General features: G+C 36.8%; 1 protein-coding gene across 1 annotated transcript; it reads right to left on the bottom strand.

Annotated features, from left to right (window-relative positions):
* Positions 1-21,566: 21,566 nt before the first annotated feature.
* Positions 21,567-35,953, bottom strand: LOC115411533 (phospholipid scramblase 1). Its single transcript, XM_030123718.1, has 7 exons — positions 35,924-35,953; positions 35,172-35,260; positions 33,170-33,212; positions 32,046-32,266; positions 28,441-28,602; positions 27,751-27,912; positions 21,567-23,633 (listed from the first exon to the last, which is right to left on the bottom strand). The coding sequence occupies exons 2-7, from the start codon at positions 35,238-35,240 to the stop codon at positions 23,604-23,606; spliced, it is 687 nt and encodes a 228-aa protein (XP_029979578.1). The 5' UTR covers positions 35,241-35,260; positions 35,924-35,953; the 3' UTR covers positions 21,567-23,603.
* Positions 35,954-60,948: the final 24,995 nt, after the last annotated feature.

Raw genomic sequence — 60,948 nt, 5'->3', positions numbered from 1 at the left:
GCCCACTCGCTCTTTACACATTAAGTGCATGTATATTGGTCCTGTTTGTGTATTTGGGCTTCTGTGTGTGTACAAGTAACAACAGAGTGGAAAAAAAGGAATTTCCCCACTGAGAGACTAATAAATGCATTTCCTCTTTCTTCTCCTTCCAGTTTGGCTTGATGGAAGAACTCTGTTGGAATTAGAGTGAATATTTATTTCCATCGTGTATTAACAGGATTGTCTGTGTTCTGTCCAATATTTACATGTTATCACTCTTGCTCTATGGCTGAACTGCACCATGAACATTTAATTTTTTTTTTTTTTTGCAAAGACATGTTTTTAAATGTTATTTATTTCTTCGTATTTAGTCATTTTCCTGCAGCACATTTCTTTATGCCCATGTTATATAAAAATGACAACTTCCCTCTAGGTTACTAAGTGCATATTTACTGTTGTAGCATCACACACTCAGATCATAAGCCAGTACATTTTTACCTCATTTCTATAACAACAGCAGAGAGTATCAGACCTATTTCCACTGGCACCATGCCAATGAAGTGTGGGAATAGGTCTGGCAATGCATCACTAGTGTCTGACTAAACATGCGTACTTATTTTCCACCTTTCAGCAGATAACCTCACGACCTCATCTGGTTCATGACAATAGCTGACATAAAATTTAACTGATCCTCCAGATGCTCCATCCTCCCTTCAGCAATGTACACACAAGGGACAGATTACAGGAAAAATAGAAACCAGACATTAAATTTACCATCATTTTGCATTTTTTTTCTCATGGTGTCTCAACCCCCAAACCAATGCTTTGTCTCATTTGTGTCTCTTGGTGCTTATTAGGAGGAACATACATGCCCCCTAGCTTAAAACTATTATTTTCTGGTGAACAGCTTGCATGGCGCTCACTGCCAGTGCCCAGATTATTTTACTTAATGACATCACCATACCATGGTTTTCAACACAGAGAGAGAGAGGACGCTGAACTTTTTATTCTTTCTTCTTATTCTTTTTAAAGAAATACGACTCCTTTCCAGCAGTACTATGTCTGATAACCCTATAAACTAATGAAATGTTCCATAAAACTCAATATAGAGTGCTTGATTTGGACTCGAGCCATTCTTTTACTGTAATTCAGAAAGCAACTGACAATAAAGCGAGTGCTCGGTAGGCACATTTATGGAAATTATTGAGTCATGACAAAATTACTACTTTGAATCTTGCTGTCCAACTGTCTCAAACAGAAATACATTTAACCCGGAAAGGTTATTCACTTCTGTGAAACATGCATCCAGACAAAGCAAACAATACTTACCCATGGTTTGCAGATGAGAAGCTGATATTGATCTCATTATTTGCATTCAATGTAAGTGTGAAACTATACGTAATTTAATGGCTCAGTGACAAACATTTAACAGGGATTTTTGCCCTGTGGGTTCGCGAGGGAACTCTCTGCAGCTGGAAAATATAAGTGGTTGTGGTACCGAATCTCATGCTACATCTTGGCAGCATGCGATAGGGAATAAGTTATGTCTTGCTTCAATACAGTGGCTCATGTCTGAACTGAACTCCCACCAAACATTTGGAAAAGCTTGAAAAATGTCCGATGGTTTTGATTACACCCTGACAAAATGTCCAGAAGTTAAACAGGCTATTTGATATCCCACTTGAGGCCTGTACTCACTAGATACTAAAGACCTTCTATTATTCATGAGGCCATTCCTGGTCGTTTATCTGAATTCAGTACCGTTACACAGTGGTGTCACAGTGCTGCTGATGACAGGTTTTAGCCTGGCGTGCCTGTGGTGTGGGCGAGTAAATTGCATTTAATTACGCAAAAATGAGCACATCCAGAATATATGAGCTGGGAGCGGTAAGTAGTGAGGTGGTGACGTATTGAACCAGCAGGTCATCGCGACAATGAGGCACACCTGCATATGATTAGCATCCCTTTGTATCTGCACCGGCATCGGAAGACGCCAGCAGACTACACACTGCAGCCGACACTGACTGAAGCTAAACATGTCTGTTCAGCAACCTGGAAACCCAGACTGTTGAGATCGCTCCTGCAGCACAGGTGGTGTGTTCTCCGGTCTGCTTTTTAATTTTGGTTTATTTCAGCGCCAAATAAAACACACAAGCCTCCGGTCTTTGGTGTCCTTCTATTAGTGAAGACTAAACAGCGTCGCAGCTTCCTGACGACAGTAGACCGTCCTCTATTTTTGGCACCAGTAAATGTGGAGACAGTGAGTTTACAGGCGCTGTTTAAATTTAATCAAGCTGAAAGAAGAAACAGATGATTCATTAGGGAACAGACTGTAAAAGAAGATGCCCAGTATTGAACATAAAATAGAAAATCCTCAGAGGAAAAGAACCCATTAAGAATTGGGACGCGAGGGAAAGTAAAAGTGGAATATTCTGTTATTTCCATACATTCATGACTCCTATTAATGATGTCAGGTAATATAAAAACAACATGCAGGCCATTTCATCTATGCAGAGGACTTAATACCCCTGCCAAAATCACACAACCTGTCAGTGGTTAGGACACACCTTAGTTTTTTTCTACTTTCTACTCTATTTTAGACGTAACCCTCTTTTGGTGGTACAACCGGATGGTTTTGCAATTGCCCTGGTGAGTCACATATCCTAGACACTCAGTCCCCTTAACCCTGCTAGGAAAGCCACAATTGCACCATTGCTGTAAAAGAATGGAATTTATTTTTATCCTAAACGCTTTGATCACTCCTCGCTGAGTTTAATTAGTAGTCCAGATCAATGAAGAGGCCAGCGGTGCTTTCTCTCAGCGAACTCTTCTTCTTCTTCTGAACTCATCTCCACGTCATCCCTGGCCCCGTTCTGTCGACGTTTGTCCCCCTTATGGGGCCTTAGGGCATCTAATGGGTGGTGTGGTCTGGGGCTAGGCAGGGAAGGATTTGATAAACACAGCATTTAAGCTCAAACCAAAGAACTTTAACAAGCACAGCAAGCGCACTTTTAACACCGACCCAAAGTCTGGCCACAAAAAAAGGTTAGACGTGGATTAATTCACTTTAATCATGGACAGTCTTTCATCTGTTACAAACTACAAGCATGAGATTACTGTAAATACTTAATAGCAAATTAATTAAATGCAGAATGAAAGTTTCCTAACCACTGGGATTTTTTTCCCCTGTCCAGGATATTTATGTTTATCCAGGAAAGACAAGCTTTAGCCAGTGTTCCATGAAATTACACAAGATAAGCTTCATCTTCATCTGTAGGTGGGCCATTTTTTATACCAAAAAATCCCACCAAAATAACTTGAGCATGGATGATAGGTGTAGTCTACATAGTGGTTGGCTGAGACCATAGATATAAAAACTAGAAAGGAAACAAGCTTTTATTAGATGCTACCACAGCGCCACCATCTTACTACAGTCAGAATAGGGTCTCAGTGTGTAATAAAATGAAACCACTGATCTGAAAATCAATTTTCAAAGGGGCTGTATGTAGTATTTCTTTCAAATAGGAGTTTTGAGTCACTCTGCTGGTTTCCCATGATGAGGAACGCAACATGGCTTTTGACCAAAAGTGTTAGAAAGTGACAAAATGAGTGAGAACCGCTAAGAAACACCTTTTAACAATCAAAGAAAATGGCCAAGTACTAAATGTAAGAAGCTGTTGTTATTTTCACCCCTGGACACAGCTCTAAATGAAAAGAATGGAGTTTAATGCTGAAATCACAGCATTTCTTCTACACGGGTGATTTTAATTACGATTCTGAAGATACAGTTGCGGAAAAAGTTATTAAACCACCCTTGTTTTCTTCAATTTCTTATTCATTTTAATTCTTGGTACAACTAAAGGTACATTTGTTTGGACAAATATAATGATAACAACAAAAATAGCTCATAAGAGTTTAATTTAAGAGCTGATATCTAGCCATTTGTCATGTTTTCTTGATAACAATCAAAATCACTTCAGTTCTTACATCAATAGCTATGGCATTGTACTGCCAAAAACTTAGGCATTCCATGTTTTCTTTTCTGTCTGTTTTAGTCACATGATACACACAGGAGTTAGCACTCGATTGCATAACCATTCTTTTTGATGACTTTTGATGGTCTAATACAGTGTTTTTCAACCTTGGGGTCGGGACCCCATGTGGGGTCGACTGGAATTCAAATGGGGTCGCCTGAAATTTTTAGTAATTGCCAAAAAAAAGCCCCAAAACTTACTAATATAAAAAAAATATATGGTGAGTTGAGAAAGACTATCATAATAGGTAAAAGACATGACAAACTGTGAAGCTGAAACTGAAGCACTGTGGTTCTGTTTGTCTTTCAAATGTTCATTGTGGTCAGTTTCAGATGCTGCAGCTCTTTCATAATTCATAGTTTGAGTTCTTGTTTGTTCAGTATTAATTGTCAGCCTTGTAAATCCAAGCTGGACTGACTGTACATATCCTGACCATCGAAAATAAGATTCTCCCTTTGTGCAGTAATCTACACCTGGCTTTTCTGCCTCCGTCCATAATAATATACATTATATAGACTAAATCTTGTCTAAAATTAACATTTATTTGCAACATAGTATAGCAAACTATTACATGATCAAAAATAAAATAATTTTGCAACAAAATGTCTCCATTTTGAATGTCTGGGGTTGCTAGAAATTTGTGATGTTAAAATGGGGGTCATGAACCTTAAAAGTTTGGGAACCACTGGTCTAATAATTTTTCTGCCACTGTATAAAGTCATTAAGTGATGTTATTATCTTTGCTAAGTTGCCATTAGATGCCCCAGGGTTCAGCCTAAACTGTGACAGCTCCGACCTTGTTTTGCCGATTCCAAACAGATCTTTATCGAAGCTATTGGCTACAGAAACTGTACAGAATACCGGGGTGATTTGTGGTTGTACTGTGGCTGTTAACAGAGCTAAGCTAACAAAGCTATAATGTAAACTATCAACTGATGCAACACATGAAGATTATGAGACACAGTGTTTTTTGACTGTCAAAATAACCATCTATGAGTTTCAGTTTGAAGGAGAATAGTTGATGAAACCCAGAGGCGGGTAGTAACACGTTACATTTACTTAAGTAACTTTTTAAATTGTACTTTTAAGAGTACTTTTAATATGACATACTTTTTACTTTCACTCGAGTATATTTATGAAGAAGAAACGCTACTTCTATTCTGTTACAATGGTGTACATTCCGCTCGTTAATTTTATTTTTGGTCATTTGTTAATGCACGAACCATTTGTTTTGTTTTGTTAGAAAACCGTGTTTAGCCACTAGCTACGTTTGACTCCGTACCACCAATCAGATGTAGCCAGGCAGTCACATGACAGCTTGGTTCCGATTTCACACAGGAGCAGGGTGGGCACACCAGAGCACAAACACAGGAGTGGATGTCAATGTAACACTTCGACCTGAAGTGAAGGTAGGTTGCTGAAAGACTGCCTGGAAAAAGTCTAATTTGGATTTAAAACTAAAGCAAAAACACCAAGACAAAGTCCATTTGATTAAAAAAAAAAAGGTGAAGAGCTTTATTGCCCTTAAGTGCATCCAAGGAAATAAGCAAATAATGATAATAACAACATAAAGTAACACAGGTCTGCACAGCACCACAGCCCTTCTCTAACTGCCCTAAGCAATGTCAGACCCCCTCCATTTAAAGCAGGGGTCTAAAACTCATTTTCTTTCAGGGGCCACATTCTGCCTGTTTTGATCTCCAGTGGGCCGGACCAGTAAAATAATAACATAATAACCTAAAAATAATGACAACTCCGAATTGTTCTTTGTCTTAGTTAAAAAAACAAACATTAAATTATGAAAATACTTACTTTTGTAAACTATCCAAACAAAAAAGATGTGAATAACTGGAAAAAACTGACATCTCTTAAGAAAAATAATTGCAATTTTAACAAAATTCTACCTCAACTTATCATTTCTACATGTACATTATGGATCAGATCTACAAAGACACTAAACACTTAGTACCAGGCGGAAAACTGTTAAAACTGTGCTTAATTTTCTATTGACATTTCAGGTTGTTCATATTTGTTCAGGTTATTCACATTTTATCGTTACAGGATAGTTTATAAATGTAAATATTTTCATAATTTAATACTATTTTTTGCACTAAAACAAAGACAGAAATTTGAAGTTGCCATTATTTAACAATAGACATAGTGTAATATTATTTTATTCACATCAAACCGAGAAGAAAATATGGAGTCATAATTTTTTGTAGGTTATTATACTGTTATTATTTTACTGTAGATCCTATTGGTCTGTATGTGGAACCTGAACTAAAATGAGTTCCACAGCCTTGACTGTGGAATTTTTGCACTTCGAAAACTCATCCCAGGGGCCGCATTGGAACCTTTGGTGGGCCGCATTTGGCCCCCGGGCCGCATGTTTGAGACCCCTGATTTAAAGGCTAGGCCCCTCCCACTGGACCATGCCATTTGTAATTGGCACTAATTAAACATTTCATCTCACTACATACGTAATTTTCCATAGTTAAATCACAAAACAATGTATGTGTTTTAAACTCACATCAAAAAAGTCATCTTATTACTTGAAGGATTTACACACCCTCTTTAATACTCAGAAAAACCTGGTATGGTGCAGCGCGACAGGCTGAACCTATTGCCCTCGTTTAACTTGGGCACTATAAAAGGCAGCCTGATGCTCCCTTTGGGTCCTTTTCCACTGCCCAGAACCAGGAAGCACTATGGTAAGTAAAGAAAAAAAAACTAATTAGGAACAAAATTTCACAATATAGAATCTAACATAATTAAAGCCTTAATTCAATCTTATTTGTGTTTGTGTGTGTTTTTGTACAGTTTCATGGGAAAACAACACAGGAGACCAACTTAGCTGTTTAAATGTAGCCCAGTGTGTGCACCCACTAAGCTATCAGTAGTGATGCTACCTGGCTATTGTTTGCCATGTGGAAGTAGTGAGTGTGTGGTGTATGATTAGTGGCAGGGGTGACTGCCACGGTCAGCAATGGATGAAACAACAGCTTGTGATTCGGATTTAGATGAGACAGAAGAAGTGGAGCACCCCTCTGGGCAGGCTTGTGGCATAGGCTACATAGGCGGTTACCTCGGGTGCCAACTACTGGAGGGGGCACCACCGGTAGGCAAAAAAATTAAATTAAATTAAATAATAGTCATAAAAATTACAGTAAATAAAGAAATACTAGAACTGATAATGTGATTATTGCTCATTAACTGTCTTAAAAACAAATAAATGAAAAAACAAAACAACAAGCCCCCCTGTAATTTCTCAGGTGAACTCTTCCAGACTGGTGCTTACTGCGGGTGCGCGTGAGTGACAGAGACAGAGCGAGCTGAATGACAGTCAGACAGGTGTGGAACTAGCATCCAGGTGAGGGTTGGAGAATTTATCATCATGAAAAGACCTTCTAAGCCCTTAGCTGCACAGTTTAGAAGAGGAGAAAAGAAGAGGCAGAAAAGGAATCCAATTATAGAGATATGTAACCTTTTATAATGTTAAGAAATGTTTGATGGTACTAGCAACAGCTAGCTGAACCGAAATGAAGCAAAGTTGGCTAATAATGGAACTGTAGATGACTGAGATAAAAGATATCTGCTAAGGTATCTGGTTTACTGCTGCTGAACTGGTTTATATATATTTCTATCTGGTTTACATATGTTTCTATCTGGTTTATATATGTTTCTATCTGGTTTATATATGTTTCTATCTGATTTACTGTTGGTTGGCTGGTTTATATATGTTTCTACCTGGTTACCTCCACCAAGGGGGTTATGTTTTTGCTGGCGTTGGTTTGTCTGTCTGTCTGTCTGTCTGTCTGTTTGTGTGCAATATAACTCAAAAAGTTAGGGGGGGCGGCACTGATCTGCCTTGGAGGAGGTCTGCGCTCTCTGAGTGCTTTTCTAGTTTACATATGTTTCTATCTGGTTTATATGTGTTTCTGTCTGATTTATTTATGTTTCTATCTGGTTTATATATGTTTCTATCTGATTTATATATGTTTCTATCTGATTTACTCTTGGTTGGCTGGTTTATATATGTTTCTATCTGATTTAGATATGTTTCTATCTGGTTTATGGCTGGTTTATATATGTTTCTATCTGGTTTATATATGTTTCTATCTGATTTATATATGTTTCTATCTGGTTTATGGCTGGTTTATATATGTTTCTATCTGATTTATATATGTTTCTATCTGGTTTATGGCTGGTTTATATATGTTTCTATCTGGTTTATATATGTTTCTATCTGATTTAGATATGTTTCTATCTGGTTTATGGCTGGTTTATATATGTTTCTATCTGGTTTATATATGTTTCTATCTGATTTATATATGTTTCTATCTGGTTTATGGCTGGTTTATATATGTTTCTATCTGATTTATATATGTTTCTATCTGGTTTATATATGTTTCTATCTGGTTTATATATGTTTCTATCTGATTTATATATGTTTCTATCTGGTTTATATATGTTTCTATCTGATTTATATATGTTTCTATCTGGTTTCTATCTGGTTTATATATGTTTCTATCTGATTTATATATGTTTCTATCTGATTTATATATGTTCCTGTGTGGTTTACTGCTGGTTGGCTGGGGGGGGCTACAACCGGCCCTGACACCCCTGGCCACACATTCAAACTTTGTTTGCCTTACGGTCTATGAAAAAGAACAGCTGTGTCATGCGCTGTCATCTGTGTCTGCCCAAACAAGTCGACATTTCAGCCAATAAGAACTCAACTTCGAATTTCAGAAAGCACGTCATGTTAAGTTGTAATAATCTCAGTTTTGGCTGTGGACAGCCTAGTGCTGTTTGTAATACAGTTTGTTTGATTAGAGTTAAAGATATTCGACAGAAGGAGAAGATATGTTCAAAGACATCTAGGCTAACTCGGAAAAGTAAATAGAAAACCATGCACAGTATCTGCCTCCATAAGAACAGACTAGATATTAATGTGATTTAACCAACAATGATTATTATCAGGTATATTTGTAAGTAGCTGTAATGTTCCCATATATATTTTATTTTAACATTATACTTATTAATTGTTGAATTTAAAAGAACACGACATATGATGTTACTCAGGAAGTACTCAGTACTTGAGTACTTTTTTCATTAAGTACTTTTTTACTTTTATCCCAGCCAGCATGTCCATGTAGGCCCCAGAAGGGTTACATTTGGGCTGCATATAAGGGTCCCATTTGGGTTTGTCTGCAGTTTCCATGGTGGCCCCACACGTGTTTGCCCATATCAGAATCAGAGATCTTAATATCTCATATTATTTATTCTTCACATTATTTATCAACCGATATTTATCTTTCATGTCATTTGCAATACTTCTCATGTTATTTGCACTACTTAAATTCTGTTTTACAAATATCTTAGTTTGCAATACTTTTTATTTTTTAATGTAAATAACTGAGCCTTTTACTGATATTTGTTGTGGTTTTACTGATATTTGTTGTCTGTCTGTAAATTCTTGCACTGAACCTGAGAGTTCTACCTCAGTTTCATTGTACTTGGTACAATGACAATGAAGAGATTCTGATTCTGATATGGGCAAACACATTTGGGGTCACCATGGAAACTGCGGACAAACCTACATGGGACCCTTATATGCAGCCCAGTTGTAACCCCTCTGGGGCCCACATGGACATGCTGGCTGGGACTTCAGTAATTATTTGGATGACTACTTTTTACTTGTACTTGAATAATATTTTTCTAAAGTAACAGTACTTTTACTTGAGTACAACTTTTAGGTAGTCTACCAACCTCTGATGAAAGCATAACACAGATGTGTGCAAAAAAAACCAACTAAAAAAACAAAACAAATAAGACTAGACCTTTCCTCAGTGCATGATGAAGTCTATGGAAACACAGCACTGATTCATTGGTGGTTTGTTCTTGTACAGTCTACTCTCGTTATACCGCCAACTTCCGTTCACGGCCAAATTGGTGGTATAGCGAAAATGGCGTTACAACGGGTTGCGTCCATAATGTGGATGTCTTTACTATATGATGTCTATGCTGCCTCCGTTAACCCGTTCTAATTGCGTTTCTAAATAAATCTTGATTCTGTTATGTTGTAAGGGATCATTTAAAGTGGGGAAACATTTTAAGCATTATTTTACCGTGTCGGGAAATGACACCCCATCATCTTGAGGCTTTGGCTTAATCCCACGTCCTCTTCCCGACATCCTGACCTACTGAGTGTTCTGCGATAAATGAACGGTGGCCGTTCCGTAGACCTACTCGTAGCTTGTCGCGATCAGCGTCTGGCGCGTTTGTTTCAGTGCATTGTTAAAATTTATGTGTACTCGATGGCAATCCCGCTGGCGGTATAACGGTCGGGAAATCAATGGTATAAGTGTTGTTTGTGCATGGAACTGGGCTGGCGGATGGCGATAGGCGGAAATGGCGGTAGCTAATGGAATAATGCATTGGGGATTTTTGTGCAATGGTTTTGGTCGGCGGTGAGTGAAAATGGCGGTATAATGGCGGGCGGTTTAACAAGAGTAGACTGTACATGCTTTTCCTCTACTGTTTAGAGTTTGGAATATCAATATTAAAAAATGTCTATCCATAGTTGAGATATAAACTCTAGGAAATGTTTAGATTATTGAGCATCAGTAGAACTTATTCATAACTTTACCTTGGACTAACCTTTTTAATATGTCGTTGTCAAATCCTATAGAAAGACCGACAACAAAGAATTGAATCGTCTGTGTATCCAAGCTGCAAAGTACAGTTTAGTTAAGGTTCTGCAGATACACACAAATATGAAGCTGATTTAAAATGTAACATAAATCATTTGCCATATCTTGATTTAAGTCTTAAAGTTATTCGAACTGTATTGTATTTCATATGCAAAATAACAGAAATTAAACATTTACTGTATTTTAGGAGACATGGTGGGTGTTCTTTTCACAAGAGGCCCAATGCAAAAGTAAATAACCATCCCCCATTTTATATTTTACATCTGTCTTAGTGTAAGTGGTGTGTTCTTTGGCTGCGTTTGCACAGATGTTGCAATGTCCATTTGTTTATCACAGTGGGTTTAAAACACGGATACCAGAAATTCCAGATACTGTAAGCCGTCAACCCAACACCGAGCAAAATGAACTCCTTAAAAGTGCATGGTGTGTGTTGAGCTCCAAAACTAATCAGAGGAGTATATTTTGATCCAAGCTGTTAGGAAATCAGCGTTTCCATTCAGACTCTGGTTTGACTGATTGTTATCATAACGTTAACAGGACATCCATACGGGAAACAGGCCGACTCAGATTTCACAAAGGCATTTAAAATACATTTTACGATCTTTCAACAAACCAGAAGTGTGTGCAGTACCTCAACCCTGTAACACAGTGATACACAAACAATTGTAAAGCCTCAGGCCACAGTTCCTGAATGTGGAGTGCCAGTAGTATAAACACACAATGACACATGTTGGCTATTTTCCCCGACTGCAAACCGTTTGCCAGAATAAAAAGTCGTCATTGTATATTTCTGCAAATCCTACATATGTCTCTCAGCCAAAAATATATTTTCTAAATATTTCTAGGTTTGTGTATTCTGACCCTAAAATACATTTCATATCAATCGTTCTACGTACGTTTAAGTCACTGTTAGTGTTTTAACTTTTCATGGTATTTCTACGGCTTTGAGGGAATAGAATGAGGCTATAATAACAACTGTGTCACACAAATCCAGACTTATTATACTTTTTATGGTTAAGTTTAGACATTCACAGCACTTGGTTAAGTTTAATGAAAGCAGCCACACTGTAAGCCTGGACTTTGTATTTACTAAAATACTTTAATTACAATGTACTTAAATGATTTAAGTTTTATTACATTACTATAAAATGTTGAGTATATTCTACTAATTTGTAGACATAGTCGAAAGTACAAAAAAGTTTAAGTTGAATGGAATTAAATCACTAAGTTTTAGTCATGACCACACCTTTTTATCTCAGCATTGCATTGTGGGTATTGGGCATGGTGTTGAAAATGTGTTATTTTTTATAACACATGGGTTCAGCGGGGTTGTGGTGTTAGTGTTAATTTTGACTTAATGTGTGTATGGCAATGTTTATTGGCCTTTTTGTATTTGTTTTTGTATTTCTGTAGAGCTGCACCATGAGTGAGAGCCATAGGCCGAACAATGGCTTTCCTGTTCAGCTGTAATTATTTTTGTACTATGTGAATCTTTATGCCTTGCCAAATTAAAAGCACTTCATGTACTAACAAATTACTTTGAGTTAACTTACTGCATAACTTCCATCCACGCTACAGTATATTAACCCTTTCATGCACTAATTATGAGAACCTTCATCAATATTTTTTTCCTGAGTGTTTTTATTCCTCTTTAGGCATGAAAAAAACAATGTGATTTTTTTTTTTTTTTTTTTTTTTTTTTTTTTTTTTATGAACCTATTTTTCATTGAGTTACAAAACTGTCTACTCAGCTGGACACCATGCGTTTAATTTTTGAAGCAAAGAAACATGCATTTACTGTCAGACTGTGTGAAAACTATGAAATAAATGTTTTTTTAATGTTACTAATTTGATGTTTTCTCACATTTTAACACACTATAATAGTAGTTATTACTCACTCAAATAATATGCAAAAAACAACAAAACACAACAACTTAAAAAAAAAAAACCCAAACTATTAATTACAGTCTAATAACAACTAACAATTGATTTACACTCACATATGTTTCTGCGGGTCAGGTTTATCAAGAACAAGAATGTTACAGTAATGGTATGGATTGCAGTGTATTATGGAATGGTGCATAAGTATCCACTGTGTTGGTTGATATGCAAGTAAAACAACAAAATCCATGAATATACAAGAGAACAGCTGTAGAAGAACTGTCCACTGGAGTGACCACTGTGCATGAAAGGGTTAAGTTGAATAATTATACAAAGCAACTTATATTGCAAAAGATTTTAATTTAAATCAACTTGGAATTGAGTACAATGAACTGATGATATTAAGTCTAATGATTACACAAAGTAATTAACATTACAACAAACTTTAAGTTAAATTAAGTTGGCATTTAGGGTATTGTACTTAACATAGCAATTCCATTCAAATCAAGCATTTAAGTTTAATACACTCAAGTTTTCATTACTGATTACTTAAGTTTTTTAAGGCAACTGATTTCCTCAATTTTTTTAAGCTAACTCAACTTATCCGGTCTTACAGTGCAGGGTTTAGTTTAATACAGGAAAAATCCACAAAATGCAATCGTTACTCAAAATTAAGTGTTTTAAGGGAGACAGATAAAAGACACTGAATCAACAGGAGGCTTTCTGGATTTTTTTAGCTCCAGGCCACTATACCTCCTGGCCACAATGAAGAGGTGGATCTTTCTGTTTTCCTGTAATGAATTGCTTGTTTCTTGTTTTTAAAGTCTTTACACTGTTTTGATCCTAAATTAACAGGGACATGTAATTTTACACTGTTATTTATCCATATTTATTTGTAAATATTTCTATCGGTGAGGTTTTCTTTTTTTTGTGTATGGCCTTTTGACCTGCAGTGACACCATCTGCTGGCCATTTTACATGTGGACACCCTCTGCAGGCCATTATCTTAATGCCCAGTCAGCAAGTTCCTATTGGTCAGGTCCTACTATACAGTACGGTGGCCCAGAGGTGCAACAGGCCAAAAAATTATCCACTAGACGAAAAAAATTATCTACTACAAGAAAAAAAAAGAGAACAGCCTAAAAAAATTATCCACTAGATGAAAAAAATTATCTACTACAAGAAAAAAAAGAGAACGGCCTAAAAAAATTATCCACTACATGAAAAAAATTCTCTACTTCAAGAAAAAAAAAGAGAACAGCTTAAAAAAATTATCCACTAGATGAAAAAAATTATCTACTACAAGAAAAAAAAAGAGAACAGCCCAAAAAAATTATCCACTATAAGAAAAAAAAGAGAACAGCCTAAAAAAATTATCCACCAGATGAAAAAAATTATCTACTACAAGAAAAAAAAAAGAGAACAGCCCCAAAAAATTATCCACTATAAGAAAAAAAAAAGAGAACCGCCTAAAATAAATTATCCACTAGATGAAAAAAAATCCCCTATAAGAAAAAAAGAGACCAGCCAAAAAAAATTATCCACTATAAGAAAAAAAAGAGAACAGCCTAAAAAAATTATCCACTAGATGAAAAAATTATCTACTGCAAGAAAAAAAGAGAACAGCCTAAAAAAATTATCCACTATAAGAAAAAAAAGAGAACAGCCTAAAATAAATTATCCACTAGATGAAAAAAAAAATCCCCTATAAGAAAGAAAAGAGACCAGCCAAAAAAATTATCCACTAAAAGAAAAAAAAGAGAACAGGCAAAAAAATTATCTACTAGCCCAAAAAATTATTCACTATAAGAAAAAAAAAAAGAACAGGTGAAAAAAATGATCTACTATGAGAAAAAAAAGAGAGCAGCCCAAAAAAATATCCATTATAAGAAAAAAAAAAACATCATCCACCTTTTCAATTACGGGGGCGCTGTTTACCCAAAAGGTGTCTTGCTTTAAAATTAAGGCCACCACAAAAAATAAAAGGATAGGCTGAAAAATTTTAAGGCTTTCGGCTAATGTGGCTAATGCTAAGGAAGTACCCCACCGGAAGTGGAGGTCGTGCGCTAAAAAATAAAGTTATTTTAAAATATAGATATTTACATTAATATAGTTTGCAAAGCAGTTAAATGATTAAATATGGTTCCAGTGTCTGCTCAAGGTTAGGCATGGGCGTTAAATGGTTAAGGTTAGGGTTAGGGTATGGTTGGGGTTAGTTTTCAGTGGTAAATGGCCCTTGTGTGCACTGTGTGAAGGTTCGTTGCTAAGCTAATGCTAACGCGAAAAGTTGACGGCAACTTTGTGTTATTTTATTTTGAGAGGAGGAGAAGAGGAGCTTCCTGTGGAGCTCCACTATCATGGCATCGCCCATTTGTTTGCAGGTAGACCTCTCCTCCTCAACTCAAACGGAGTGTCTTTACTAACACTAGATCAAGAAGGACATTTTTTGTCTAGTGGATAATTTTTTTAGGCTGTTCTCTCTTTTTTTTTTTCCTTATAGTGGATAATTTTTTGGGCTGTTTTTCTCTTTTTTTTTTCTTGTAGTAGATAATTTTTTTCATCTCGTGGATAATTTTTTTAGGCTGTTCTCTTTTTTTTTTTCTTGTAGTAGATAATTTTTTTCATCTCGTGGATAATTTTTTTAGGCTGTTCTCTTTTTTTTCTTGTAGTAGATAATTTTTTTCATCTAGTGGATAATTTTTTTAGGCTGTTCTCTTTTTTTTCTTGTAGTAGATAATTTTTTTCGTCTAGTGGATAATTTTTTGGCCTGTTGCACCTCTGGGCCACCGTAATACAGGGTGTATTAAAAAAAATATACATTTTGAAAAATTACCCCCAGTTCTGCATTTAATAATTTTTGGAATTTTCTTTTATGGACGTCGGTAGGTAGGGGATTGGTGGATATTTGTCCAAATCTACAGACCCAGGTGTTCATGCATGAGTGAGCAGGAGCAAATTGCGCAATCCAAGTTAAAACTGGTTTGCGCGAAGTAGCGTAACCCTAACCCTAACCCCAACTTGGCCTGCCCTCAGTGACATTTTCAGGCCTAAACAAGTTGAATTAACTTTGAAAGGCAGGAACAGCTGCCATGGGTAAAGAAATGAAACTGACATGGTGGCCAAAGTGTTAATGCTGTAACCTGGCAATTTGATGGAAAACAAGATGGATGCCCATTGGCCCCTCCCATGACCTTTGATTGGATTTAAATCCCACCGCTACTTTGCACAAACCAGTTTAACTTAGATTGCACAATTTCCCCTGCTCATTCATGCATGAAAACCTGGGTCTGTAAATCTGGACTAATATCCACCAATCCCCTACCTACCAACGTCCATAAAATAAATTCCAAAAATGATCAAATGCAGAACTGGGGGTAATTTTTCAAAATGTATAGTTTTTTTGGATACGCCCTGTATATGAACCTACAGTTTTCGGGACTCCTGTTTGACTTCCTGATGAAAGCTTGAATCCGAAACATGTAGAAGTATTTTTTAGGTCTAGATATGACCATGCTACGGTAATAAAGGCATTTTAATGATTAAAGAGAGTACCTTGGAGTTTTCTTCCAGTTTGTTATCTACACAATGACTCATGTTGGCTATTTTCCCCAACTGCAAACCGTTTGCCAGAATAAAAAGTCGTCATTGTATATTTCTGCAAATCATACATACATCTTTTAGCCAAAAATATTTTCTAAAAATTTTTAGGTTTGTGTATTCTGACCCTAAAATACATTTCACATCAAACATTCTATGTACATTTAAGTCGCTGTTAGTGTGTTAACTTTTCATGGCATTTTTAGAGCTTTGAGGGAATAGAATGAGGTTATAATAACAACTGTGTCACAGAAAACCAGAATTATTATACTTTTTATGGTTAAGTTTAGGCATTGACAGCACTTGGTTAAGATTAATGAAAGCAGCCAGGGTTTAGTTTAATGCAGGAAAAATCCACAAAATGCAATCATTACTCAAAATTAAGTTTTTTTTTTTTTTGTAGCCAAAACCTACAAACTTCTAGGACTCTAGTCTCTAGGGGTAAGGGTTTGGTCTGTGTGCCCCTCCCCCTTCCACACACACCTCCTGGTGTTTGGGGGAAAATTAAAAAAATCATCATGTCATATCAGTGGTTTTGCAGAAATGTAATTTACTGCCATGAGTAAATGTTAAGACGACTCTAAATGTCATACTCGTAAAACGGTTTTGTTGTTCACTAACATCTCCAGACACTCTTCAAATATCTAAATCATAAATTATTAGGCTGCGCATGTCATGGGCCGTGAAGCTTTCATATGCGACGAATGATTCACTAAATCTGTGATTAATCATCGGGTATTGCTCAAGAAAGATCCCAACAATTTCTAACTTGACGGAAACATCTGCGTTCTCTCCGGACGCGGTATGTCTCACCCAGAAAATCACTGCTGCAATGACATCAGCGACACTACTCATGGTGTGGTCTGGATGTGTGATTCATATAAAACTCGCTGCACACACTCCCCCACAGCAGCTTATTTCTCTCCACAGTCTAACAGAATTTGAGATAAACACAGGCTGGTAAACATTAATCTTTGCTGACCACTGTTGTTACTTTACTGACTTATAGGTCCCAGGAAAGTGGATACAAATGTAGAAATAGTAGGAGTTTAGAAGGGAATACTTAAAAAGTTTATACTGCTAGCTAAACGCCAGACTATAGTCCCCTCAGAAATGATCAAGATATAGAAGAGACAAGAAAAAGTGAGGATATTTGTCTATTAGATGCACTTTAGTTGAAGAAATAAGCATGTTTTCAAGCGAGGCTGCACAATACCTTGCTGATAAAGGCCCTAAAAGGAAGCAACTGCCATCATTAAAACCCCAGATCCAGAACATTCACCCTTATTCACTCCCAAGTATAAGCAGCTGCAAACACCATCCATCATGATGTGTTTGCTCGTACCATGTAGTCATAGCCACGCTGCAAAGAAACGATTGTTTGACTCAAAACCCAGAAAGTCATGGTTACTACCAGAGGAAAAATCAGCTCTCACTAAAGTCATTGTCCTAGTTGTGAAGTTTGTCACTAGTCGCTTTTCCATTGACCCTCAAATTGAATATACCCTCAATCGAATATAACTTGTGCATAAAAATTTGCCTAATGGGAAAACGACAATTTCGCCAAAATTCTCATTTTTCGATGAAAAGTTTTTGTGCTGGCAAGAGGTGATTTTTCAGGTGTAGCAAAATTGGTATACAGTGGTCCCTCATTTATCGTGGGGGTTGCGTTCTAAAAATAACCCGCAATAATCGAAATCTGCGAAGTAGTCAGCTTTATTTTTTACAATTATTATATATGTTTTAAGGCTGTAAAACCCCTCACCACACAGTTTATACACTTTTCTCAGACAGGCATTAACATTTCTCTCCTGTTTAAACACTCTGAGTTCAAACCTTCGTAGATTTTAAAAAATAAGTACAGTGTTATAGAATGAAAACAAAGATCAAAACTGGTTTTCAGGCCCAAACATTTGTTTGAGAAATAAAAATATAAACGTTTTCCTATAAATAAATATAATAGCTTTTAGAAATTTTACAAATTTAATTTTAGTGATCAACCTACGAGGTTGGACACATAAGAAATTATTAATAGTGACTCAAGCGCCTTTCACAGTTCCTCTGACCATGCCTCTTCATCCTGGCGCCGCTCCGCTTCCACTGAAGGCCTTGGTGCAGGTGTCTTTTTCTGAGTGAAGAACTTAGTTATGGGTGGCTATCGAACATTTATGTAAATTTGGCAAGCTGAATGCATTCTGTACTGTACAGGAGACACGGCACGGACGAGACTGATTGACAATGGTCTACAGTCCCTTAGCCAACTAGAAGCACTCGGAGAGCGCAGACCTCCGCCAAGGCTGATCAGTGGCCCCCCCCGTGGGCCCCCCCACGCCAAGGAGGTTATGTTTTTGCCAGGGTTTGTTTGTCTGTCTGTTTGTTTGTTTGTCTGTCCGTTAGTGTGCAACATAACTCAAAAAGTTATGGACAGATTTGGATGAAATCCCCCCCCCCCCCCCCCCCCCCCCCCCCCGTGGGCCCCCCCACCCCCGATCACCACCAAAATTTAATCATTTCTTCCTTATCCCATTTCCAACAAACCCTGAAAATTTCATCCAAATCTGTCCATAACTTTTTGAGTTATGTTGCACACTAACGGACAGACAAACAAACAAACAAACAAACAAACAAACAGACAAACAAACCCTGGCAAAAACATAACCTCCTTGGCGGAGGTAATCAGGACGCAGAACACAATATGTGGGTTCTCCCTTAGCCAATCAGGACACAGAACTCAATGCGCATTCATACGCTGTAAAATAAAAGCATGCAAAATTGCACAAAAAAAAATACCCGAAACAGTGAGGCTGCGAAAAGTGAACCGCGTTATAGTGAGGGACAACTGTATCACGCAAAACTGCAAGGGAAAGACCTTTTTCTGCAACTAGAGTCACGTGAATTAAAAAAATGGATGTTGACGGATGTTACAACATGCAACGAAGAGTTTTGAAAGAAACGCGGCGCGGTATGTGTGGACGCACCAGGAAACTGAATCATTTTTTAATTTACTACAGGATAGAGGGGTAATACGTATATAATAATAACAATGAATATACAGGGTGTCCCAAAAAATGTATACACACTTTAAATAATTGTAAAGGAGATGTTTATTAAAATTAATTTAATTTTCAAAATGCAATAGAATTTACAAACATCCTTTTATTGTTTTGTCACCGCCTGTTCTCAAACTGACGTCCGTTCTGGTCCAGACTCTGCTGACAACGCCAAGCAATGGAATCACACACATCACCAAACAATTCCCTTGGTATTTATGTGCATTCATGTTCAGTGGCTGCTCTAAATTCAGTGACTGTTGCAGGTCTCATAGCGTAGACTTTGTCTTTTAGGTATCCACATAAAAAACAGTCTAGTGGTGTGAGGTCTGGTGAACGTGGAGGGTATTCAATAAAACCCCTCCGTCCAATCCACCTGTTTGGCAAGTTCACCAGACCTCCCACCACTAAACTGTTTTTTATGTGGATACCTAAAAGACAAAGTCTACGCTATGAGACCTGCAACAGTCGCTGAATTGAGAGCAGCCATTGAACATGAATGTGCACAAATACCAAGGGAATTGTTTGGTGATGTGTGTGATTCCATTGGTTGGCGTTGCCAGCAGTGTCTGGATCAGAACGGACGTCAGTTTGAGAACAGGCGGTGACAAAACAATAAAATGTTTGTAAATTCTATTACATTTTGAAACTTAAATGAATTTTAATAAACAGCTAATTTACAATTATTTGAAGTGTGTATACATTTTTTTGGGACACCCTGTATATGTAAATCAAAGTAGGATTTATGTTCGTCGCCATGTTTATAGAATGACTCCTCATGTCATCTCGCAAAAATAAACAAATCATGGCATTTGTGATAAAAACTGACATTATGCACTTCTGTTTTTTCAACATTTAGTAAATATCGGTAAAGTTTTGCACATATGTCTAATAGAAAAGCGACTAGTGGTATATTTCAGTCTGGACAAAAGGCAACACTGTCAACCTGTAGCTCTTTAAAACCTGACGTGTCATCGCTGACACACTCTGGACATATGCAGTTTGGATGGCTGTAACTCTTTCACTGTTTGTGCAATTGGAAAAAATCCAACAGTTTCTGAAACCTGAGATGTTAGGATTTGTAGGCTTTATTGGGTCATTACGGTAATTTCACTCACGTCTGTACTAGAAGCTGGAGGACAAAGCTGTTTTGGCAGTATTATAATATGCAGTAAATTGTAAATGATTGCTAGATTTGGAAAGATCTAGGAAAAAAAAGAAGTGTTCCGGAAAAATGGGCAAACAGACTCACTCACAGCATTTTTTTTTCAACCTTTTTAGAGTCAAAATAAGAAAAAAAATGTCCAGGCAGACTAGAAATATTTTTACAAAACTGTCAAACACCCCCCCCTCCCCTCAAATCACCCCTGCATATGTCCTCGCTGGCCTTCTACATCCATGCCTCTGCAGTTCCCAGTGTTTTCCAACCACAATATAATTAGCTCTAATACTCAGAACAGTGATGAGTGTCCAAAAGACTGAAAATCACTCCAAGCAATGTGTACAAACCATCAAAATCACAAAAGAAAGACCATATGGGGATCATCAGAATTCACAGTGTTTAGCTAACATCTGAGATTGGACAGTGTGTTGAGGTACGACATGTACGAGACCTGTAACCTTTTGTGGTTTTCTATGTAAAAACCACACAGATTGAATGACATATTGACAGTACGTGGCGTCAGTGCATAGACTTAACAGCTTGTGCAAAAATAGCACACAAGCTGTTCTAAATTGCCATAGAAACTGCAAGGTTTTAAGCTGCAGTTCTCTTTGTAAGAAATGCTCTTTACACAGCTCCAACACAGACCTTTTCATTGATGGGAGAACATTTTTTGAAGGGCAGTGTTAAATTAAGAGTTCTGTAGGTTACACCCAAGGTTAACAGCTTCCGGTTAATTACTCATCTGAAAACACCAAAAATGAAATGTTTTCTTTGCCCTTTTCATATGATCCTTAGCGAGGCCGGCTGTGTTTGACGTAAACATCCCTGTAAATTAACCTGTGAGCCTGATTTCTTGAGCAAGGAAAATGACTGGAGATTAAAAAAAAAAATAAAAAAATGATCAAGGTTAATTATTCCAACAAGTTCAGTTCAATAAACAAGTGAGGTTCAGTGGTTTTACATGATCATCTACAAGGTCGACCAGTGTAACATTAAAAAAACTGTTATAAAAGGCCCGTAGCCTTTAGCCTGATGCTATTTAAGCAACAAGGATGTTTAATAGAGTTTGTGTGTGTTAATGAATGAGATGAAGTGCTGATGAGGTAAACGGGGAAAAGAAACAAAACCAAGAGCACTGCACAGATCGCAATGTCATTATTATTTTTTATTGAAGTGTTTTCATAGACTATTTGCACAATTTAAGCTTTGCTCACAGAGTTTGTTTGCATCCATTGCAAGACTAAATGGTACATTAGTTCACAGTTTTAGTGCAAAAGTAGAAGAATAACAACTCTAATAATAACTTTTTAATACATAACAGAATGGGAATAGCTAAATTCCCTTTGTATCACATTGTGACTCTAATTTTTTGGCTTTTCAACACAATCATAGAGCCTTCAGAGGACGTAGCACCGGCATCTTATACTATTAATGCATTTGACAAAACAACACATGCCAATACACGGGTCCATTTATATGCCATGTCTGTCATTTCTACATTAAATTAAACTAAAGCTGTGATGACTGAACTGACAGCAATTAATAAATAAATAAAAAATAAAAAACAGTCGACCCCAAATCCTTCATTGTAACCAAAGGCATAAAATTGAGTTTTAAAAAGCAACTCAGAGAATGAAAGAAATCCATCCATTAAAATGACTCCACAGACAAGTGTCAATACACGGAGGCAGGATGATAAAGCAGGTCTCCAAGAGAAACTCTTCAACTGGCAGTGTATTTACAAAAATAACAACTTCAAATGCAAGAGTCTCTGGGCTTTTACGACTCAATTTATGTCAGAAAAAAAGACATCAGATGGCTGTTTTTTTCTGTTCAGAGCACTGGATTGCCAACTAATGGAATAAATACTCTTTATCATGATGAAACAGAAAAGCTCCTAATAACCTTAATGGTGATACAGATGCATTTGCTACATTACTTTTAGTATCTGTAGTTAAATAAAGGGCAATGCTCATTAAATTACTGAATTTTACAGTGAAGTATGATGCAAAACCATTTTTAGGGGGATTTGATGGAAAGCAACTGAACATCTTGTCAAACATTTAAGTTAAAAATACAGCGCTGGCACAACACGTGTAATCCAACATTGACAAAACAATTTAAGAAATTAATACAAATGTTCTAATTTACAAAAATCCTTCTAAAATATCACTCTGTCCTTATACTCATAGTAAAAGTTGCAGGTGTGTAATTCCTGGAGCCAGCAATAGCCAACAATATCATTACAGTAGCATGCATATCAACCTGAGTTTGTTCAAAAATATACAATGTCATTTGACACTTATATTTTAATAAAAACCTATGGCATTTGCAGGTAGCGAGTTTGTTCATTTGGAACGTGTTCGGGGTTATTCTTAAATGAAAAAATAGCTCCCTCATGTGGGCAAAAGTGGAACTGAAAGTCAAGTTATGACCCACTCCATTCCTGAATGAACAACCCCTACAGCTTTGACAATATTAAGTATGGCATTGAAAACATCACTTTGTTTCCTATGATAGTTTACGTTTCCATTAGTTTACACACAGCTACACTCATAGCACACAAACACACACTCACTAAGCAGTGCGCACATTGCTCTATGTCAAATTATTAGTATAAAACAGTAAATAAGGGCATTGTATGTCTTGACTACATAGTACTACATTACATGTGCCATTCCTCACACAATATACCTACAAGCATATGGTGTCCTATATAAAGTTTTGACATTTTGACTGGTAATATGACTATAAATGCTATTTGACTGACTGCTTTTACATACCAACCAAAACAACGCCCAGCTTTCTTACACAGCACCTGCCTGAAATACTGTTTCCTGTTCATGTAAATAAATAAATAAATGTTCTCTGTTCCAGTTGAGGGTCCTGGGCCCAGATCATGGGTTCAGCAGCCGTAACGTAAGCACAAAAAAAAAAAAAAATGTCTAAAAGTACTGCCCAGACCAGAACTTCATTCAACGTCGTGTTTTAACTGTGAACCTGAGCAGCTAAAACTAAAACAAACCTACTTCGTTGGTCATGCAAAATTGTAACACACAGATACCTTATGGTACTTGGTTTTAATCTAGCCATTTGAAGGTTGTCTATGTTAGGACATTTTAGAGTGATCTTCATGGCTTTGTGGTTTTGTTCTTCCAGAACTGTTGTATCACACTGGCTCTTAGTTGGTGGTCTCGAAGAACATGAAATCCTGCACAGAAGAAGAAAAATGGGAAAAGAGATCATTAGAAAAACAAATATGAACTATGGAATATAGGAGGGGGCGTAATTTATTCAGTAATGTTTTAAAGACGTGAATTATGACAACATGCTTAGATTTAGGGTTTAGCAGAATGATGATGATGAAGATGGAACTGAGACTATTCAGATCACAGCTCCCACAACATGTAAAAATCTATTCTATATTATTTATTATTTGTCCATTTCATACATAGTATATATTAAATGGACAGAGATACTGGGGCACATCACATCTACAGTTTGTAGGACTTCTGTTGATTTGTAATATCATGATAAAAAAAAAAAAAAAAATCAGTAATCAATAATAATATCATGATAAATGTCAAATTTAAAGGCTGATTTTTATTCTTGAGTCTGTGTTGAAGAAACCAGGTGGTTATATGTGGTTTATAATGATGATAAATGGTCATAACATGACAAATATTTCACAAATCCAGAGGTGTAACATTTGAAACAACCATAATTATACTGAAAAAAAATGTAAATATTCGGTAAAATCAAGACAAGCCATTACTGAAGCATTGTGGATGAGAAAATTAACCCTAAAGATGAAATGAATGTTTTGCGAATATAAAATTAAATCAGGACATTTGTTAATATGATATGGCTGAATTCAATGTATCCCGATATTTTTGTCCACATATTGTATATTAAATGGTGGGTACATTATACATTCTTTACTACCAGTATAAACAAAGCCATGTCACAGTCAAGTGGGTCATATGAAGTCATTCTGTTTGTAAAATCCATATCATTGCATAAAATAACATTGTTTTTGCCATTATGCTGAAAAAGACAACATTTCTTCTAAGCCGTTTACATGGCTTATGGTTATCCCACTAATATTCCTGTTCACATGCATCTCTGCAACGTTTTCTGCTGGTTTGTGAAAATACAAGGTGCATCTACATGTGTTTATTTGCATTCTGAATTTGCACTTTAAAAACCTGTGTGTAAATTCTCAAATCCGGAAAAAAAAACCCCAAAAACAACAAAACGTGAAATATAGCAAAAAGTTGTATCTATAAAGGTTACATGTGAAGAAGGCAACGGAAATAGCAAATAGCAAACAACTCTGTGTGTGTGTGTGTGTGTGTGTGTGTGTGTGTGTGTGTGTGTGTGTGTGTGTGTGCGCGCGCACCACAGCCCTGACTGAATTAAGACAAGACACAAACATAAATGGCATTTTTGTGGTAATAAAACAACACGGCTGCAGAAACAAACCAATGTAGAACAGAGGCTTTGGCAAACGGCAAACGAGTGTGAAACAACGTTATAAGATCCAGATCGGCGGTTCAGCTCGAGGGGCAAAAGCTGTCAGTGAGTACAGTAAGGAGTCTAGTTAGTAGTTACTGTATAGTATGCTACAGTCATTCATTATGGGAGGCTGCTGGAGTCGATCTCAGCTACCGACGGGCAAAGGTCAGGTCATCATCGGAGCAGAAAATACCAGAACTCACCTCATTACAAGCTTTTCTAACTGTCTTAACTGAATAGACAGTGAGAATCCTTTGGACAGTGTCTATGTTTTTAATTGTCTGCTGACCTTGAGCAAATCTTGCACTATAAAAAACTGCTGAAGAACTAAACCAGTGATACCTGTAGTCCGTGAGCGCCTCCAAGTGGCCCGCGAGAGGATGTCATAAAAAAGTCAAATTTATATCCGTGTTCCTCACATCACTCTCATCTGACTTCCAAAGCAAAGTTACGAGTACGGATAATTGTTTTCTAAATTAAAAGCAAATCAAATGTAGCCTAAATAAGCCTAAGAGTAGACTTTTACTGAATTTGTCTGCAAACCCATGTTTTGCATACACCGTCTGTATTCAGTTAGGTTACCTATGTTTCCTATTTTTACATCAAAGACATCTCGTGACTTGTGAATTGTGGTGGAAATAAACTAGAAGAGCTAATTAATCAGAAATGAAGAGTAAAACAAAATGAAGCGTGACTTGAACAGTTCTAAAATACGACAATGGAAAGGTGACTGAAGAGAAAAGCTGGAGAAATGACGACTAATGTTAGCAACAAGGTGCAAAGACATTCTGTTAGCATTAAGCTGTTGGCCCCATTTGTAATGTACTGCAGACTTCATTTGTAATATTTGGATCAATCATTAGAATAATTGCCCCCTGACCATACGTAAATTGAATGGTAAATCATCTTTGAAGTATCATCTGAGACGGCACTATTTACATATCTGAGCAAGTACTGCGTGTGTGTGTGTGTGTGCAATTTTGTTATGATTACAGTTGTCCCTCACTATAACGCGGTTCACCTTTCACGGCCTTGCTGTTTCACAGATTTTTTTTAGTGCAATTTTGCATGCTTTTTTTTTTTTTTACAGTGTATAAACGCGCATTGTGTTCTGCGTCCTGATTGGCTAAGGGACTGTAGACCACTGTCAATCAATCTCCTCTGTGCCGTGTCTCCTGTACAGTACAGAATGCGTTCGGCTTGCCAAATTTACATAAAGGTTCGATCGCTAGCAGTGTGACTCTGAGGTGCTGTTTGTTTGCAAGTTTTCTCCCCGACAAAACCCACAATGTCAACGAAACGTTCTGCACCGACAAAGGCACCTGCGGTCGCACCCAAAAGGCAGAGAGGAAGATGCTAACCATCGCACAAAAAGTTGGACTTCTTGACATGCTGAAGGAAGGTAGAAGTTATGCAGCTGTAGGGTGCCATTACGGAATAAACAAATTTCCTGTCTGAGAAAAGTGTATAAAGTGTGTGGTGAGGAGTTTTACAGCCTTACAACATAGATAATGATTGCAAAAAATAAAGCTGACTACTTCGCAGATTTCACCTGTTGTGGGTTATTTTTAGAACGTAACCCCCATGATAAACGAGAGAACACTGTATTAAAGCTATACCGTATGATGTGGCATTTTTACACTTTTCTTTTGTCATCTTAAAATGCTCCTAATAAGCATGTGTCAAACTAAAATGTAAAAGAAATCCACCAGGTGTTGAAACTAAAAAATGTTTAATTCTCATATATTTCTGATACAAGTCTGACCAATCATTTTAGTCGGTCCGAATGAAATAATTGGCCAAACCTGACTGAGCCTCCTGTCAATCATCCATTACGGCCGTCCAGCATCCGATCCATTATTGTTGTCTCCGCATCCAATATGTGTCCCTCTGAATCTGACGCTTCACGCTGCTTCTCCTGTCACTGACCACAGTCTACTGTCTAGGATGTGTTTGGATAGAACTGACATGCACATGTGGAAGGAAAAAACGGATTTATTAACAGAAACAACAACTAAGGGGAACAAACAGGAGTCTGATGAATGAAGGATGGAGATAAAAGTCCAGTAGTCTGGTGTACTGGACTGAACAGGTCTGCATAAAGCTCAGCTTTTATGACGGTGGGACTCATACAGGTACATGTACATAGTGTCACACAGTGTAGGATTATGTAGGATGATAAATGTATGGACTATGAAACCTCAAATGTCCACGGAAAATTCGCGGAGGCCACGCGTTCACAGTGCGCGCGCCCGTCACACCTCATCTCCATGGTGCAGTGAAGGCACCCACCCACCCAGCACTGCACAGACCAGACCCTTAAATACAGGGTCTACTGATGGAACAGGAGCCGCGGGCCCGCAGCAGGTGAAGGATGCATCTGATTACTGAGGGAGGGGTCCGCGGACACACTGAAGCGGACTGGACCTCCGCCTCTGCTTCCTCTGCGTGCATCAGGTGAGAGGAGGAGAGAGGAGGAGGAGCCTCAGAGCTCAGGCAGAGGGAAGTGGGCGGGGCTTTGGAGGGAGGCGGGTTGTTCATGTTCAAACTTTTACTAAGTGCTGTGAGAAATGCCACATCGGTAGGTAGAGCTTTAACATTTGAATTGTTGAGTTATGAACCCCCCCCCAAAAATTAGCTTCTTGAAGTTTGACCATGAAAAGATGACAAACTGCATTTGACACCAGTTATTTAGATGTATTAATAGGATTAGTGGTTCAGCAGGTATTACACATCAGTAGATGGTTTTGGTCGATGGTGGATGTTTGGGTCTTTGTGGGTTAAAGAAAAATTCCAAATAATCCACTTACAATGAGAAAACAGGCACCGATCATTACCGCCTTCATCCTCACATCCAGATCCATGGGAAACTGGATGCCAAAGTTGTCTGAATCTGTGAACGCTTCCCGAAGAAGTCCCGTCCACTGCTTACTGATTTTCCCGATCTTGCTGACTTCATCCATGGTTATAATCTGAGGAAAGAGTAACACAGACCACAAATTGCTGACACATGTTGCATTAGTGTGCAGATCAATCCCTGAACTTGTTTGGTTTTATTGGAAGGAGATCACGGAAGAGCTCCTAATCCCATCCAGTTGAAGCTTTTTGACCGCTGCCACAGTAACTTAGGTTTTGTATCCCCAGAAATGACTTCAAAGCAGCTAGAGAGAAAGCCGGGTGGTAATATCATGCTTCAGTTACCCCTGCTCGGAGTCTGGTAAAAGGTCTGTATCACTGACCCAAATCCCCTTCACAGCTCAATCTAATAAAACCAACTGAGCCGTGGAACAATGGCCACACTGTACCACGCTAGAACATGCCCTGTCCGAGGGTTTTATCCATGGCCTGCTCTGATTAGAAACATATTTTCTGCCTCAGAGCACAAGGCTGATCCCTCATAGAAAAAAAAAAAAAACAAAACTGTCCAGACGATGAGAGTGTTACTGTGTCTCGTTTTGTTTTCGCAAATTTAATGGATTTCTATGTTTAGATAAACTCACCTCAAAGTCAACATCTGGAAGGCAGCTCCATCCACAGAAGGGCCCGTGGATCCGCAGTACAGGCTCTTTGTGTTCGTTTTCGACGATGAATTTAGGGGAGAACGGGTGCCACTGTTGTACAATGTATCCCACTGTGTTCCCGGGGGGAGCCTGTACCTCCAGCTGAGTGAACAAAATGAACAAAATTATGTAAAAGCAGCAGAGACTGTAGTTTCAAAGACAACTACAGTTACCATCCCACAGTTCTATGGCTCTATGAACCAGTCAAGTTGCATTTTACATCTATTTGTGCCTGGACTTATGTAATTCGCTGCTCACCTAATAAAGTCTTACATACTATTTGCATTGGACTACTATTACATTTGATGAGATTAGTTGCATAAATGTTACTCCAAGATCTTGTACTGATGATGGGATTTCATCACTCTATCACATCCCAAAGACAGGGTTAGTCCACATTTTTTAAGGTAAAATTCAAGCACTTTTACAGGGTTCCCACAGGGTCTTAAAAACTCTGCATTTAATACCTTATAAATGTCTTTAAAAGGTATTAAATTTGATACGTTAGGTCTTAAGTTATGTTGTCATAAACTTGTTCACTGTGCTGTGTTTTAAAATGTCCGTTCAATATCCAAGCTTCAAAGAAAGTAACACTAGTCGACTCAGTTCCAACCTGATAATTTATATTGAAACTAGAAGTACTCAGAGAGCGCAGACCTCTGCCAAGGCAGATCAGTGGGCCCACGTACCCCCCCCCCCCCCCCCCCCCCCCCCCATCACCACCAAAATTTAATCATTTGTTCCTCGTGCCAGTATCAACATTTCCTGAAATTTTCATCCAAATCCGTCCATATCTTTTTGAGTTATCTTGCACACAGACAAACAGACAGACAAACCAACACTGACAAAAACATAACCTCCTTGGTGGAGGTAATTAGGAACCAGTTATCACTAACTCTGCAGCCCCCGGTGAGAAATGACTCGGAACGATGAGAATCAACGCGTTGAAGTAAATAAATACTTTTCCTAAATTCTAGGAGTCATGAATTTTTGACAGTATGGCTGTGAAATAGGCATCAAATTCTGTTCTAAGTAGTCCTAAAAAGGTTTTAAAGAGTCTTTAACTGAACTTTTAGAAACCTGTAGGAACCCTGTTTTAAGGGTCTTTTTTTTTTTTTTTTTTTTTTTTCCAGTACAGCTGCTTATCATGGGGTAAAATACATATCTACAGGAATACATATACTTATGATAATTTTTTTTCACTTTTTATCACAATGATGTACTTTGTATTATCCTATAAACATCTAAAATTATGTTCCATAATAGCAAAAACTTTAGAAATTGTAGGAGAACACATAGTTTTAGCCAATAAAAGGGAAGCCACTTGGCATTCTTCAGACACACTCACACCAAGACAAAGATTAAGATAAAAATGTACCTGAGTCAACCTCAGACCACCTGCGAACTGTCTTTTTTGACAAAGTTTTATTTTTCAAAATGTGCCACCTCTCTGTAAGTAGCTGTGGCATGCCATCTAACCTGGCAGATTTAATAATAGAAATAAATAAATAAATCACATCACAGAGTTAGAATTGCAAGCACTTAAACTAACATTCAAGCACTTTTCAGACCTAGAAAACACAACATTATAATTCAAGCATTTTCAAGGATTTCAAGCACCCGTACGAACCCTACAAAGATTCTCAGCCGGGTTTGGGCCTGGACTCTGGGGGCTAATCCATGTGTGAACAACTCTGTCTGTGTCAGATGAACCTGATGAATCATGGCATTGTCCAGTCTTTATGCTCTCTACCAAAGCGATGGTCGCTCAAGAAATGGGAAGCTATTCATTGGATTTGTTAGGTTTAAAGAACTTATTAACACACTTAAATCGCTGCAGTTATTATCTAATGGAAGGATCTGAACTATTTGTTACTTAATCTTGCACTGTAAAAAAATGCTGAAGACCTAAACTATTCATTCATTCATTTTCTGAACCCGCTTTATCCTCACTAGGGTCACGGGGGTCACTTGGAGCCTATCCCAGCTACATAGGGGCGAAGGCGGGGTACACCCTGGACAAGTCGCCAGTTCATCGCAGGGCTGAACATATAGAGACAAACAATCACTCTCACATTCACACCTATGGGCAATTTAGATTAACCAATTAACCTATTAGTGCATGTCTTTGGATGGTGGGAGGAAGCCGGAGAACCCGGAGAGAACCCACGCAGACACGGGGAGAACATGCAAACTCCACACAGAAAGGTCCCACCCCCCGTCGACTGGTGTTGGAATCGAACCCAGGACATAAACTATATCGCACTTTAATTGAGGATTAATGGATCAACAGGTATTAACCCAGTGGTTCCCAACCTTTTTTGACTCATGACCCCATTTTAACATCACAAATTTCTGGCGACCCTCGACATTCAAAACGGAGACTTTTTTTTTTTTTCTAAAATTAATTTGTTTTTGATCATGTAATAGTTTGCTGTACTATGTTGCAAATAAACGTAAATTTTAGATGACATTTAGTCTATATAATGTACATTATATAATATATACAGGGTGGGGAAGCAAAATTTACAATATTTTGAGGCAGGGATTGAAAGACAGTGTATGACCAATTAGTTTATTGAAAGTCATGAGAATTTATTTGCCACAAGAAAATGGACATAATAGAAAATGTTTTTATTCTATGTGTCCTCCTTCTTTCTCAATAACTGCCTTCACACGCTTCCTGAAACTTGTGCAAGTGTTCCTCAAATATTCGGGTGACAACTTCTCCCATTCTTCTTTAATAGTATCTTCCAGACTTTCTCGTAATAGTTTTGCTCATAGTCATTCTCTTCTTTACATTATAAACAGTCTTTTTGGACACTCCAACTATTTTTGAAATCTCCTTTGGTGTGACGAGTGCATTCAGCAAATCACACACTCTTTGACGTTTGCTTTCCTGATTACTCATATGGGCAAAAGTTTCTGAAAAGGTATGGATAATAGTGTTAGGTATGATTATGACATCAATATATGTTTGGTTTCAAAACAATTGACGTAGTGCCTGCTGAGAAAAAACAACTAAATGTTCATTGTAAATTTTGCTTCCCCACCCTGTATATATATTAAGGTGATTTCAGAATGAGTCACTGTTTTAAACTACTGTCCATATGACTACACATTTAGAGGAGAAGAGAGTTTGTTGCCAATAGTTAAACTATGTGAGGAGGCTAATGTTATGAAAGGCTAACGTTATCCTATGTTTGCCTCATGTTGAATACATTTACATTCATGCAGCTGCTTGTGTGACCAGTAATACCTACAAACTGCTCCTGATCAAGTCATGACAATTCTATAATAGTGAGCAAATACTACTAATGGATTGTTGGGTAAAATAAATAGAGTAGTCTTACATGTCACTGTTTCTAAAATGGCGTTTTCCTGGGGTACTTAAAAAAAAAAAAAAAAAGCCAAAAATTGCGAGTATACCTACTTCTCCAGGGACCACTACACCACTGTTTAGAACACAGGACCTGCAGTAATCCCTCTGTATCACCAGTGCAGACACATACATAGTGAACATCTGTTGAAGAGAATCCACTGACCTCTTGTAGACAACATGGGAAGAAGCAGGACATGCACTTTAGAGGCCTGGTGACGGTGATGACCTCCTGTCCAAAGTTGTTCAGGACGTGGATCGTGAAAGAACGCATGGGACCGCAACACTGTCGACTTAGGCAGTCGTTCTCCTCCACGGCGTAGAACACATTCTGACCCATGACGTTGCGGACTTCATACTTGTTATTACTTTCGAAGCCGACGAGGGCTGTAGAGAGCAAAACACAGAACATCATTTATATTTAATAGAACTAGGAGCTGAAAACACTTCATTGCATACCTCAGCTCATGGACTTGTTTTAAAAAAATTACATCAAAACTTACTGTGACATTGAAAACACTCATTCATTTTTCACAGGATTGAGTTGAAATTTGAACTGTACCAAGAAACCACAAGGACCATCGCAACATTCATGAAAACAGACGATGCTGAATTAATAAATATGAATAATTTATTACAAGGATCAAGGTTCATTTATTGTCATTCATTCAATGTAGCACGTGAAGAATGAAATATGTGCTCAGGTCCCAGTAATAAGATAAGAATAGGAATAAAAAAAAAAAAAAAAGGAAAAAATATCTAAAAAACAAACACATAAAAACACATTCATAAGTAAAACACATTCACCATTTAAAAGATGTTCCCAAGCAGCCGAGCAGAATAAAGTGCATAATAAAGTGAATGTGTTAACCAAAGAATCTTTCATTTTCTGTGGATTAATATATTTCTATCTAGAAGTTATTTGGTCAACTACAAAAAATCTTACTAAAAAACCTTGGACCCAGGTTTATTTTTCCTTGAAACTTTTTTACTTATAAGAAATATTAAATATTTACTGCACATATCTACATTTTTACAAGTAAGTTGTACTATCTTTACTACATAGTGCATTAGCTCAGTGTGCTGATAACATTTGATGCAAATATTTGGAAATTCTTATGTACATGGACTAGAGCCTGAAGACTTTTGTCAGGTCCAGTAAACTTAATGGAGCTTTTCACATGATTAGTTTCAAGAAAAATGATGCCATGAACTATGAAAAAGCCATTTGTGGATAGGTTAGCCTGGACTGACCCTTACTGAAATGTGAGGGTTGTTTGTATAACGTACCTTCAACCACCTCCACTTTCTGTTTGATTAGAAGCTGATCCACCTACAAAACCAGAACACATTATGAGCATTAAATCTGTGAATATTTTTATTTCACATGCAAAGAGTAAAGTAACGGACATATCACAATACAGTTAACATGGTGATATTTTTGGTTTGTTTTGTTTCTTTTTTTGTTAAAGATTATTTCCTGGAAAATAAATTAATTAGACCAGAAATATGCACAAATACTAAACAAACTTTTATTTTATAGGAATGGGATCTAATACTATATCACAAAACTTTCCTCTGTAAAAACTTAATTTTTTTTTACAGATAAATAAAGTTTTAACTTTAAGTTGAAATTAAGTTTTATATGGCTTTATCAGTACAAAACACACGCACACACACACATACACACACACACACACACACACACACACAAATAGTTTTTGTCTTGTCTTATTTTTGTTTTGTTCTGCTTCATTTCATTTTGTTTTCATTTTGTCTGTGTGTAAAACTTGTGCAGGCTGAAAACGGCTCTGTTCAATTGTGCATATAACAACTGAAAGGGTTCTATCTGCACTCTTCTCTTTTAGTTTGTTTTAACTGATTATTATTTATGTTTTATTGATTATGTCTTAATTATAATTGTGTGTTTTTAATCTGTCTCTTTTCCATTTCTGTAAAGCACTGTGAATTGCCCTGCGTATGGATTGTGCTATACAAATAAATCTGCCTTGCCTCGTCGGTATGAACCTATCTGATGTGATGCTTCAGTCTGTTGTCTTTAGAGTATTTACAATCCAAGTCTTATGACTGTACAGGGTGGGGAAGCAAAATTTACAATATTTTGAGGCAGGGATTGAAAGACAGTGTATGACCAATTAGTTTATTGAAAGTCATGAGAATTTAAATCTTCAAATCATATTTTACTGCATTTCTAACGGTCTTGTTGTCTACCTCAAGTTCAATTGCCATTTTTCTCATGGATTTGGTTGGATCCTTTAGGATTTTGAATTTGAGAGCTTTAATAAAAGCTTTGGTACATTTTTTGTTGCTTCCTCCACTTCCAGACTTATATATATTAAGGTGGTTTCAGAATGAGTCACTGTTTTACACTACTGTCCATATGACTGCACATTTAGAGGAGAAGAGAGTTTGTTGCCAATAGTTCAACTATGTGAGGAGGCTAATGTTATGAAAGGCTAACGTTATCCTATGTTTGCCTCATGTTGAATACATTTACATTCATGCAGCTGCTTGTGTGACCAGTAATACCTACAAACTGCTCCTGATCAAGTCATGACAATTCTATAATAGTGAGCAAATACTACTAATGGATTGTTGGGTAAAATAAATAGAGTAGTTTTACATGTCACTGTTTCTAAAACGGCGTTTTCCTGGGGTACTTAAAAAAAAAAAAAGCCAAAAATTGCGAGTATACCTACTTCTCCAGGGACCACTACACCACTGTTTAGAACACCTGCAGTAATCCCCTCTTTAATAGTATCTTCCAGACTTTCTCGTAATAGTTTTGCTCATAGTCATTCTCTTCTTTCCATTATAAACAGTCTTTATGGACACTCCAACTATTTTTGAAATCTCCTTTGGTGTGACGAGTGCATTCAGCAAATCACACACTCTTTGACGTTTGCTTTCCTGATTACTCATATGGGCAAAAGTTTCTGAAAAGGTATGGATAATAGTGTTAGGTATGATTATGACATCAATATATGTTTGGTTTCAAAACAATTGACGTAGTGCCTGCTGAGAAAAAACAACTAAATGTTCATTGTAAATTTTGCTTCCCCACCCTGTATGTTGAATCTCTATGTGTCCAATAAATAATAATTAAAAAAAAAAAAAAAGAACGTTAAAAACAGTTGGCTAAATCACTCAAATTCTAGGGGCTCATTGTTGACCACATTAGACTCATTGAAATAGGTATGGAATTTGTTCCCTCTGATCCTGCTGACATAGATGTAATGAAGGTACGTGCAGTCGTTGGACCAGTACTTACCTGAGTCAGGTATTCTAGTCCTGGGGGGCAGCCTGGGATCCCCGGGTTGGGCACTGCATACATGTTCATCCTGTCAGCCTTGGAAGGAAACCTGTTGATGAATGAAATGTCACAGCTGAGATCTGGCGCCATCTTGTGCTCATGAGGGTGACAGTCATAAACAAGGAGTAATAGATGATGGGAGCGTGGGTTAGTCCACCAGTGGATCAGTTGTCCACCAGTGGGTCAGTTGTCCATCAGTGGATGTTGGGTGGACAGACCAGGCCTGAATGGGGCTATTTATAGCTCATGACTTCATTAGGATGCCAATGAAGCCAAGAATCTGGTCCAGAGCCAAAGGGAGGAGGGGGGGGGGGGGGGGTGGTGTTTGCAGATCTGCATGGTGGGCACACACCACACACACTGGCTTTACTGGAAGTGACGAGACTCTGTCGGGGAAACACCGAGAGAAATCCTCTGACTCGGTTTACTCTATTTTTACAAAGAGCTGCGCAGAAGACGCGCACCGCCTCCGAATGTAGGCCACGTCTGCGCCCACATCTGCGCCTGGATGACGGTAAATGTCTGATGTTTACTGACCACGACTGCTCCGTCCGAGGGTAAATACACTGCACTGGGATCAGACTGAAGCACTTTCAATCCAAGCAGAAAACAGCCGTTAAAAGCCACGCGCTCCCGTTACTCTACTTTTACATGTAACGCGTATGAACCATTAGACGCACAAGTGTTACAACAGAAAGAAGAATTACTCACCGATTTTCCACCTGCTACTTAAATAAAAAACAGGCCACTCCGGAATCCAGACTGAAGAATAAAGCTATAATCCTATTGGTTGACGTCACCAGACTTCCCATCTGCGTGAGCCAATCAGAAGACGGCATTATAGAAGCGAAAACAACAGAAACAACACACCGGACTAGAACGGACTACAATAGAAAAGATGAGACTATAATGACTGTTTGGAAAATGTAATGCTTATGTAAACTGATTTTACATCCAAAAGTCTTTGTTTTCCTCTAGCCCTTATGCAAAGAAAATATATTTCTCTATATATTGACAGTCAGTATATTACTGACTGAAAAATATATTACTGTATAATATATATTTATATTTAAAATATACAAAATAATATATTGTGTCAATATATTTTGTATTATATTACAATATATTGAAAAATACATAAGGAATTGCCACTTTCCATATATTGAAAGATACATGACAATATATTTACTTATATATGGAAATATAGGTCATTATATATTTTGTAATACACTTCATAACGTATGTATGCATATATACATACATATATTGTCTAGTGTATTACTAAATATTTGTAATTATATATTTAGTAATACACTTCAAAATATATGCATGTATATATGTACACCTTTTTCATCCTATGTTGCCAAAATGACTAAGAAGGCATCTTTTTTCAGTTAACACTTTTTTCATGTATATCACGATGCATATTTTCATGAAATATGTTATTATGCACACCAAGTAATGTAAGTGTTGATAAATATCTGCTTTATGTAAACTTGTGTCAATGGAAAGAATTTGAGTTTCAATAAAACTATATATAAAAATATAGGGCAGTTTTTGTCTTCATTGCAATATATGTTTTATATGTATCAATATATGATTAAAGCATATATTGCAGTATATTGGAAAATATATGCACTACTTTCCCATATATGGAAATGTATTTTTTAATATAATGCATTATATTTTTCAGTATATTGCCATATATTTTTGTTTCATAAGGGAGAACAGAGTCCAACTCATTTTAACCCTTTCATGCACAGTGGTCACTCCAGTGGACAATTCTTCTCCAGCTGTTCTCTTGTATATTCATGGGTTTTGTTGTTTTCGTTGCATATCAGCCAACACAGTGGACACTCATGCATCATCCCATACACTGCAATTCATACCATTACTGTCTTTTTGCATATCATCTGCATGAAGTTAGTAATAACTAGTATAGTATTACATATTATAGTACTAGTAGAGTGTGTTAAAATATGAGAAAACATCAGATTAGCTGCATGAAAAATGTTTTTATTTCATAGTTTTCACATAATATCTCATTTTCTGATGAGTTTTAAATACACATTTTTTGTTTGGTTGTTTGTTTTTTGCTTCAAAAATTAAATGCATGGTGTCCAGCTGAGTGGACATTTTTGTAACTTCATGAAAAATAAGTTCATAGAAAAAATTTCAGTTTCATTGGTTTTTTTTGTTTTTTTTTTATGCCTAAAGAGGAATTTAAAAAACTTAGGAAAAAAAATCTCAACTAAGGTTCTCATAATTCATGCATGAAAGGGTTAATGTAAGTTCCAGTTTGATCTCAGGTGGGTCAGAGTAGTGAAATACATAAATCATAATCATCTATCTTTGTTTTTAGTGCAATGATTATATATACAGGGTGGGGAAGCAAAATTTACAATGTTTTGAGGCAGGGATTGAAAGACAGTGTGTGACCAATTAGTTTATTGAAAGTCAACTTATCACTTCTACATGTGCATTATAGATCAGATCTACAAAGACACTAAACACTGAGTAACAGACAGAAAATGGTTAAAATTGTGCTTAATTTTCTTTAGAGATTTCAGGTTGTTCATATTTGTTCAGGTTTTATTATTTTATTATTCAGGTTTTACATTGTATTGTTAGAGGATACTTTGTAAATGTAAATATTGTCATAATTTAATGTTATTTTTTGCACTAAAACAAAGACAAAAAATTTGGAGGTGTCATTATTTACAGGCAAAATATGATAGTTTTTTTTTCACATCAAACTGAAAAAAAAAAATGTAGTCATTATTTTTTGCAGGTTATTATTATTTTACTTGAGATCATATTGTACCTGAACTAAAATGAGTTCCACAGCCTTGACTTTGGAATTTTGGCACCTTGCAAATTCATCCCAGGGGCTGGACTGGAACCTCTGGTGGGCTGCATTTGGGCCCCAGGACGCATGCTTAAGACCCCTGGTCTTGACTGTTAATATCTTCAGTGTAATTTGTTATTTTTTTTGCTTTGCCAAATCATACCGCGGGCCACATTGGAACCTTTGTGTTTTTTTTTTGTTTGTTTGTTTATTAGTTTATCATGTTGTGGACAATCCCAATTAATTAACAGTATCAATAACAGTGAAAAGGGCAGCTTTAGCTAACATGGCTAGTATCCTGCTGGAGTTCCCAACCTGATTACAATATGGCACCCTAAAAAAGCAATATATTACAGCACATTAATTAAAAAGAGAGAGTCAAGATACATCAATAAATATTGAACTCATGGTCCATGTTTGTTTATCAGGGACAATGCAGTGGAACATTAATGGACACATAGAACATCTGATCTGCACAAACAGTATATAACATAGTACAGTATATATTATACATACACTACCAGTCAAAAGTTTGGACTCACCTGGTTTTTCTTTATTTTCATGACTATTTACATTGTAGATTATCACTGAAGGCATCAAAACTATGAATGAACACATGAAATTATGTAGTTACAAAAAGTATGACATAACTCAAAGTATGTTGTATATTTTAGATTCTTCAAAATAACCACCTTTTGCTTTAATTACTGCTTTGGACATTCTTGGCATTCTTGTGATGAGCTTCATGAGGTAGTCACCTGAAATGTTTTCCAAAAGTCTTGAAGGAGTTCCCAGTGATGCTGAGTACTTGTTGGCCATCTGAGGTCCATCTCATGCCATTTAAATGAGAAGAAGAGTCCAAACTTTTGACCGGTAGTGTATATATGTTTGACACTGCTGCTCTAGATGTTATTAAAACGTAATGTTACTGGAAAGTGATACAGTATGTCTTTATGTTAAGCTCTGTACAGTGGGAACATTTAACGTATTTGTGTAGTGTCGTCTTTAAGCTAGTGTGAACATTGTCTGGGCTGAAGCCACTGAAATATAATTAGGCTAGGATTATCATGAGTCATGTGTTTTATACTATAAAGTGTACATCTATATTATAAAAGTCAAGTGGCCTCTGTGTGCGTGTGTGTATGCATTTGTATATGTGTTTCTGGGGATTCACATGAAATCCTTAAAGAGCTGACTGCTGCAGTTTGTCGTACTTTTATATTTTTGGTCAAAGAACGGACTAGCGAAAACCGCAAGTTGAAAGGGCCAATATTTTTGTGAGATATTAGTAATTTTGGAATACAGTAGCCTTAAAATCACATTGCTATACCCAGAACACTTTAGCGATGACTGCTGGACAAATGGGGTACAGCATGCACAAATACACAACTGCATAAAAACTACCACAGCTAGAACCTGTGGACCCCCACAGGTCAACGCACTAGTTATACGGTAATATTGAATGAGAGTAAGGATACATTGATTGCATTCTTTGGAAACTCTCAGATGATACCGATACCAATACAGGGTGGGGAAGTAAAATTTACAATATTTTGAGGCAGGGATTGAAAGACAGTGTATGACCAATTAGTTTATTGAAAGTCATGAGAATTTATTTGCCACAAGAAAACTGACATAATAGAAAATGTTTTTATTCTATGTGTCCTCCTTCTTTCTCAATAACTGCCTTCACACGCTTCCTGAAACTTGCGCAAGTGTTCCTCAAATATTCGGGTGACAACTTCTCCCATTCTTCTTTAATAGTATCTTCCAGACTTTCTGGTAATAGTTTTGCTCATAGTCATTCTCTTCTTTCCATTATAAACAGTCTTTATGGACACTCCAACTATTTTTGAAATCTCCTTTGGTGTGACGAGTGCATTCAGCAAATCACACACTCTTTGACGTTTTGCTTTCCTGATTACTCATATGGGCAAAAGTTTCTGAAAAGGTATGGATAATAGTGTTAGGTATGATTATGACATCAGTTTGGTTTCAAAACAATTGACGTAGTGCCTGCTGAGAAAAAAACAACTAAATGTTCATTGTAAATTTTGCTTCCCCACCCTGTACTTTAAATGACAATTCAGCCAATAGATAATAGATAACACTGGGTTACAAAAAAATGTTTTTTGCAAGTTGTCTAAGTTTTTTCAACTGAATTAGGACCATTTTGCACCGCTAAATCCAAAAATGACATCTGTTTTTCTCAATCAGGTCAGGTTTTTTTTGCTAATTTGATTTTGAAAAATTTGATCTTCTCACAAAATTGATTACATTTTTGTGACTTTATCAGTTGATTTTTTATGTAGTTCTCACCCAAAATAGGTTTTAAGAGAAAAAAAAAAAAATAACATGATTCCTGTTAGGTACAATGGTGTATTCACCGCAGATGTAGCAGAATACATCAGGCTTATTTTTGCAAGATCTTCTAGTCGAAGCCATTTCATTCGCCTGTAATATTAAAAAAACCATGAATCATAAATTGGCAAAAGTAAAATCTTCAGAACTTGTTTATTGCAAGAAATATGAAAGAATTTTGTATCATATGATGTGAAAATGCCCATAAATGTTAAAAACCCAATATGTAGCATAGTTCAGAAAGTTGACCTGATTGAGCAAAATTAATGTGATTTTTGGATTCAGCACACCAAAATTATCCTAAATCAGCTCAAAAAAAAGAGCTGTGCATCATGGGACTGTATATTGAGCACAGGGATGTGACAATATGAAAATTTCATATCATGGCTATTGTGACCAAAATTATCACGTTTATCATTATTATCACTGTATTATTGAAATTGTGCTCAAAATGTTCAAAAAGTACTGATACACACACTGAAATAATTTAACCAAGTTGTATTTAAAAAATAAATAAATGAATAAAATAATTGGTACAATGTACCTTCTGTTGCAGAAACATTCAAATATTAACTCTTAGTGGTCTGAGCCTATTTTGACCGTTTTTCAGTCCTTTTGATTTTGCCTTTATATACTATATAAACAAATGTTTACTATACCTATGTTTGGGATCTGTTTTTTTCAGCACAACTTCATTTATATCATCCGTCTATTGTTTTTTTTCACTTTAACCTACTATAAAAACATAAAAGGACAGAAAACACACACAAAAAAAATAAAATCCGATTTGAAAAATGTATATAATTTATTGCATAAATAACACACAGATGCTTAACGAATCTTTTCAAAGACTTTAAAAGTGAATATTGGTTCCAAATATTAGGTATAGAAAATTAAAATTGTCATAAATTAAAACTATGCTCAAATATTTGACATAAAAGCAAATCTTTACATAGGCGTTTTAAAAGTGCAGTAATCAAACACGGTTATCATGATAATTAGAATTTAAACGGTAATACTAACCGTCTACAATTTTATCGCAGTTTATCGTTATACCGGTAATTGTTACATCCCTAATTGAGCAGCTGAATAATACAGAAGGTAGCACAGGAAAAAATCTATCTATCTATCTATCTATCTATCTATCTATCTATCTATCTATCTATCTATCTATCTATCTATCTATCTATCTATCTATCTATCTATCTATCTATCTATCTATCTATCTATGACTTAGATGTTCAGATCATACACTTTTTAAGTAAAATAAAGAGACATAATTATGAATTTTATTTTTTTATCCAGTGAGGGCAGTGGGCTGTCTTTTTTTAGGTTCCAAACTCTAGTCATTACATCAATATCTTTATAAATCCACTACTCAGTCTCATCTCTATAAGTCTATTTGACTTTAATTCCTTCACAGTCAGTGTGTGTCAGTTTTAGGACACACAAAAATGACAGACTTAGCTCAAAACTTTACAAAGACAGTGATTTTAAAAAAAAAAGAACAATTTATGTGTTGAATATGTATACAGTCCATAGTTGTCCTCTTGGAGTTTGACTGATTATGTCAAGTGTCAGATGTGATAATTTTCCATCTATTATGTTGCAGCGTGTTGGTCTAGTTTAGAAAGTAGTAATGGGGTCATTTTAACACCTCTAACAACAAAACCTTTAACATCACTCAGGTGAATATGTGAACAAGACAGACATGAAGGTAGAAGTTCTTAGGGTATAACGATGCACAAGTAACTGTTGCCCTCCTTAGAATATCTACAACCTGCCCCTGTGTTTGGTATAATAAATGAGTGAACAGTGAAATAGTATAAGTCAGGAGTCAATGTTTACATTTAAAACCTATCCTTTCATACAAAATGTGACTAACCTGAACAAATATGAACAACCTGAAAAGTCATGAGAGAAGTAACTACAATTTTAACGATATTCTGCCTGTTACTAAATGTTTTGTGTATTTGTAGATCCACTGTGATCTGTAAATTGTAATATGCATGTGGAAATGATCAGCAGAGGCATAGTATTGTTAAAATTACACTTATTCTTCATAACAAATTTCAGATTATTCATGTTTTTTTAAAGGATAGATTGTAGATGTGAACATTTTCATAATACAATTTAATTTTTTTCACTTAAACATAAAAGAGTTTGGAGGTATTGTGTCAATTATTATAGGTCTTTATACAATATATAATATTGTATAATATTATATATTATAATTTTATTATTATATATTTTAAATAAATAAATATTATAAATAAATATATTATTATATATTGTAATATAATAATTTATACAATCATTAGTCTTATTATTTTGCTGGTCTGACCTGTTTGAGATGATATTGTATGATCTTTGTATGAACTATAATGACTTTGACATATCATTTGCAAGATACTTTTTTTTTTTTTTTTTTTACAACCTTTAAATATTTCTGCTTCATCTGATTCTGTCATGTTGTCCAGCTAACTTTAACATCCAAACTTACTTTTAGAAATACTGTGATAAAGAAATCTAGATCAAGTAGATAAAATACTGAACAAGTGTCAGGCACAACAAACCCCGCCCCTCGCATGTATTGTAGCTTATTTTAACATCGATCCAGAAAATGTCATCATGTCTATTTATGTACTGAAGTCAGCATATCAACTACCTCTATATATGTGGCAAGTTTGAAGTGAATGGAAACAAAATTGGTGTTTTTATAGACATTTGAAATTTCGCTCATTATAAGTAAATGGGAAAAATAAAGATTTAAAAAATTAATAAAAAATTTAAGCTTTGACCTAATTTTCCCAAAATGTAATGACATCTATTGTGGGTCACTGGCAATATATAAACCCAGCTTGGTATGAATTCAACTTATAGTTTTGCTGCTACAGACATTTGAAATTTCCACCATTATAAGTAAATGGGGAAAAAAAAAAAAATTAAACATTCATACAAAATTAAAACTTTGACCTACTTTCCCCAAAATGTAATTACTTCTATTCTGGGTAACTGGAAATCTATAAACCCAATTTGGTAAGAATTCAAGCAATAGTTTTGCTGCTACAGACATCAGAAATTTCACCCATCATAAGAAAATGGGGGGAAAAATTTTTTTTTAGAAATTCCTAAAAAAATTGAACTTTGACCTAATTTTCCCAAAAGGTAATCCAATCTATTCTTCATCACTGGCAATCTATAAACCCAATTTGGTATGAATTCAACCAATAGTTTTGCTGCTAGAGTGTTATCAAATGAAGAAACAAACCCAATCAAAAAAAAAAATACCCCTTGCCTTCCCTTTGGAGGGGGGGGGGGCTTGGTAATAATTCCCCGGATGTTCAGGTGAAAGCTGAATAAATGGTAAACTGCTAAACTGTTACAGCAGTAGAATAACTGCAGCTTCACATCACACTGCTGTGCACTTGAACTTTGTAGTTGTAGTTACACTAAATGTCCACTTGAGAGCAGTGTTGAGCTAATGATGCTCGGCCTCAGGGCTCCTACAAAGACTAATGCAGAAATTGCTTTTTCATTGTAAAACAAAGTGGTCACAATAGACACACATGAACCCAAACCCACTCGCTATTCTGTTACAAATGATATGACGTTGTTGGGTCGAGTATCCTTATTTGTGAATACAAATTACCTGATTTCCTCAAGCGCTACTGATTTTTTTTTTTTTTTTTTTTTTCCAAGAAACACTAATGAGAACAAATGATGACTCTGGCACAGATATGCTGACACTTCAGGCCCAGACAACTAAAAACATGTTTTAATTGATTCATGTTACTACAATTGCTTCTAGTTACCAGACGTAGCCTATAAAACACTACATATACAATCAGTAATGTGTCCGCTGCTGAGGAAACAAAAGATTGGAATTAAACATGAATTTATTCAGTTGGATTTCAAGTATGTATTTCAATATTTTAGGTTTTCAATAAAGTTCAATACATGTAAATTAGAGTAGGGTTCTTTAAGGGCCTGTTCTGCAGTCCCAGCTGTCTGACCAGAGCATTAAAACTTATGTTCTTCATCAGGGAGATCAAAACAAAGTAAGGTAATGACTCTGAAATGGTGGCGTTCTCTGCTCCCATCTGAATAAACACAGTGGACAGTCAGGGGTCTTTGAAAGCCAGTCAGATTGTCTTTCTGACTCCAAGAGCCTAGTTACTCCCACCAGGGGTTTGTGTGTGTGTGTGTGTGTGTGTGTGTGTGTATATATGCAATCGTACAGTCCATCCTCTCTACAGTACATTTCTACCTGTTTTACAATTTTTCTGTGTGTTTGTGTTTTTCTGCGTGAAGGTGGTGCTCTTTACTCGCATGGGTAATCTTTCGTGCACTCCTAACGAGGTTGTCATATTCGGCGCATAATGAGGAGCCTAAAGATGAATGTAAAAATGCCTCCATTACACCGCTTTCATCCTCTTGTTCATTAGGTTAGCATAAGGTTACAATACATTACTCCAGTCCCAATGTTCCACACACAAAATTGCATGTGTCACTGAGGGCCTGTGTGTTACCTCGCCGTGATAATATTCATTCATGTGTGAGCAAATACACACACGGTGTTACCTGCTGAACCTTAACCTTTCAATAAACTTCAATCTAGCTTTGTTTCAGACTGTATCTGTGTGTTTGGACAGTAGGTCTTATAAATGTATTCTAGAATGCAAATCTGTGTGTGTTTTCCTCAACCGTGGATGTCCAAATTCACCACGTTCACCGCTTTTGTTATTCCGTCTCTGTCTCTTCACCTCTGCCCATCCCTCACCTCCCTCCTTTTTTTATTTCTCCCTTTTCTGCACCCCTGTCAAGTGCTTTGTTTGCTGTGACTTTCCATGCGGTTATCTGAGCAGAGACAGTATGCCTCACCCTGGCACAGGACCTCAGTTTCCACGGCAACTTTATAATTGTTTTGGATGCGTTCCAAACGCCACTGGATACCGAGGCATTATTGATGTCAAAAGAAACATGTATGAAATGAGGAGATGTGGAGGCGTCCATATGGTTCCGTACACAGCCTCATGCAAAGCCATTTAACCGTTTTTCAATGGGAGTTTTGTGATACCGCTGAATAGATCCCACATGTGTCGCATGATATTTCATAATTTTGATCTTTCTGTTTCACAAAGGGATAATAGCAAGCAATACAAGCCACTGAACTGTGCAATATTTCCCCTATTCATGTCATTAAGTCATTGTCACAGTATGCACTGTTGGGTTGAGGATGGCAACCTTACGGAATACAATGTCTGCAAAAAGACACTAAAAAAAAAAAAAAAAAAAAAAATTACACAAAAAAAACTCATGAGTGAAAATAAGAATGAAGTCCATCCAAACAAATGCAGGAAAATAAAAGTGTGCAGTACCAAACCTTCTCCAGTTGCCACAAAGTATGTTTCTACTGGCCTCATTCACTTCAAGTAGTCTTTGTTTTGACAGGAGAGGCTGTATGAGTTATCCCACTGCTTGTCACGAAACCATATTGTGCCCCCCTCCCCAAACCTCCCACCACTGTCTCCCCACATATGCACATCCACATCCACACAGCACCTCAGAGCCGTGAGCTGTGGCCACATTAACCACAACGCCGCAACACTCATTAAAATAACATATAGTGTCAACAGCAGTGTGGCCCCAAGTGGATAAAACCCAAAATGCTCCATCTTAACTCACAAATCCACAGACTTGTCTTTACATCAGAGAACCTCCCTCTGAGCTGCAGCTTTGCTTCTTACTATTGCTTATGAAATTTCGACTCTTTCCATACTGTTATCTCACAGGAAAAGTGATAAAAATGAACAAAAATAAGGTCCTGACTGATCTTTTTTCTCTGATCTTAGCCTCCCCTCCCTCTGCTTAATTTATGACCTGTGAGGAGGAACCCAGGGAGTGAGAAGTGAGTGAGACTGGTGTGAAAGCCCTGAATAGAGCAGGGGCAACAGGCCCTCCAAATTACACAAAAGAGGCACCACAGCTGTTTGGAGGCAACACAAGCCTTCACCGACGCACTGTCTTCTGCACCGAGCTCCCAGACTGGCACTCACGCTGACTTTGTAAGCCGAGTTGTTACATGAATACTATAACACAATCATCACGTTAAATTTATGAGTATGAAACCTTTCAAAACAAGGTCCACATGAAACCTAATGTTTAAACAAAGACAAGTTATATTACCCAAATAAGTGTGGCTATTTTGCTTGAACACAATCCATCATTTTTTTTTTTTATATCTCTTTTTGAAGGAGGATGTTCACACTGTATCATATGACAATAAATGTGCTTTTTTTTCTTTACGTAACGGCTGCAGCTTGTTGATTTCCTACATTAATCCATTAGTTTAACTCACTGGTTCCCAAACTTTTTTGGCTCGTGACCCCATTTTAACATCACAAATTTCTGGTGACCCCAGACGTTCAAAACAGAGATTTTTTTTGGGTTTTTTTTGCTAAAATGTATTTGTCTTTTATCATATAATAGTTTGCTATACTATGTTGCAAATAAACGTTAATTTTAGACAACATTTAGTCTATATAATGTATATAATTAAGGACAGAGGCAGAAAAGCCAGGTGTAGATTACTGCACAAAGTGAGAATTTTATTTTCCCTGGTCTGGATATGTACAGTCAGTCCAGCTTGGATTTACAAGGCTGACAATTAATACTCAACAAACAAGAACTCAAACTATGAATTATGAAAGAGCTGCAGCATCTGAAACCGACCACAATGAACATTTGAAAGATAAACAGAACCACAGTGCTTCAGCTTCAGCTTCGGTTTGTCATGTCTTTTATGTATTGCGATTGTCTGTCACAACTCACCATATATTTTTTTCTTAATAAGTTTTTATTTTTATCAGTCACTAGAAATTTCAGGCGACCTCATGTGAAGTCCCAACCCCAAGGTTGAAAAACACTGGTTTAACCCATAAAGACCCAGTGCTACTTTTGTGGCACTTCCCAAATGATTTTTTCCCTCTATTTGACCTCTCTTAAGGGATTAACCAGCATTTATCGTAATATTATCTTCTCTATTTTGTATTTTTTTTCAATAAAAATCTTTTTTCCAATATTAAATTTACTGATGAGGTTCTTTAATCATCATGCTTTAATCACTTTTGAAGTTTATCATACCAAAAGCAGAGAAAAAGTGACTTTTTTCGTAAAATCTATCATTAACTGAACATAAACCAAACATCTCCATCCACTGTCATTGATCCAACTCCATGGGTTTACTGGTGAATCAATGTTGTAGAAGATGACGGTGTTTCCACATTCACTACGGAGCCTCTGAACGTCCAATTGGGTCATATCTGATGATCATGAAAAGATGACAAACTGTATTTTACACCAACTATTTACATGTATTGATAGGTTTAATAGATCAACAGTTATTAAACATTTTAAATCAGTAGATGCTTTTGGTCACCGGTGGATATTTGGGTTTTTGCGGGTTAATGTAAAAAAATATGTTGTTCAGTGTTCCCAAAGCCCAAGACAATGTTGTCAAATGTCTTCTATGGTTTATAACCCCGAAATATTCACTTAAGAAAGCAAAAGTGACAAAACCAGAAACCGTACAAAGCTTAAAAGTCTTGAATTCTGATAGTTTAAGTTGAGCTGAAACCAATTAATCGATTACACTGGGTTACAAAAAAATGTTTTTTGCAAGTTGTCTAGGTTTTTTCAACTAAATTAGAACCATTTTGCACCGCTAAATCCAAAAATGACATCTGTTTTTCCTCAATCAGGTCAGGTTTTTTTGCTAATTTGATTTTGAAAAATTTTATCTTCTCACAAAATTGATTACATTTTTGTGACTTCATCAGTTGATTTTTTTTATATACAGGGTGGGGAAGCAAAATTTACAATATTTTGAGGCAGGGATTGAAAGACAGTGTATGACCAATTAGTTTATTGAAAGTCATGAGAATTTATTTGCCACAAGAAAATGTACATAATAGAAAATGTTTTTATTCTGTGTCCTTCTTTCTCAATAACTGCCTTCACATGCTTCCTGAAACTTGCGCAAGTGTTCCTCAAATATTCAGGTGACAACTTCTCCCATTCTTCTTTAATAGTATCTTCCAGACTTTCTCATAGTCATTCTCTTCTTTCCATTATAAACAGTCTTTATGGACACTCCAACTATTTTTGAAATCTCCTTTGGTGTGACGAGTGCATTCAGCAAATCACACACTCTTTGACGTTTGCTTTCCTGATTACTCATATGGGCAAAAGTTTCTGAAAAGGTATGGATAATAGTGTTAGGTATGATTATGACATCAATATATGTTTGGTTTCAAAACAATTGACGTAGTGCCTGCTGAGAAAAAAACAACTAAATGTTCATTGTAAATTTTGCTTCCCCACCCTGTAGTTCTCACCCAAAATAGGTTTTAAGAGAAAAAAAATCATTTTCTAACAGGATTCCTGTTAGGTACAATGGTGTATTCACCGTAGATGTAGCAGAATACGTCAGGCTTATTTTTGCAAGATCTTCTAGTCGAAGCCATTTCATTCACCTGTAATATTAAAAAAAAACATTAATCATAAATTGGCAAAAGTAAAATCTTCAGAACTCATTTATTCCAAGAAATATGAAAGAATTTTGTATCATATGATGTGTAAGCAAAAATGTTAAAAAGCCAATATGTAGCATAGTTCAGAAAGTTGACCTGACTGAGCAAAATTAATGTGATTTTTGGATTCAGCACACCAAAATTATCCTAAATCAGCTCAAAAAACTCAAACAATAAATTTGTTGTTGACCAGTGTTATCAATATAGTTGTGGATGTATGTAATAGTTGACAACTGAGCGATTAATGGTCGGAGCTCTACGTTACATGACATTTGTAACTAAAAAGAGGGAAAAATGTAAATGAGGTGGAAAACTATTCTATTCCATAGTGAAAGCCAAGCAGAGGGAAAGAAAAACATCACAACAGCCGATCACCTTTACAGAGGGGCTGGACCGTTGGAGACCCCGCTGAGACGCAGGAAAGTGTCACCAGCCTTCGTAAGCTCGCTGTCAAGTGCTGCTTACTGACTGTCAACTGCAGCTAAAAATGATTTCAGAATCGGAGGTTAGAAGTTCAGAGCACTGTTTTCTTCCCCCACACTGAGGGAAAAACGCTGTCACCATCACTGGGCCTGTAATAATTTATTCCCCCCCAGTACAAACTCTGCTGGCTCCCCGTTCTTCTGTCTGCTTCTTAGTTTTCCACTCACGCCCATTAGCTAGCCACATGCAGGACACGTGTGAACGTTCACATCCACGGATCCTTCATATAACTTAATAGCAACCAATGCTCATCATAAGGAGACGTGACTGTAAAATGGTTTTGACTGTGTATCTAGATTTTTATTTTTTATATATTTAACCCTTTATTGGGCAAGTGGTCATTTCCACACACATTACAAGACAGTGACAGCAACAGTTCCAGTGAGGACAGTGAGACAACAGTCTCAGGTCCAGTGTGGTCTACAGGGTCTGTAAGGTCCACCTCTGCATGAACAGAGTGTGCCTGCTTTGTTAGGTACCATGAAGTAATGGTACTAATGTAAGGAATGATGAGGTTGTCAGAATTTATCACACTTGTAAACTCTGACAGCAGCCATTTTAGTCATTTTATATGAGATTTTTTTTCCCCTTTATGTTAGCAGAACCAATCGGGTCTTTTAGTCTTTTAGTCTGCATTGGTATTTATTGAGTATTTATTGTTGATTATTTAAATGCATTTATTCATAGTTGCTTTCAATGATCTTGTATTCGTACACTGATTTACTGCACTTTGGATGTGGACTCATGTCTGTGGTAAGCTGCAAATGAATTGCAAATGAATTATGGAATAAATAAAGTTTTCTGAATCTGAATCTGATGTTCAAAGGGATAATGTGGATGTTGACAGGTGTATGGATCAGCACTTATGTTGGTCTAATGTTCTAAAAGTGATGTTCTAATGTTCTAAAATACATGTTCCTTTCAGGTCAGTGTATCTTTTGGTAATTGGATTTTCTTTTCAGAAACAAAAGAAAAACTAGTAGTTAATTGATTTTCGTTTTAAATTAAAGGAATTAAAATTGAATTTCAAGGCGTTTTTCTTTTTCAGGGTCAGAACCAAATAAAAAAAAACAAAAACAAAAAACAGATTTTCATTTTCTCTTTCTAATAACAAAAAAGAAAGTTACTACCTGACAGAAATGGAAAACTGGACCAAAAATGGCTGTTTTTTTTTTTTTGTTTGTTTTTTTTCATTTTCTGAAACTGGATGTTGTCATTTTCAAGGAAAGACTGCTAATGCTAGGTCACAAAGATTCTTACGAACAATGGGTTTGTACGAATCTTCCCATTCATACAAAATCTGGAGTTTGTACACATTCGTGGAGGGAGCGTGTCTACGATGTCCAGATTTTGTACGAACTGGAAGATTTGTACAAATCCATCGTTCGTAAGAATCTTTGTGACCTAGCATTAGCGGTCTTTCCTTGAAAATAACAACATCTGGGGTCACTGTGTCTTTTGGTAGTTGGATTTTCTTTTCAGAAACAAAAGAAAAACTAGTGGTTAATTGATTTTTATTTTAAAATAGAGGAACTGAAATTGAATTTCAAGGTATTTTTCTTTTTCAGTGTCAAAACAGATAAACCAAATTTAAAAAAGGGATGGATTTTCATTTTCTCTTTCTAATAACAAAAAAGAATGTTACTACCTGACAGAAGTGGAAAAACTGACCAAAACTGGCTGTTTTTTTTTTTCTGAAACTGGATGTCGTCATTTTCAAGGAAAGAGCGCTAATACTTAGGTCACAAAGATTCTTACAAACGACTGGTTTGTACGAATCTTCCAGTTTGTACAAAATCTTTAGTTTTTAGACATTCATGGAGGGAGCGTGTCCACGATGTCCAGATTTCGTACAAACTGGAAGATTCTTACAAACCTGTTGTTTGTAAGAATCTTTGTGACCTAGGCATTAGCGCTCTTTCCTTGAAAATAACAACATCCAGGTTCAGTGTATCTTTTGGTAATTGGATTTTCTTTTCAGAAACAAAAGAAAAACTGGTGGTTAATTATTACCTCCGCCAAGGAGGTTATGTCTTTGCCAGGGTTTGTTTGTTTGTCTGTCTGTCTGTCTGTTTGTTTGTCTGTCCGTTAGTGTGCAACATAACTCAAAAAGTTATGGACAGATTTGGATGAAATTTTCAGGGTTTGTTGGAAATGGGATAAGGAAGAAATTATTAAATTTTGGTGGTGATCGGGGGTGGGGGGGCCCACGGGGGGGGGCCACTGATCAGCCTTGGCGGAGGTCTGCGCTCTCCGAGTGCTTCTAGTTGATTTATAATTTAGAATAGAAGAATTAAAATTGAATTTCAAGGTATTTTTCTTTTTCAGTGTCAAAACAGATAAACCAAATTTAAAAAGTGTATTGATTTTTGTTTCCTCTTTCTAATAACAAAAAGGAAAGTTACTACCTGACAGAAATGGAAAAATGGACCAAAAATGGCAGTTTTTTTATTTTCTGAAACTGGATGTCGTCATTTTCAAGGAAAGACCGCTAATGCTAGGTCACAAAGATTCTTACGAATGATGGGTTTAAACAAATCTTCCCATTCGTACAAAATCTGGAGTTCGTAGAAATTTGTGGAGGGAGCATGTCTACGATGTCCAGATTTTGTATGAACTGGAAGATTTGTACAAATCCATTGTTTGTAAGAATCTTTGTGACCCAGCATTTGCGCTCTTTCTTTGAAAATAACATCCGGGGTCAGTGTGTCTTTTGGTAATTGGATTTTCTTTTCAAAAACAAAAGAAAAACTAGTGGTTAATTGATTTTCATTTTAAAATAGAAGAATCGAAATTGCATTCCAAGGTATTTTTCTTTTTCAGTGTCAAAATAGATAAACCAAATTTTAAAAAGGGATGGATTTCCATTTTCTCTTTCTAATAACAAAAAAGAAAGTTACTACCTGACAGAAGTGGAAAAACTGAACAAAACTGGCTGTTTTTTTTTTTTTTCTTTTTCATTTTCTGAAACTGGATGTTGTCATTTTCAAGGAAAGAGTACTAATGTCTAGGTCACAAAGATTCTTACGAACAATGGGTATGCATGAATCTCCACATTCGTACAAAATCTGGAGTTTGTACACATTCGTGGAGGGAACATGTCTACGATGTCCAGATACGAATCTTCCAGTTCGTACAAACCCAACCTTCATAAGAATCTCTGTGACGCAGCATTTGCGCTCTTTCCTTGAAAATAACAAATCCGGGGTCAGTGTATCTTTTGGTTATTAGATTTTATTTTCAAAAACAAAAGAAAAACTAGTGGTTAATAGATTTTGTTTTAAAATAGGAGAATTAAAAGTGAATTTCAAGGCGTTTTTCTTTTTCAATGTCAAAACAGATAAACCAAATTTAAAAAGCGATTGATTTTTTTCTCTTTCTGATAACAAAAAAGAAAGTTACTGCCTGACAGAAATGGAAAAACAGACCAAAAATGCCTGTTTATTTATTTATTTTTTCTGAGACCGGATGTTGTCATTTTCAAGGAAAGAGCGCTAATGCTTAGGTCACAAAGATTCTTACGGACGACGGGTTTGTACAAATCTTCCAGTTTGTACGAAATCTGGAGTTTTTAGACATTCATGGAGGGAGCATGTCTACGATGTCCAGATTTTGTATGTCCTGTAAGATTCATGCACATCCATCGTTTGTAAAAATCTTTGTGACCTAAGCATTAGTGCTCTTTCCTTGAAAATAACAACATCCGGTCTCAGAAAATGAAAAAAAAAACTGCTGTTTTTTGTTCGTTTTCCCATTTCTGTCAGGTAATAACTTTCTTTTTTGTTTTTAGAAAGAGAAAGCAAAAATCAATCCCTTTTTTAAATTTGGTTTATCTGTTATGACACTGAAAAAGAAAAACACCTTGAAATTCAATTTGAATTCCTCTATTTTAAAATGAAAATCCAATTACCAAAAGATACACTGACCCTTTCACATTAAATCTGTTTCTCTTTTACTATTAAATTTACTGTTTAAATTTATTTATTGATATTTTGCCAGATATGGGCAAGGAACCAAATATGGTAACTTCATTGACCTTCATGACAATAAAAAAATCTCTCAAAAGTAATAAAGTCTTCTTTTGCCCTCCAATAACACATTTTGGTTGGAGTGTTTCTATGTGGTTCCTACAAAGGTTAAAACTGCACCGTCACTAGAACATAAAGTGCATGTCACGGTGAAATGCTTTCACTTTCGGTGGACATTTCAATGCTCAGAATCCTAAACTAACACATTTCTCAGTTACAAAAGCGGTTCAGTCTGGTCTTTTTCTCTCCGTCCTTCCCATCCATCCGTACACAGAGTATCCGGAGCCATCTGCAGACCACGATCCATCCCCAAACACTGGGGATCACAAAGGTGTTATTTTTCAAAGCCGGCCCTGTCCACCTCCTGCCGAGGGTGTGCGGCTGCGGTTCAAGGGAAGGTGGGAAACTTCTGAGGCCCTGTTCCCCTTGTACCCCCCCCTCCCTGTCGCCTGCCTCCTCGAGGGCAGCCCTTTGAGGGTGTCATAACCACGGCCTGTATAACATGGGTTACTGCTGACGGCGGTTGGTCACAGTTGATGAAGCCTTTAAAGAAGCCTCCCTCTCATGGTTTCTGTTAAAATTCTGGAGAGCGAGGCCTGGTTCCCAGACAATTACAGATGTAGTAATGGCAAGACTGCCTGCATTTTGACTTCTGATGGGTAGAGGGTGCTCCAAGTCCATGTTTGGAGGTAACGCTGTTGAGTGGATTGCAACCCAACACTACTGCTCTCTGTTTCCCCCTAAAAAATGAAATAACCCTCTCCATTTTAGTTTTGTGCCTCTGTGCTTGTAAGTTGGATACACAAAATGAGTCCTCCATGTTTTGTGCTACGGGGCGGTCTGCTTTTCACAAAGATAAGGGTGAAAAAAAAAAAAAAAAAAAAATCCATGACGGTTCCCTGAAATATGCTGTAAATGGACAAAGCTGCAGAACATGCAGCTGTTGTGGTGCCATCCTGTTGTCTCTGGCTGGTTGGGGGGAGGGTGTATGCAAGGTAAAATGGGACAGAAAGCCATGACAGTGTGGTGGTAATAGCATGAGAGGGTTCGCAGCACCTGGTACTCACCTCTTTCTCCACAGAGTCCCCGTGGACATGGCGTCCCGCTGGCACACCATAAAACTTGATTGTCGAAAACACCGCCATGCTGAGAATGATAAAAGGAAAAATAAGAGATGTTTTTATTTTCAAATTGTGACTGTAACAGCAGAGCAGGGAAAAAATATTGAAGTTATTACAATATAATCTCACAATATGGATAAAGGTTTGTAATTTACGTGATTTACCTCATGATCACCTGGATTATTAAAGTGATGAACAATTATGGATATTTACATTAAAGTAAATATTGCCTTTCTTCACTTTCAGCCATACATGTTTCAGTACTTTCCCACATTTTTTTTTTTAACTTCTATTACTTTTTTTTTTTTTTTTAACTTAAAATATAAAAAATCTTTAATTACTTTCTTTCTCTGTTTAACATCATAATTTATGAAATTTGGAGTTTTTGCTTAAATAGCATTTATCATATTAACCCTTTGATGCATGAATTATGAGAACCTTAGTCTAGATTTTTTTCCTGAGTGTTTTTATTCCTCCTTAGGCAAGAAAAAAACGTGATTAAAATTTTTTAATGAACCTATTTTTTATGGAGGTACAAAAATGTCCACTCAGCTGGACACTAGGGGTGTTAGAAAATATCGGTTCTGCAATATATCGCGATATTTCATTTCACAATACTGTATCGATATTAAAAAATACTGTATCGATATTTTAAAGTATTTATTCAAATGCAGATATGGTGGAGCTTCATTTTTGTTTTTTGGTTTTCTTTGTTTATATCTTATTTATTATTATTTAACACTGTTTTATTAAATAATGGTTATTTTACACATCCTAAAAACACTTTTTACTGTCTGAGAGGCAGATGGTAGTTCCTTTGGAAACTAGGAGAATTAGAAAAAAATTTGTGATATAGCATTAGATCCTGTTCTGAAATAAAAATGTGTAGTATTTGTACATATTTCTGGTGTAATTCAATCCTTCCAGGAAATAATCATTAAAAAAAAAAAAGGAAACAAACAAAAAATTGCCTTTTTAATAGTGTCATGATATATCGTGACATATCGTATCATGATCCTAGTATTGTGATTTGTATCGTGTCGCAAAGATTCTTGCCGATGCTCAGCCCTACTGGACACCTTGCATTTAATTTTTGAAGCAAACAAACTAATATTTAAAACGCAATATCAGAAAGTGATATACTGTGTGAAAACTATGGAACAAAAACATTTTAATGCAGCTAATCTGATGTTTTCTCACACTAACATACTCTAATAGTAGTTATTACTCACTTCATGGAGATAATATGCAAAAAAAAAAACAAAAAAAAACTTTTTGTTTAAGAAAACTGTTAATTACAGTCTAATAACAACTAGCAATTGATGTACACTCAAACATGTAACTGCAGATCGGGTTTATGAAAGACAGCAAAGTTACAGTAATGGTGAGAATTCCAGTATATGAGATGGTGCATGAGCGTCCACTGTGTCGGCTGATATGGAACCAAGACAACAAAACCCATGAATATACGAGAGAACAGCTGGAGAATAACTGTCCACTGTAGTGACCAATATACATGAAAGGGTTAAAATAAAAACATTTCTACATTTATCATTCATACACTGTCCATTTGAATTCAGTACGTTGTAGAAAATGCTCATGAAACCAGAGTAAGAGTAGTTAATGTGTTCAAATCTATTTTTTCATGTGCATACAATCGGGGTGATACACGTCTGGGATGATAAATGAGAAACAGCTTTTTTCGTACAGTGAGTGTGCGGTTTCTCCACAGCCTGGGGAGTGTGTTGAACCTGGACTCGTCAGACAGATACAGCGAGGCGCCACCTTGCCCTGTGTCAGTGCAAAGTGCAAAGGCCACTGTGGTTCAGGACTTCTCCTCAGGCTGGATTACGTGAGCTGCAGCATGTGGACAACCTGCTCAGACTGGACCAGAGGAGGCTCAGCGCCGCACAATGCTCCTCTGTTCTTCGGCCTGCACTTCTATCTCGCCCTCTCTCTCTCTCTCTCTCTCTCTCTCTCTCTCTCTTTCTGTTTCTGTCTCTCTGTCCTGCAAACACACACTCACACACACACACACTCGTGCAGACACACACTGAAGAGTTCTCTCCACACAGTTGGAAAGACAGGGGTCACTGACTGGATGCTCCCAGCTGAGCACTTCAGTGCAGCCCTTCTCTGAAACACACAGACACACACACATCTACACATGCACTGTGTTAATGTCTTTTTCCATGCTGGCACAATGTGCAGAGCTGTGGCTGGTTGTAGACTGTATTTCTCTCTAAAACTCCAGCTTTTAAAGAATATTTTTCTCATTCGTTACACTGCCATGAGAAATCACCGCTCTTAAATATGCCGACTCTGTTGCTATAACAGCTTTAATATTAATATGCTTTTGATCATATCCATGAAACAATGACTAATTCTTACCAAAACTAAAGCCCTGTTTTTCTGTTATTAATTTCAGGATAAAAGCATTTGTTTTCCTCATTCAAAACTATTTATTTTGTGTCTGATTTCGCACACTTCTGACATTTTTTCTGATTTCAAGCCCAGAAAAACACTGCTTTTTGCCTGGAATTAGAGGCGTTTCTTTGTTAGATCCATTTATATTTATTTTACAATAACGTAAACATTAATGGCTGAGGGAAATTGAAACCAGACATACATGATATTTAAAAACAAGGTTTGAAGCATGAATGGGTATTTCATTAGTCCTGTAAGGGGATGTCCTGCAGTGACTAGCTGGAAAACCCATAAAGGTACAGAGTTTCACTTTATTAAAGGCAAGCTTTTCATATTACAGTAAATTGTAACTTGTAATCAAGATAATGTTTAACATAGAACAAACTTAATTTACTAAGAGTATGGCAGGAATTATTAAATTACACCTGAGTAATCGAGTTTACAAACAAAATTTTAACTTTTGCTCAAGTGATGAACCCTGGTCCGCAGATGATTACATCCACAAGCTCTCAATTACTGTCGTGGTGCTGTAGTATCGATCAAAACACAAGTAATTCTGCAGCCGTTAATCATTTGTGTCAAAATCAGAGAAACATAACCCAGCCAGGCCGGGCAGGGGGGGGTGGAGGAGGGGTGGGGGGGGTGCAGAGGAAGTGGAATGCATGAGGAACAGGGAGGCTGATCCCTCTGCCGCTTTGACGTCAGGCATCCATCTACTGGTGTTATTCCTTAATCTGATTCACTTGGCTGCTCAGCAGACCAGTGTTGCCTGTTGGAAAGGTTTCATGTGTGTGATGGATGCTATTGTCAGAAATGCCAAGGTCAATATGCGACGCAGCAGCGAAAAAAAAGACTTTCTTATTTCAAAAGTGCTTCCCATGTATCATCATCTCTGCAATCTGACCTTGCTTCCCTCTGTAATAACATTCAGAGGGAGGACAACTGCTGGGTGCATGCTCACGGGCTGGCGTTGATCTTTAAAACGGGTCACGGCGCCACAGAGAAGAGGCCCGTGTCACTCATGACAGTATGCAGGCATATTACTTACACTAAGACAGATTTGGAAATGGAGTTGTACTGTGTCGTGTGAAGACTGCGGGACAATTATGTCTTGATTTGAGCATCCGGCTGCAGCTCAGGAGTCGCCATTTGCACACTTTCCGCTCAAGGGCAGTTTTCTAATATCGAGGGCATTCCTTCATGTCAACAGATTTAGAATAGTTGTCAGTTTTGGCTTTGAGCAAACAATGGAGAAGAGCTTATCACCCAAGCTATATGTCAGTTTTATGGACAATGTCAACAGTTGCTTAAAATTCACTTCAAATTATAGCTCGCTCAACCACAGTACCCTTCGAGCATTATTTGAGCACTAGAAACTTATGAATACCATATGAATGTGCGGGGAAAACTTTGACTAAATCTGAAAGTGTGGTTTCCATGTCAACATATGCAGAATCTATATAACCTGATGAAACTCTACTCAAACAAGACTCCACATACTATATTTAAACTGTCATGCTGTTAAGTTGATTTTTTTCCCACTGTCCAGTTAATAGCCCAATCACAAGATATAGTTTTAATGACTTTGTGTGATGAGCAGAAAAACAACTCATGGTGTGTTTTATAACAAGGTTGTTATCACCCAACAAGGTGGACATCACACTGTCAGCTCCGGTTTTTTTCCTCCGGAGCGATGTACGGAAATGGCTGCTAACCTGAGTGGAGTTTTCCCACTGAGCCCTCATCTCCGACTGTCCACTGATTCACCGCTCCCACAGTGGAGACTGACCTCCTCAACCACCTGGGGATGACCCCCCTACACACAGTTAAATATGCTCACAGGAAGGAACCCGAGAGGAGGAAATCATACCGTTAAGTCTCCGCTCTGTCCAGCTCGGTTTTTTTGGGGGTTTTTTTTCTTTCTTAGGCCAAGGGAATAAGAAATACCCTAAGTCTTAGAAAATGACTTCAATTAACTATAATGTTAATCACTATTGCTCAGAACAAAAGTCAAGCTGAGAAATCCCTTGATGGAAATTGTTATAATTGCCCTAACAACGGGGATGAATATTTCTCCCTGCTTAATTACATGTGACTTAATATTTAAATATACCATTTGTGGGTTTTAAAGTATCTTAATCACAGCCATTAATTTTAAATATCTAGCATTTGGAGTGGCGGGGGAGCAGACAAACACCTTTTACAGTGTGACTGGTTACATGTGGCAGGTAACGTTAGCAGAATGTCAGGTATGTATTATGCACGAGGTGCTGCTGACAGGGCCTGTATCCTTCGACAAGAACAGGTAATTGTGCTTTCCTCATGCGGTAGGAGGTAGGGAGTGATCTGTTACGCACAAGCTGGAGTCTGACTTACAGCTCGGACCCATCCATCGTAAGCAGTGACACCTTTCAGACAAAATTCACAAGGCTGTATTTTACTTACAACAGTATAGATTATGTGGATACGTAGCTGAAAAAAATCCCCCTCACGCGCTTTAATGATTGGCTAATGCATTGGTGTTCAAGCATGAATTTGATACTTGCAGCTTTATCGTGTTTATGTAAATTAAATATGGCTCTGGCCTGCAAGAAATTTCACTACCAGTGGCATCGAAAGCCAGAAATTCACAAATATCGGCTGCATTCCCTAGTGGGCTGGGACAGTACTGCAGGTGGGTTGGGAAAAGAATTGTCAGTTTTTTAAATATAGAGTTTATTTGTAAAAGAGCAACAATACAAATCCTTTATATGTACATCATATTTGTTATTAATCTTTATTTATCTTCACTGATATTGTATCATCAGATAAAAGTCAGGCTGACAATGAAGAATCAACCTCCAAAGTATGAGCTTTTAATTTGTTGGAACTATGTTTGTACTGTTCTCTTGGCCAGGTCGCTCTCAGAAAACACATTTTTAATCTTAATGGGGGTTTTGCCAGGTTAAATAACAGATACATATTATCTAGTGTAACATAAGTGTGACACAGGGTTAAAAATTTGCTCCTAATTCCTACTTTTATTCCTCTACAGATAGTTACATTTATGTGGATGGACCATGAATTTGTTTAATTTTTTTTTGTTCCCCAAAATCAAAAATTACAGAAAAGACTTGTGATTAAGTGTGAATTGGTTGCAGAATAATTTCAGATTTCATTAAGCTGTGTCTGTGTTCTGAAATTTGGTAATAACTAGTCTAAGCAATTAATCAAATAATGTCCTAAAAAATGTAATCAACAGCTGCTGTAAAAGGTGGACATTAGATCCCGTTTGGCCTCACCGTGGCCCAGTTTGTAATATTTTCTAGAGGTCTGTGTAGCGCTGGTCATCAGATGTTCATTCCCTCTGCCCCTGGTTGTGGTCATTTAGAAACTCATGGTATTGCTTCCCAAGGATCAGGGGTGTCAACCCCAGATTCCTGGCCGGCAGCCAAATGTGGCTCCCCCAATCTGGCCACCTAAATCACGGCCTCATCTAATTGGCCAAATCACCCGCTGTTCTCAGACCCCCGTTGCTGCATGGCAAAGGCCTTGTGAGGAATCAGACAATGTTTGCAAACTGTTAATGTTGTGTTTGGTCAGTGTTTGGTGACGGATCCAACAGTTGGGAGCAAACCGTATAAAGCACCGATGTTACAGAATATGAACTCTGTGGCCGTTAGAAAAACAAAAATATAAAGTAACACTGAAATTCTCTCAGAAGTTTCTTGAGATACAGCAATTACTGCAATATACACAAATCAAGCAGACACTGGGATGCAGCATTTCCACCATGCTGTCACTTATCGGGAGTTGACAATAAGCTGAATTGCTGCAGGGCTAACAAATACACAGCCATACATGGAGAAGCGCACACATCAGCAGACGACTGTA

The sequence above is a fragment of the Sphaeramia orbicularis genome, chromosome 20 (genome assembly GCF_902148855.1).
Source record: "Sphaeramia orbicularis chromosome 20, fSphaOr1.1, whole genome shotgun sequence".
Classification (NCBI taxonomy): Eukaryota; Metazoa; Chordata; class Actinopteri; order Kurtiformes; family Apogonidae; genus Sphaeramia; species Sphaeramia orbicularis.
The sequence above is the reverse complement of the archived record's forward strand: the minus strand, read 5'-3'. Positions and strand labels throughout refer to the sequence as shown.

Bases quoted from the DNA above. Each gene is read 5' to 3' on its own strand.
- LOC115411533 (XM_030123718.1), bottom strand. From the start codon at position 35,240: ATGAACATGTATGCAGTGCCCAACCCGGGGATCCCAGGCTGCCCCCCA. The intron at 32,267-33,169 runs GTACGTTATACA...TGCTCTCTACAG, and splicing joins GAAAGTGGAGGTGGTTGAAG to CCCTCGTCGGCTTCGAAAGT. The intron at 28,603-32,045 runs GTCAGTGGATTC...TTGTTCACTCAG, and splicing joins TCCCATGTTGTCTACAAGAG to CTGGAGGTACAGGCTCCCCC.